At 36.0% G+C, this 60,948-nt stretch overlaps 7 protein-coding genes and 1 pseudogene across 21 annotated transcripts; 3 read left to right on the top strand and 5 right to left on the bottom strand.

The window, feature by feature from the left end:
• Positions 1–207: 207 nt before the first annotated feature.
• LOC137742369 (beta-glucosidase 12) lies at positions 208–18,237 on the bottom strand. 12 transcript variants are annotated; one of them, XM_088680213.1, is made up of 16 exons: positions 17,794–17,863; positions 17,568–17,637; positions 15,923–17,456; positions 4,129–4,183; positions 3,920–3,989; positions 3,725–3,783; positions 3,533–3,608; positions 3,144–3,221; positions 2,790–2,877; positions 2,398–2,653; positions 2,156–2,271; positions 1,511–1,731; positions 1,389–1,420; positions 1,190–1,292; positions 880–988; positions 208–607 (listed from the first exon to the last, which is right to left on the bottom strand). In XM_088680213.1, the coding sequence occupies exons 7-16, from the start codon at positions 3,591–3,593 to the stop codon at positions 421–423; spliced, it is 1,251 nt and encodes a 416-aa protein (XP_088536339.1). In that variant the 5' UTR covers positions 3,594–3,608; positions 3,725–3,783; positions 3,920–3,989; positions 4,129–4,183; positions 15,923–17,456; positions 17,568–17,637; positions 17,794–17,863; the 3' UTR covers positions 208–420. The 12 variants fall into 12 exon arrangements, with proteins under 12 accessions (XP_088536339.1, XP_088536341.1, XP_088536335.1 ...); XM_088680215.1 differs by having other exon boundaries at positions 17,777–17,845; XM_088680209.1 differs by lacking the exon at positions 15,923–17,456 and having other exon boundaries at positions 17,794–17,935.
• Positions 18,238–25,905: 7,668 nt separating this feature from the next.
• Positions 25,906–26,586, top strand: LOC137742367 (histone H3.2). The gene has a single exon (XM_068482222.2). It carries the CDS (start codon positions 26,036–26,038, stop codon positions 26,444–26,446), a length of 411 nt encoding a protein of 136 aa, XP_068338323.1. The 5' UTR covers positions 25,906–26,035; the 3' UTR covers positions 26,447–26,586.
• A 4,140-nt stretch (positions 26,587–30,726) lies between these two features.
• Positions 30,727–35,124, bottom strand: LOC137742365 (beta-glucosidase 12). Of its 4 annotated transcripts, XM_068482217.2 has the most exons (13): positions 34,627–35,124; positions 34,400–34,469; positions 34,230–34,288; positions 34,042–34,117; positions 33,663–33,740; positions 33,307–33,394; positions 32,913–33,168; positions 32,677–32,792; positions 32,034–32,254; positions 31,911–31,942; positions 31,711–31,813; positions 31,395–31,503; positions 30,727–31,130 (listed from the first exon to the last, which is right to left on the bottom strand). In XM_068482217.2, the coding sequence occupies exons 1-13, from the start codon at positions 34,801–34,803 to the stop codon at positions 30,905–30,907; spliced, it is 1,611 nt and encodes a 536-aa protein (XP_068338318.1). In that variant the 5' UTR covers positions 34,804–35,124; the 3' UTR covers positions 30,727–30,904. The 4 variants fall into 4 exon arrangements, with proteins under 4 accessions (XP_068338318.1, XP_088536332.1, XP_068338319.1 ...); XM_088680206.1 differs by lacking the exon at positions 31,711–31,813 and having other exon boundaries at positions 34,627–35,090; XM_068482218.2 differs by lacking the exon at positions 34,230–34,288 and having other exon boundaries at positions 34,627–35,090.
• A 2,989-nt stretch (positions 35,125–38,113) lies between these two features.
• Positions 38,114–38,789, top strand: LOC137743326 (histone H3.2). The gene has a single exon (XM_068483194.2). The coding sequence runs from the start codon at positions 38,237–38,239 to the stop codon at positions 38,645–38,647; it is 411 nt and encodes a 136-aa protein (XP_068339295.1). The 5' UTR covers positions 38,114–38,236; the 3' UTR covers positions 38,648–38,789.
• A 35-nt stretch (positions 38,790–38,824) lies between these two features.
• LOC137743229 (G-type lectin S-receptor-like serine/threonine-protein kinase LECRK3) lies at positions 38,825–46,500 on the bottom strand (annotated as a pseudogene).
• Positions 46,501–49,019: 2,519 nt separating this feature from the next.
• Positions 49,020–54,961, top strand: LOC137743230 (Transducin/WD40 repeat-like superfamily protein). Its single transcript, XM_088680021.1, has 18 exons — positions 49,020–49,201; positions 49,284–49,380; positions 49,482–49,535; positions 49,634–49,686; positions 49,759–49,792; positions 49,934–50,024; positions 50,432–50,523; positions 50,914–50,988; positions 51,257–51,348; positions 51,461–51,590; positions 52,274–52,363; positions 52,464–52,529; positions 52,785–52,876; positions 53,311–53,376; positions 53,481–53,547; positions 53,727–53,815; positions 54,156–54,282; positions 54,591–54,961. The coding sequence occupies exons 1-18, from the start codon at positions 49,140–49,142 to the stop codon at positions 54,633–54,635; spliced, it is 1,422 nt and encodes a 473-aa protein (XP_088536147.1). The 5' UTR covers positions 49,020–49,139; the 3' UTR covers positions 54,636–54,961.
• Positions 54,962–54,975: 14 nt separating this feature from the next.
• Positions 54,976–57,808, bottom strand: LOC137743540 (G2/mitotic-specific cyclin S13-7). Its single transcript, XM_068483454.2, has 9 exons — positions 57,550–57,808; positions 57,061–57,124; positions 56,911–56,965; positions 56,572–56,799; positions 56,357–56,485; positions 56,026–56,274; positions 55,784–55,945; positions 55,508–55,689; positions 54,976–55,413 (listed from the first exon to the last, which is right to left on the bottom strand). The coding sequence occupies exons 1-9, from the start codon at positions 57,590–57,592 to the stop codon at positions 55,272–55,274; spliced, it is 1,254 nt and encodes a 417-aa protein (XP_068339555.2). The 5' UTR covers positions 57,593–57,808; the 3' UTR covers positions 54,976–55,271.
• A 1,249-nt stretch (positions 57,809–59,057) lies between these two features.
• On the bottom strand, positions 59,058–59,776 carry LOC137742781 (histone H3.2). Its single transcript, XM_068482730.2, has one exon. The coding sequence runs from the start codon at positions 59,669–59,671 to the stop codon at positions 59,261–59,263; it is 411 nt and encodes a 136-aa protein (XP_068338831.1). The 5' UTR covers positions 59,672–59,776; the 3' UTR covers positions 59,058–59,260.
• Between the last annotated feature and the right edge of the window lie 1,172 nt (positions 59,777–60,948).

The raw sequence follows: 60,948 nt of genomic DNA, 5'->3' as shown, positions 1-60,948 counted from the left end.
AAAGGGAATTTTGTTTTTATGTTTTTTGTTTTTAATTCTTGCTTTCATTTTGGTCTAAACTTTAAAGGTTGAAGACACCCAAAGGTGTAGTTAAACATTGCATACATCTCAAGGTAGTTTAAAGGTTACATACAATAATGAAATAAAAAGAGTAACAAAAATTAATTTTTTAAATAGGTGCCAATTTGCCAAAAAATAATGTGGGAATTCGGAAAATTCTCTCCATCTATATTCAAATATGTAATATGAGTACTTTTACATCAAGTTTTGATTATAACTATCACAAATTAAAATGGTGGCTATAATTTTATATAGGGTCTAAAATTTGGTTATTTTTCCAAATTTCCCCTTAATAATGACATTTATTATCTATTTAATTCATCTTCAAATTTGATACACAAACTTGGTGTTTTTGACATTTCAGATTGCAACACTTCTTGAGTCCTTGAGGAAACTTTTGAACCAGTGTGCCGAGAGTTTTGGATATCTTTTCAACCCATTGTTGTAATCCACATAGTTGATACCAAATCGAACAGCGTATCCTATTTCCCATTCAAAGTTGTCCAGTAATGACCATGCAATGTATCCCTTCACTTTGGAGCCATTTCTACACCAAAGAAAAAGCACGAAAACTCAGAAAATTCAAGCCAATGTAATGATTAAATAAGGGTAGTGCTTTTCACACACCCCTTTTACCCTCACACAATCTTGTTAATTTTTGTTAATTAATATTTTTCAATTCATTCGATTTAACGGCAAAAAATTAAGAGGGTGTGTGAGAAGTAAAAATGGATGTGTAGAGAGCACCACCCTTAAATAACCAGAGTATGAGAAGGCTAACCGTATATATTCTTAATTAATTTGTTAATAAGCACTTACTTGATTGCAGCTTGAACGTAACATAAGTGGCGATAATAGAAGTCAACTCTATTAGTATCATTAAGGGCTTCCTCGAGTGATAATTTAGGATCATTGAACTCGGATACACCTACAATATAATGCATTATCACGCACACCATTAGCATCCCATACTCCGCATGTTCAAAATACAAAAATCAAGATAAAACGGTTAAATTATGGGATACTCCAGAGTATTCTAGAATATTTTTTTTTTCATATTGTATATCACACCATTAATGTGAAATCTTGATGATGCAATAACTAAGGCTTAAATGTATTGGTTACGTACCATTTTCAGTAATGTAAATGAGTGGATCATTATACTTTTCCTTTATGTAGAGTAAAAGATCGTGAACTCCTTTTGGGTAAACGTATAACCAATCTGAAGCAGTCTGCAACTCGTACAAAAATAGTTTAGTTCTTTAAGAGTTATGCTTGAATATGGAAAACAATTGAATATTAAAAAAAACTAGTATATTGATGTGTACCGGTGGACCAATTGGGACGCCATTGAGCTCAGCTGCCACAACATATACGAATATTAGAATCTAATTATATGGTAAGAACATATCTGTCAAAGTAAAAAAGCTAAATTTCAAGTTGTGCTCACTTGTAACTTTGACGTGAGAATCTGTTACGTAGCTTGCAGGTATGGAAGAATTATCAGGTACGTCATTGCTTGAGTATCTAGCAGTATAATAATTTAATCCAAGAAAATCAAATGACCCAATTAGCAACATGGATTCTTCGTTGGTGAATACTGGTAATCGTTTTCCAACAAGAGAACGCATGCTCTGTGGATAATCCCCACTTGTCAATGGCTCCATATACCTACCCAAAATCATGGAAATATCAAATTCTTAAACTTTAGGCATATTTGTCGATTTGTCCTTGAATCTTGTATAGAGATGCCAATTTTCCTTTGAACTTTAAATTTTAGCCGATTACTCTCAAAAATTTATAAAGAGCCAATTTCCTCTTTGGCTTTGGATTTTAAAAATTTTCATCCAATTTTTCATCCATCCATTTTACCTTCATATGGTTGTCATGTGTTTACCCGCATGATCAAGATGAATGGATAATTAGATGAAAATTTTCAAAAGTCAGGAGGGAAATTAGATAATTATAAAAGATTAGGGGTAATCAATTGAAATTCAAGTTAAAGTGGAAATTGGTACCTCTATACCAGTTCGGAAACCAAATCGACAAATGCTTCCAAATTTTATTGAGATATATAAACCAACAATATACTTACCATCCGAACATAAAATCCAATGATCGTAATGCAGCATGTTTATCTTCCTTTGTCTCCGAAGCAGGAACAAACCAATATGTATCCAATGTTATTCCGATCAGACCTTTTTGAAATGCCTACACAAGAACATGAATTCGATTATAGCCAGAAAAAGGTACAACCTACTACTATTAACTTGTGTAGAATTCTCAATTAGGACCTAATACATATTAAGAAAAACAAAAAGAAACAAATTAATACACCTGATATTTATCTTTGTACACTTTTACAGCAACTGCATGAGAAAGAAGGAGATGGTGCGTCACCAAGTATGGTTCGATTGCTGAATCTCCGCCGAGACAATTCCGCTTTTGCCAATAAGAGCAACGTCCCGGTGCATGAGACCCAACTGCAAAACCACTGTTTGACACACTATGTGGCTCATTCAACGTGGTCCATAGCTTTACTCGATCACCAAATTCCTTATAACAAAGCTCTGCATAGTCTCTAAAATGATTGCTGTATATACACGTTTAAAATGTATTATATATACCGTCACAAAAAAACTTTATTTCATTATATAGGTCGGTTGTATGAATCATAAAATGTTAATATTTATTGAAAATGGCCATTTAGTTATAAATTGTTCACTTACATAATATGAGGGCTTAAGAAACCACCATATTCGTGTTCCAAAGCTTCAGGAACATCCCAATGAAAGAGTGTCACAACTGGTTTTATACCTATATATAAAAAGTTCAATTAAATTAATATTTTACCAGTGCATGTAATTCTTAATTATATATCGATTATTGGATGATAAAAAATGTTACTCTTATCACATTTGTACAACCTTTTAAATAGAGATGAGACTCACATATGTGAGTAGGCTCTACCTCGAAAGGTAATAAAAATATAGTAAAAAAATGTGGTAAAAGTAACATTACTTGCATAAATTTTGTGTGTGACAGTATTTTTATTTGATATGTAAATAAAGTAGAGAAGTCACCATTGTGTAAGAGTTCATCGATGAGATTATTGTAATATGTGATTCCCCTCTGGTTCACGCCGCCACTTAACTTGCCACCTAATGTTTAGTCAAAACAAGCAACTAAGCAAATAACACAAACTTTCCCAAAAAGGAAAACAAAAAATCAATTGTTATGTACAATAATATTGATGATTGGTCTCAAGACTCCCAACCAAATACAATGATTCACGCTACTTACTATTACAGTTTAACGATATTCCTTTTTATTTGTAAGTGAGAATTTTTAAGTTTAAATCTCGAAAATGACAAATTTCACTACCAATTTATTTTCAAACTCCGTTGTATAAATGTATGTATTTGTATTAAAAAAAATTAAAAAAATACGATGAGTCGGTGAATCAACTTACTTGGTAGCAATCTGGACCACGAGATAGAGAACCTATAAGCATCCAACCCCATATCCTCCATAATCCTCACATCTTCCTATATAAAAAAAAAATTTAAAAAAAAAAATTTAAAAGAAAGAAGCTCAAAGTGAAGGTTCTTGTTTTTCAGTTTCATGTGTTTCCATAAGCTCCAAAATTCTGTGATTATTTAACCTTATAGCGGTGATATTGATCAACAGCAACATCTCCATTGCTGCCACCTACAATTCTTTCTGCATTTAACCAAAAAAATATATTATATGAGAACGTACAATTTTCTTTGGAATGAATGAATTCAATTTCACCAAATAATAGTAGCTCAATATATTCATAATTTTAAATAATTGGTAATTAATTGACGAGAGAGACCTGGATGGGTGTGCGTATAGGTATCCCATATGCTTGGTCCTCTACCATCTTCTTTTGCAGCACCTTCGAACTGAAGTCATTTCACACAGACATAGACACAACTTAGAGATCGATACCGAAATTCATGCATATGGATGCTAATTGAAACAAAAATAAAACCTAGTACTTATATAAAGCAGAAGACAGAGTAACCTCCGAAATGAATTGACCTGATAGGATGCCGAAGCTGTACCAAATATGAACCCTGGATCAAAACTACTTCTGCTGAGAGAGCCACAATGAATGGGCGGATCAGTACTAGCATCTGTGCCATTTGTCAAGGCAACGCTAACTAGTAACACTAAAAGTAACAAGCATACGATCCAACATCGCAACTGTATTGCCATGGTTTCCCGGTTCAAGTATCTTCGTGTGATAAGAATCAAACACTAGACTCTGAGTGTAAGAGTGAACACTCAAAACTAGTTCAGCTACGCACACTGCCCTTACAATTGCAGTAGAAAAGCCTAAGAAACAGTTTAACTGGTATGAAAGAAGGACCTGAAACCATGCCAAGAAAACAGAATGGGGTAGATCAGGAAACGTCGCATGGCTTCATATATAGGAATAAGGGGACGTATGGTGATCTAGATAATCAAACTTGGAAGACTCAATTAATGTACCTAAATGTTAGTACCGAAATGTGTGTGCCTAAATGTATTAATGTATTTAAATGTTAGTACCGAAATGTATGTACCGAAATATATATACCGAAATGTATTATATTAAATTAATGTACATAAATGTGTGTACCAAAATATATGCACCAAAATGTATTATATTGAGGTAATGTACTTAAATGTTTGTATCGAAATATATGTACCGAAATGTGTGTACCTAAATCTAAGCACCGAAATGTATTATAATGAATTTAATGTACCTAAATGAATAAGATAAAGTACATCGAAATATATTGTATAACAAAAATTAGTTTATCTAAATGTTTACAACAAAATATATTATGAAAATTATAATGAAATAAAATTAATACATTAAAAATTAGGAAGAAAAAGAGAAACAATTACAAAATCAAAATATAATTAATAAATGGGGTTATTAATGTATTAAGGGACTAAAATTAGATTTTGATCTTACTCATGGTTTTGATCTAAAAGTGATCTTTGCCAAGGATTAAATTGAAGTTTTCTATTATCTATATCCTAATTAAGATAAGTACGTAAGTAATCTTTTATCTTGTTTGTGAAATGAGAAATTTTATTTGAACACATGTAATATCTTTCTACACTCAACTTACTCTGTAAACAGTTATTATTTTTAATTAAAGAATTATTATCTCTTTAACCTAAAGTTATTACCCAAATTACCCTCCCAAACCCAATTAAAAATGTAAATTTATTTTTACACCCTTTTAAAAAATAAAATCCAAACTTAAATAATTTAGTGAAGTTTCTACTTGTTTATGATTCTTCCATCTTCCATATACCTAACACTTTTCAATTTCTTGTTTTCTTGATATACATGTACCCGTGATTTTATTTACATGTAGGAATAATAGATTTTCTTGGGCAAAAGAAGATGCTTCAAAGGTTGTGTGTTCAAGGGTTGTGATTTATATTTTCTCTTCGTATCTAATTTGGACTTTTAGTGCGTTTCGTGAATTGTATTTGTGTTGTTGTCATTGTCACATAGTTTATGCGCGAACATTTTGTCAATTCAACTTTCTTTTAAGTCTTAATAAAGTTCAAAGAAACATATATTATATTAGTTAAGGGAGGGCATGAAAATATGCTAAATAATTACGGGCATGTTTGGTACTCTATTTGAATCTAACTTTTTAAATTCAAAAACAATTTTCAAGTTTTAGGTCTTAAAAACTTGTTTGGTATGACTATTTTCAAAAACTAAACTCAAGACTAACTCAAAAATATAGTCTATTATCTAAAAACATAAAAAGTGTTGTAGGCCTATTTGATTGAATGATCTTAGGGTCTAGAGAGAGAGGAGCCGACAGTATTGAGGGAGAAGATAGAGTGATTTAATTGTGAGGTGTGTTTGATTCACCCTCATTGTGCCTTTATTTATAGTAGTATGATAGCTAAAAAACTTTCCCTTTAGGATTACAACATTTAATAGGTTATCAACTCCTAATAGGAATATAAGATACATTCTCATATCTACTAGGATTTACACAATCACATTCCTATTTTAAATATGACTGCAACATTCTCCTTGAGTGTGTAAATACTCAACCAACCATCGCATCAGATCTTCAGCAAATAATATAGAATAGTTGATTAAGTTATCGGCACAATGAATGATCGCGAGTCTCAAATTTTAAGTGAAGTATGCATTTGTAGTAAAACTCACAAAACCTCGCTAAGGTAACAACTACGACATGGGGAAAACTCATAGACTAAGGAGAAAAGTGAGAAGTATGAATAATGTCTAAAACAAACATCAACCAGGACGAAGGTAGTGAACTCAACGGAGTATAATCATCTTAGGATGGGTGCCTCATTAAAACCTCGTTAGGTAGCAAAAACCCAGTGGGAAAAATGCTCCTAATCGTAGGAAAAAGAGTACATAAGATCATGTGAGTATGCTTCTAGATACTCCACCTGAGTTAGACATAACTTCTAAATAAGAGAACTACAAGCAATTCAACTCAGATAATTTACGCATACCGATTCTTTGGACGAGCTTCTGAAAAGTAGACTTGGGCAATGACTTTGTGAAAAAATCAGCCAGGTTGTCTTGGGAATGGATTTGCTTGACTTTAATCTTCTGATTCTACTGCTGCTGGTGTGAGTAAAAGAATTTTGGCGCTATGTGCTTGGTGTTGTCTCCCTTGATATATCCCTTATTTAACTGTTCGATACATACTGCATTGTCTTCAAAGATCGTCGTAGGGAAGGTCAATGACTGATGTAAGACCACTAGTGCTTTGAATGTGTTCCATAACTTTTCTCAGCTAAAAGCACTCACGTGATGCTTCATGCAGGGCTAGAATCTCAGCATGGTTCGACGAAGTCGTAACTAGCGTTTGCTTGGTAGACTTCCAAGATATAGCGATGTCTCCAACAGTAAAGACATGACCCGTTTAAGAACGTGTCTTATGTGGGTTAGACAGATATCCAGCATCTGTGTAACTAACAAGGCGAGAATCAATCCGAGAACCATATGGGGCGACAACACTGAGAGATTTACGAGTATAGAACAAACCCAAATCCGTAGTACCTTTAAGGTAGCAGAAAATATCTTTAACACCATTCCAGTGCCTGCGTGCGGGCGCATTGCTATATCTAGCCAAATGATTAACAACGAAGGAGATGCCGGGTCTAGTGCATTGAGCCAAGTATAATAAAGCCCCAATTGCACTTAGGTAAGAAACTTTGGGTTCCAAAATCTCTTCCTCATCCTTCTTTGACGGAAGGGATCTCGTTTAGCATCTAGAGTCTGAACGACTATAGGTGTACTCGAAGGCTTCACTTTATCCTTTTTAAAACGTCACAACACCTTTTGGGTGTAGTTCGATTGATGTACTAGGATTCCATCCGAACAATGCTCAATCTCCAGGTCGAGACAATATAGAGTATTCCTAAGATCCTTCATCTCAAATTTCGATTTCAAGTGTGCAACAATTTCCTCAAGTTCTGCGGAAGTCTCGATAAAGTTCATGTCATCGACATAAACTGCAACGATTGCAAATCCAGAATGTGACTTTTGTATGAACACGCATGGACATAATTTATTGTTCACATAACCCTAACTTGTCAATATTCACTCAGACGGTTACCACATCCGTCCGGATTGTTTCAATCTGTAGAGTGACATCTTCAACCTAATTGAGAGAATGTTCCGTGGTTTAAAACTATTTGAACCAGTCAATGGAAATCCTTCTAGAACTTTCATGTATATTTCTATATCTAGATCCCCATAAAGATACGTCGTTACCACGTTCATAAGCTGCATATTTAGTTTTTCAGAAACTACCAAACTGATAAGGTAGCGGAGTGTTATAATGTCCATTACGGGAGAATACATCTCCTCATAATCAATCACAGGGCGCTGAGAAAAGCCTTGGGCTATAAGGCATGCTTTGTATCGCACTATTTCATTCTTCTCATTACGCTTCATCACAAAAACCTACTTGTAGCCAACGGGCTTCACACGTGGTGGTGTAAGAACGATAGGTCCAAACACTTTACGTTTTGCGAGCGAATCGAGTTTGACTTGGATTGCTTGTTTCCAGTTTGACCAATCGGTTCTACGTTGGCATGGTTCAATGTCATCGTTAAGTATGATGTCAGTAACTACTGAGTACGCAAATGCATCGTCGACGATCATTTTATTCATATTCCAAACCTCATCCAATACTACGTAGTGGACCGAAATCTCGCGATTCTCGGAAGGCCGACATGTTTTGTCTAAAGTATCATCGTAATCTAAAATAACCTCATGCGTTGGAACAGATGAGTGAGCGATGGTTGGATTCAAACTAGGGTCACTAGTTGGTGTCATTTTCCTCTTCCGGGGTTGTGAATCCTTTAAACTAAGGGGTTTGCCACACTTCAGGGTCGGAGCAGATGGTTGGCTAAACACCAATGTACCTTGCCACGTGGAAGGTGCAGCCTCCCTACCTTCAGGGACAATTCTACCTTCCTAGGCGTGTTGTTGACATACTTGGGGTACATATATTCTTGCAAGTGCGTTTACAGCGGGTATATGTGATCTTTTCACCTTTGCTAGATCATTAAAAGCATTTGGCATACTTTGAGCAATCCTCTGAAGATCTATAATTTGTCACACCTCAGTTTCAGACTGGGCAGTGCGGGGATCTAAATGAGACATAGTGGGAACATACCACTACAATTCTTTGCGTTCTACAGGAACGTTAACATGCTTATCTCCCTCTAACGATGAGAAAACTATCTCATCAAAGTGACAATCCGAAAAATGTGCAGTAAAGAGATCTCTTGTCAAGGTTTCTAAATAGCGAACAATTGATGGCGAATCATAACCGACATAGATTCCCATTTTTCTATGAGAACCCATTTTGGTACGTAGTGGCGGCACTATTGGCACATAAATGGTGCACCCAAACACCCGTAAATGCTAGACGTCAGGCTCGTATCCAATAACCAATTGTAACGGTGAATGTGGTTAAGTAACGGTGGGCCTCAGGCAGACCAACATAGCTTCGTGCAATATGACATAGTCCCAGGCAAATACCAGCAGTTTGGTTCTCATAACCAAAGTCCGAGCTATCAATTGAAGGCGATTTATGAAAGCCTTTGCCAGGTAGTTTTGGGTGTGAACATGGGGTACAGGATGTTCCACATTAATCCCTACTGACATGCAATAATCGTCAAAAGTCTGTGACGTAAACTCTCTAGCGTTATCCAATCAAATCAACTTAATTGGATAATCAGGGTGGTGAGCCCTTAGCTTAATGATTTGAGCTAGGAGTTTAGCAAACACGACGTTGCATGTAGATAACATGCAAACATGTGACCATCGTGTCGATGCATCAACCAACACCATGAAGTATCTAAATGGTCCGCAGGTTAGTTGGATAGGTCCACAAATGTCCCCTAGAATCCTTTGAAGAAATTTAGGGGGGTAGTGAATAATATTTGTATATGAGGGTTCAGTGTTCAACTTCCCTAAAGAACACGATTTGCATGGTGGGAGTCCAACATAAGGATGTAACTTATGCCCGTATGAAGGTTTGAGGATACGGCGCATCATGTCACGTCCAGGATGTCCCAAACGGTCATGCCAAAGCAACAAAGTTTCCTGGAACTCAAGCACAGGGTCGCCCACATTGTGGGCTTTTATGTTGCGAATGGTTGTGATGTACAACCCACTCGGTAGACATTCCAACTTCTCGTGCATATGCTTCTGGCCATATTCGTATGAAGTGATACAAAAAAATTCAGAACCATTATCTTCAGTGGTTTCAAGATGATATTGATTATCTCGAATATCTCTAAAACTCAACAACGTTCTACCGGAACGTGGAGAATATAGTGCGTCCTTAATAGCCAAGATAGTACCATTGGATAACATGATACAGGCCTTTCCGTATCCTTCAATCAGGTTGGATGGGCCTGAGAAAGTTGTCAAATGAGCTTTGTTGGGTATTAAGTTAGTAAAACAGTGTCATTCATGCAAAATGGTGTGTGTAGTTGCATTATCTGCCAAACAACTAACTTTCCCACTAGACACACCTAGAAATAAATTGATTGAATTGGTCACATGCATAAATATAATTCCATTCATTCAATTAAGCAATTCGAGAAAATAATATCCATTCAAATAACAATCCATAATTCAAAACAAACCAAAACCAAACAAATTATTCCAAGCACTTAGAAAAATTGTTCAAAATTAAACCATAAACCTAGAAAAATAGGGGGGGTAAGGGTTGGCCACTCCTAGTGGGTTCGGCCGCTAGGGGTAAACACCCTAAAAATATGTCATGAGAATATATGCACTTCATCAGTTCTGTTTGCAATACGAAATCCAACAACAACAATTCATGACTATGTCGACCAAACTAATCAAATTTGTAATTACAAACTTTGTCCATCAATTCTTTTCATCCAACGAAAAAAACCACAACTGGGAAATGGTTTATATTAAATGAACTCAAAATCTCATTCCATAATTTCATTCATATCCACCAATAATAAATGAAGAAATCTTCATGGTCTTTCCACCATTCCAATTATAATGGACAAATTATACCCTCAGTTTATGATTTCATTCCGGTTCGATAAATCATCATAACTTTAATAAATACTAAAATTTCCAATCATAATTATCATTGGTCAAAAGATTTTAACATTTCTAGCCATACTTATCATTGTCAAAACAATAATTTCACCACCATTTTCTTTTTATCTTAATCAGTGACTAGTAGGCTGTAAAATATTGTAATATACCTGGCCAATACACATCACGCATCTTTACCACTTCAATAATTCATTCTCATAGCCCACACATGGAGCTTTTCTCCAGCAAACATTGCGTCTTTGTGCCCATTAAACCATTCCTTCACATTTTTTGGGTCATTTTGCCCAATTCATAATTCACGGGACCACTTTGCCCAATCACACATCCTCAGGCCTCTTTTCCCAAATCACATATTCTCCCATTCCATAGGCTATCACGCCCAAATCAACATCCATGGGCCTTTTTCGCCTAATTCAACATCCACAGGCCTTTTTCTTCCCAACTAAACATTTTTCCCATTGCATGGGCTATCATGCCCAAATCGACATCCATAGGCCTTTTTGCCCAAATCAATACCCACGGGTTTTTTCCGTCCAATTCAACATTTCTCAATGACACGGGTATAATACGACTTTTCCATCTACTTGTCACATTTTCAAAATCACTTTAACGTTCAAATTCCATAGTGCATAACATATTATCAATCCAATTCACTTCCTTTCATGATGATTTACAATATATATATATATATATATATATTACACATAACTTCCTCATCATTCAAAGAACTTAGGGAATAATGCAATATCAATGCAAATCATAATTCCCACTAACTAAATTCCATAATCGCCATTGAAATTGCACCACAAACACAATACAAATCATATATGTATCACACACACACACACACACACACACACACACACACACATATATATATATATCACATGAATGCCACTTTATTCACAAAAATTATGAAATCATGCAACCACAATGCATATCATAATTCACACCAATAAGAACTCGAGAATATTGCATATTGTAGAGCAGGATCATTTGCTTTGATACCATTTGTAACACCCCGTCCCAAAATATTTATTTCGGACAAACATATCGGTGATAGGCTCAAACTAAACTCTTGTTTATTCAATTACCATGAAACACAATTCTTTATTTAAATTCCTTCATCCCTCACAAAATCTATAACCATAATTTACTTACCACATCAAACGATTATATTTCCAATTTATCACCATTTTTCTTCTCTTAGATCCAATTTTCCAACTAAAGATTAATTCTCTTTTAAATTAAGGCTGCATCTAACTCTATTAGACTGCCTATGTACCCTTGAGCGGGATCAAGCCTTTCGTAGTTCACAATTTATTCTTTTATCCATTTCCGAAAATATTCTAGTAACAGAAATATTCAACATTAGCTTTCACAATCGAATTACATCACTTGGGTACCAATTACAGATTTAAAATATCAGAATCTGCATAAAAAGACAGTGTCGGCTCACTGGCCACACACTGTCGCACGCTTCACCACGGGTGGCGTTCGGCCGCCCCGATTCGCCAGAAAATTTAACTATTTCAAAAAATTACCAAATTTCACAGAAATGAAGATCTCAATGAGTAGAGCAAGTTTTATACATGTGGCCAAGTCCAGTTTGGTCGGGAAAACCCCCAATTTGCCTCGAACCCCCTGAACTAGAAATGAGTGTTTTTCAATTCGTCCAATTTGCAACACCACCGCCCCTAAAACTGTTTGGGCTTTGTTCCTGGCCTCTAGAAGAGTGTTTTGGTGGTGGTAATTAAAAGAGATAGTTGCACAAATGGTTGATCTCGGGCAAGGTTCTCTCGCGGCACCCACAGTGGTTTTTGCACCACACTACAACCAAATTTCATCAAATTTTGGGTGGAAATAGAAGAGGGAGGGTTCTGAGATGTTTCCCAGGTGTTTTCTTAGCTTAGTTCACCAGTAATTGGCTAGGAAACCACCGGGTTTCATGGTTTCCGTCGGCCGATTCACACGGGTCAAGAAACCCAATTTTCCCCCACTTCTTCTTCTCTCTTTTCCCTCCTTCCTCCCCCATTTCTTTTCCGTCCATCTCTCTCCTTTCTTTCCTCCACTCCTAATCCCAGCCATCCACATGGCTCCATCATATTGCTCCAGAAAATCTGGAGCCTTCTAGAGTGAAGGTTAAATTTACTAAAATGCCACCGACTTTGAACGTTAATAACTTCTTCGTTATAATTCCGTTTCACAAACAGTTTACGCCTACGCGTTCGTGAGATTGATCTCTATTCAAATATGCCAAGAAATATGATAAAATGTATGACGATAAAAATACTTCGTCATATAATTACGGTAATCAACTAGGGGCATTTTCGTTATTTTTCACTTAACAAAAAATTATACGACATAAATAATAATAAAATCCGGAAGCGGGAATTCACATTTTCCCCGTTCGAAATTCATAACAATAAATTGATTTATTTTTTATTTTCTCCACATATTCATAAGGGTTATTATACAAAATGGTTCCTAAGATTTGCATGATCAATATAAATGGTCCCTGAGATTGTCCACTATCCATGATTTTGGTCCTTCCGTTAAAAATGATTTTGGGTAATTTTCAAAGCTTTGTAACTCAATCGTTTCTTAACCAAATTCGACCCATAATATATCAAAATGAAGATAGGAAAGTGTAGAATAAGATTATACCATTTGGAAGCCCAATGGTTGTTGGAGATGACCGAAAAATAACCTGAAAGGTGACTAGTCTGCGGGAAAACTGGAAAACTCACCAGAAACTAGGTAAATTTTAAACGTTCATAACTTCTTCAATACTTAACCAAATCGAATGATTCAAAAATGAAAATAATAGTTCTTAACGAGATGAAGAGAATGGTACCTTTTTCGAAGGCTAACTAGCCGTGGTTTGGTTGGACAACGGCTCGAAAGTGGCTAACCATTTTCGAGTTAGCCACTTTCGAGCAATTTTCTAACCAAACCATGGCGAGTTAGTAGTAAAGAAAGATACTATTCTCTTCGTCTCGTTGATAAGTATGATTTTTTGTTTTTGAATCACTCGATTTGGTTAAGTATTGAAGAAGTTATGAATATGTAAAGTTTACTAAGTTTCTTGCGTGTTTTCTAGTTTTCCTGTTGACCAGTCACCTTTCAGGCTATTTTCCAGCCATCTCCAGCAATCATTGGGCTTCCAAATAGGTATAATCTTGTTCTACACTTTCTTATCTTCATTTTGATATATTATGGGTCAAATTTGATTAAGAATCAATTGAGTTACGAAGTTTTGAAAATTGCCCAAAGAGTTTTTAACGAAAGGAACAAAATCATGGATGGTGGACAATCTCAGGGGCCATTTCTATTGATTTTGAATCTCAGAGACCATTTCTATTGATCATGCAAATCTCAGGGACCATTTGGTATAATAACCCTATTCATAATTATGAATATCAAATTCATATATTTAAATTTTCAGGGTATTACATACAATATATATATATATATATATATATATATATATATATATATATATCGTAAGAAAAATATAAATATAGAGGGGTTTATGCATCATAGGGAATGTTTTCATGCTTCGTGGACGTTTCAAATATCTTCTTTTTATTTTAAACGTACCTAATTAGCAGAAAATAAATATAAGCCTTTGAATTTTGTAGAAGATATCCTTCTCATACGATTCATTAATTCCTCAGCTTCTGGTAAGAGCGTGCTGATAACGTGTTGTAGGCTTATTTGATTGAACGATCTTAGGGTTTAGAGAGAGAAGGGCCAGCGGTATTAAGGGAGAAGGGAGTGATTTAATTGTGAGGTGTGTTTGATAGGTAAAAACCTTTCCCTTTAGGATTACAACATTTAATAGGTAATCAACTCCTAATAGGAATATAAGATATATTCTCATATCTACTAAGATTTACACAATTACATTCCTATTCTAAATATGACTGCAACAAAAAGTGAGTTTTTAAACTTAAACTCACTCCTTTCTTTTCTCTCTCTCATCCCCTCTCACTCCAAATCTATCATCTCTTTTCTTCTTTCTCTCCTCTTTTTTTTTTTTTTTTTTTTTACCTTTTTTGTTTTTCCTTTAATCCCTTCTCTTCATTCTCTCGGTTATTTCTGTCACTTCTCTTCCTTTCTATCTCATCTGATCCTCTCTTTTCTTTCTCTTTCCTTCAATTATCTCTTACTTTATTTCCTGCTCCTGCGACCCCCTCTTTTTAGGTTTCTTTGTCTAGTTTAAGTCGTAAGATTTAAAAAAAAATTAAATCACAAACCAATCAAGTTTTTGAATTTTAAATAAAATTGTTTTTAAGAAATTTGAAAAATGATAAAATTTTTCAAATAGGATACCAAATAGGCCCTACATTTTTCATGTTTAGTGTGTTTCATACTTGGAAAAGTTTCATTCCTCATGGAATACAAAGGGGAAAATAAAACCCTTAATTTACCTTGGAGCAAACCTGAAGTTGGTTTATACCAAAGAGATGAGAGATTTTTCAGTGTCCCTGAAAAACAGGGTGATACACCACATATTATTAACTTATTATACAATTTGAGGGACACTTGAAAAAAAAAATTCTTCCATTTGTATAATAACATGCGGCTTATCACCCCATATTTCAAACATTATGAGAATGAGGCAAAGTCTAATCACACAAGTAGCTCAACCACTCGTACAATGAGTAAATGGCTCTTAAGTTGGCTAATTGTTAGGTTTACATCACAATCGTTCTACTAACAAAACCCTAATTAAAATCCATTCCAAATTCTATTGGTTTTAAACTCAAGGACATATTTATTTAGGTATGAGAATACGAAGAAATGAGGATGTAAATGATTGGGTATAGGATAAACATGTTGGAATTTTGAGTAGAAATTTCAATGTCTCATATTGGTCACTACCAAAAGGTTTCCTCATTTTATAAGGTTTTGTCCCTTATAGATAGTGATTGAAGTGATGAACCATGGAGAATGAAATTGGGTTGACCCTTAGGGTTGGGCTTTGGGGTGTACTAATTACTTGATCATTAATATATAATTTATTATCAAAAGATGGGTCTTGAGCTTTGGGCTCTAATGATTAAATTCTTTAATTATTTATTTTTACTTAATTTTGAATTTAATTAAATTATTTTTTTATATGAACAAACTCATCTTTTCGGATGAAGTCTGAGAGCGTATGAAAATATCTAAGAAAAATATGGAGCAACTCACCCTTTGCGATGAACAGTCGCCTCCCAAAAACATGTATGTTGCGAACAGAGTACATATGCTCACTATCAATACATGTATCTGCATATCATTCAACTCACTGAAAAATCATCAATTCTTACATACCAAGCATACTAAGAGTACCACAAAGAAATTCGTTAGAAGTCTAGTTTTCCGGTGCTGGAATTCTAACTTAGATTGTTGAATCCTGGCAAAGCAGACGTCTGTAGAACTACAAGCATTGAGTAGGGACGAAATTTCAAGTACTGAGTAGGGACGAAATTTCTATTTCAAGGACATTGCGGCACACAAGCCTCGATCTTCTGTTCATTTGCTTAAATATTATTTTATTTTGATTATTCTCTATAATACATTTATTCGCATTTATTCTTAGCATATATAAGTTTATCATAAATTGTTGACATATATCCAACAAAACAATCCCTTTATGTTAATTGGATAACTTCATTTTCAGGTATATTAGAGCATCTCTAATTTTGGTTCCAAACGTCTCACGTTTCTTTAACCCCAATTCCTCACGAAACTCACGTCTCCACCAAACAGCCTCTTGTCCTCGTCTTCTCGTCCTCCCCTTTCAACCAAACTCAATTGGGGGTTTGAAAAACAAGTTGGGATTCAATGAATCAACTATCAAATTTTGATACGAAAACTTCACTCCACAAGCAATCTCTTGTCCTCTCGTCCTCATCATCTCCTCCTCCCCTTTCAATTATACTCAATTAAATTGGGGTTCAACGAATCATGTACCAAAATTTGATTAAAAAACTTCACTTCACAAGGTATTTTGTATGAATTTACTTCATTAGTTTGTTTTGGGCATTGCAATTTAGAATTTAGCTTCCAGATTTTGGAGATTTTTTATTCTATAATTTCTCCAAATTACATATGAATCCTATGTGTATAATATATAAGTATTTTGTTCAGTAAATGGCGGTGCCATCCACACACCCATTTTACCATTTCTATATTGTTTTCAATTTTCGGCTGTAAGTTTGAAAATGAATTAAAGAATATAGAAGGACAAAAACTAAAAGGAATGTGTGGATAGCACACCCTTAGTAAATTATTATGGCTTTTTAATTTATGATTTTCTTGTTTAATGATGCCCTCGTCCACTTCGTCCTTGTTTGTAAGGGCTGGTAAACGCAGTATTGTGAATCATACTTTTGCATTATCATTCGCATTCATGATAAGGAAGATGCCCTATATAAAATATTAACTTTTATCATCCAATCAGAGGGTTCTTCCTCTTCGGAACAAACTCCAGCCAACTCGAGTTTGATTTTTCTTTGCCAATCCGAAGTAGGAAATTCTTGCTGTGTAAGACACATCTAGAAGTATGTTCTGAGGCTTAATGTCGCAATGTATGATTTAGGTGCTGTACTTTCCCCTCATCAGACCCCAATACTCCTTAGAAGACGGTTGCAAAAGCACCACGGCCTCTGTGATTATTTAACCTTATAGCGGTGATATTGATCAACTGCAACATCTCTGTTGCTGCAATCTACAATTCTTTCTGCATTTACGTACATTTTTATTTGGAATGAATGAATTCAATTTCACCAAATAATAGTAGCTCAATATATTCATAATTTTAACTAATTGGTAATTAATTAACTAGAGAGACCTGGATGGGCGTGCGTGTAGGTATCCCATATGCTCGGTCTTCTACCATCTTCTTTTGCAGCACCTTCGAACTGAAATAATTTCACACACGGACAGAGACACAACTTAGAAATCGATACAACGAAGAGATCGATGCCGATATTCATGCATATGGATGCTAATTGAAACAAAAATAAAACCTAGTACTTGTATAAAGCAGAAGACAGTAACCTCCGACAGGAATTGACCTGATAGGATGCCGAAGCTGTGCCAAATATGAACCCTGGTTCAAAACTACGTCTGCTGAGAGAGCCACAATGAATGGGCGGATCCGTACTAGCATCTGTGCCATTTGTCAGTGCAACGCTAACTAGTAACACTAATTGTAACAAGCATACGATCCAACATCGCAACTGTATTGCCATAGTTTCCCGGTTCAAGTATCTTCGTGTGACAGAAATCAAACACAAGACTCTGGGTGTAAGAGTGAACGCTTAGAACTGGTTCAGCTACGTACACTGCCCTTACAATTGCAGTAGAAAAGCCTAAGAAATAGTTTTAACTGGTATAAAAGGAGGGCCTGAAACCATGCCATGAAAACAGAATAGGGTAGATCAGGAAACATCGTATCGCTTCATGTATAGGAACAAGGGAAAGTTGGTGATCTAGATAATGGTCGGCTTTTAATTCAAAAGATTTGGCTTTTATCCATGTCATCATATTTATCCATATCCTAATTTTGATAAGTACGTAAGTAATCTTTTATCTTGTTTATGAAATTTATATTATCTCTTCGTATCTAATTTGGACTTTTAGTGCGTTTGGGGAATTGTATTTGTCTTGTTGTCATTCTCACATAGTTTACGCCAACTTTCTATCAAGTCTTAAGAAATTTCTACGAAACATATATTATATTCGTTGAAAGAGGGCATGAGAATATGCTAAATAATAACATTTTTCATGTTTAGTGTGTTTCATACTTGGAAAAGTTTCATTCCTAATGGAATACAAAGGGGAAAATAAAACCCTTAATTCACCTTGGAGCAAACCTGAAGTTGGTTTACACCAAAGAGATAAAAGATTTTTCAGTGTGCCTGGAATATGGGGCGATACACCACATGTTATTAACTTATTATACAATTTGAAGGATAATTGAAAAAATAAAAAAAATAAAAAAAATTCTTCGACTTGTATAATAACATGTGACTTATCACCCTGTATTTCGGACATTATGAGAATGAGGCAAACTCCAATCACACAAAGTGGCTCAACAACTCGTACAACGAGTGAATGGCTCTTAAGTTCGCTAATTGTTATGTTTACATCATAATCGTTCTACTAACAAAACTCTAATTAAAATCCATTCCAAATTATATTGGTTTTAAACTCCTCAAGGACATATTTATTTACATGGTATGAGAATATGAAGAAATGAGGATGTAAATGATTGGGTATGGGATAAACAATCCTTTTATGTTAATTGGATAACTTCATTTTTAGGTATCTTAGAGCATCTCTAAACTTGCTCAAATCCTTAGGCCAAATATGAGTTAAAAACTCAAAACTCATTTTTTGGGGGCAAATGTAGCCCAAAATTCCCCATTGGGTTAGTGGGTGACCCAGAATATATGTATTTTTTTTTTAAAGTTTATATTTATAAATTAATTGAATCAAAAGGTGAAGATCTAAGTTGATCAAATCCAACGGTAAAAAAATATATCTAATAGTCCAAACTTAAGTCCAACGTCTAATGTAATTAAAAGTTTTATTTTATGTGTCATATTCTTTCGTAGTGTACCACAAGTTTCATTATGTCGGTTTAATGATTTTTCAATATTTTTTGCAACCTAAATATTTTTAGGTTAAAATATTCATAAAATTAAATTAGGATAGTCTACATAAATTTTTTTTTAGGGTACCTTAAGAAAGAAATTATCCTAAATTTATTATTTAATAATCTCGGGCTAAATATTTAACCCAGAAGAGTTGGAGGAGAAAAATTGTTTTTGGGTTAAAACCTAAAAATGGCCTATTTGGTATCCTATTTTAAATTTTTTATCATTTCTCAAAACATTTCTTAAGAACATTTATTGAAAACAATTTTCTTTAAGACTCAAAAACTTAATTGGTTTGCAATTTAAAATTTTTAAATTTTACGACTTAAACTAGACAAAGAGATCTATAAAGAGGGGGTCGTAGGAGAGGGAGAAAGAGGAGAGAGGATGAAAGAAAGTAAGAGATGGTTAAAAGAAAGAGAAAAAAGAGAGGATTAGACGAGGTAGAGAGAAAGATGAGTGAGAGAACAAATCAAAAGAATGAAGATGGTGGCTTGGAGGAGAGACAAAAATATTAAAAAAAAAAAAAGAGGAGAGAGAGAAGAAGAAGAAGAAGAAGAAGAAGAGAGAGAGAGAGAGAGAGAGAGAGAGAGAGAGAGAGAGAGAGAGAGAGAGAGAGAGAGAGAGAGAGAGAGAGAGAGAGAGAGAGAGAGAGAGAGATTTGGAGTGAAACGGAGGGGGGATGGGGGGATGGGAGAGGAAAATTGTGAGTTTAAATTTGAAAACTCACTTTTTATGTTTTTAGGGAATACATTATATTTTTGAGTTAATCTTAAATTCAATTTTTGAAAATAGTCCTACCAAACAAGTTTTTAAGGCCTAAAACTTGAAAATTGTTTTTGAGTTAAAAAAGTTGGATTCAAGTAGAGTACCAAACAGACCCTAAGAGCCTGTTTGATATTCAACTTGAGAACAAAACTCAAAATTTTAATTTTTTCTAAATACATATGTTTTGATTTAAAAATTTTAAATCCAAAACCTTGTTTGGTATGCAACTTCTCTAAACTAATCCAAAAAAAAAAAAAAAAAGTTAAGTTGAAGGGTTTGACGGGGCCTTTTTTCTCTCAGTAAATTCCGATCTTCTTGTTGGGGTTTTGAGTTCAAATAGTGACCTAGATCTCCGGCGAGATGACGGAGAAGGAGACAACGCCGTCAAGTTGAATCCTCTAAACACGATGCTATTGATTGAGTTGTTGGGGGATTCAGGGCAAACCACGAGGTAGAAGATGTCGGTGGGGAGGAGGATGAGGGTGGAATGAGGCCGAAGATCGTAGAAGAAGGGTTCTGGCGAGTGTAGTTATTGTAGCGGGTTGGCGGCAGGACACGGTAGACTTGGTCTTTGGAGATTTGCAACAATTGGAAATTTGAGGAATCGAGGGTGGAGCTTTGTTAAGAAATCAAGCATACTACAGTGCACACCGCTACAAGCCTCTGTGAGATGGTTAGAGAGAGACGGGAGTGGCTGAATCTCCAAAAAAACAAAAGTCTAAAAACACACATTTTGTGTTTTCAACAAATAGGCTTTGTTTTCAAATATTTTTGAGTTGGAATTTTGAGAATTGTTTTCAAATCAAATACCAAACAAAGATTTTAAATTGGGACTCAAAACTTGTTTTTGAGTTAAAAATATTGGATTCAAATCCAATACCACACAGGCCCAAAATTTTTTGGGCTAAAAATTTTAGAGCCTATTTGGTATCCTATTTGAAAATTTGTATTATTTCTCAAAATATTTCTTAAGAACATTTCTTGAAAACGTTTTTCTTTAAGACTCAAAAACTTGATTGATTTGCGATTTAAAAATTTTAAATCTTACAACTTAAACTAGACAAAGAGATCTAAAAAGAGGGGGTCGCGGAAGAGGAAGAAACATGTGAGAGGAGGAAAAAAAAGAAAAAAAAGATTGAAGGAAAGAGTGAGAGAAAGAACCGAGAAAATGAAAATAGCGAATTAGAGGAGAGATGAAAAAGATAAAAAAAAAAATAATAATAAATAAATAAATAAATAAAAAAGGAGATGGAAAGAAGAAAAGATTGAAAGATAGATTTGGAGTGAGAGGAGAGGAGAGAGAGAAAACAAAGGAATGAATTTAAGTTTAAAAACTTACTTTTTATGTTTTTAGATAATATATTATATTTTTTAGTTAGTCTTGAGTTTAATTTTTGAAAATAATCATACCAACAAGTTTTTAAGGCTTAAAACTTGAAAATTATTTTTAAATTACAAAAAATAATTCAAGTAGAATACCTAACTGACCCTTAAGTTTTAACCCAAAAATTAAAGATGATCTACTAAAAGTCTTTAAAGCCGCCCTTACCACCGTATTTCCCTATATAAAAGTACTATAGAACTTTCAATGGAATGGAGCAGCGGTCACTATGGTACACTGCACAACAACTTCTACCATTGAACAGACAAGGCCCACATCATCTTATTCTTTTGTTTTTTCAATTGATGGAAACCAACGGTTCAGATAATTTTTTTATTTTGATTTTTATTCTTATTGTTTAGATCAATGGCCACAATACTTTTAACTAAATTAATAATGATTTTTTTTATATCTTTTAGTCCTGACATTTGAGAATTATATCTTAAAGACTTTTATTGGAGATAATATTATTTTAAAAACTCAAATATTCTCTTAAAGTACTTAAATGAGTCGTCAAAGATAGTGGTGGAGTCCCAAAAATAGGGACTCCCGTTGAAGATTCTCTTTTACATCTTATAGTTAAGATATTTCTAAGAAACATATGTTATGTTTGCGGAAAGGGCATGGGATTGCTAAATAATTTCATTTCTCATGTTTAGTATGTTCATACTTGGGAAGGTTTCTTACGTAATGAATACAAAGGGGAAAATAAAACCTTTCATCCACCTTCGAGCAAACCTGAAGTTGGTGTACATCGAAGAGAAAATAAGGCAAACTCTTATCACACAAAATGGCCCCACAACTCTTATGATGAGTGAATGGCTCATAAGTAGGTGGGAGTAGACTAAGCTAATTTTTAGGTTTACAACTAATCTCACAATCGTTCCACTAACCAAACTCTAATTAAATTGCATTTCAAATTCTATTGGATTTAAACTCCCCAAGACATTTACTTATATGGTATTAGAATATGAAGGAACAATGGATTAGAAGGAAAGATGAAGTAAATGAATGGAAAAATAATATAATACCTTTGTTTTCGTGTATCTTATATCCAAAATTGATTGGACTCACATAATTAAAGTGTTCCTTAAGCAAGAAGGGAGCCACGTTTGGCACAAGGCGTGGATGGGAGAAAAAAAAGTGTACATATTGCATATTGCAATCCACATGATAAACATAAAAAATAAAATATAAAAAAACTTGAGTACTTCGATATTTTTACACTTGAAGAGGGAGATTTCGGCTAAGTCACACAATGAACAACCTAATTTGATATTGAATTCGCCATTCACAAGATTTAAACATAAAATCTCTCACTTCCAAGTGAAGAGACAACCTCTTGTCCTTGTCTTCTCCTCCTCCCCTTTCAACCAAACTCAATTGGGGGTTTCAAAAACAAGTTGGGATTCAATGAATCAAGTATCAAAATTTGACACGAAAACTTCACTCCACAAGCAATCTCTTGTCCTCGTGTCCTCATCTTCTCCTCCTCCCCTTTCAATCATACTCAATTAAATTGGGGTTTCAAAAATAATGTTGGGGCTAAACGAATCATGTGTCAAAATTTGACTCAAAAACTTCACTTCACAAGGTATTTTGTATGAATTTACTTCATTAATTCGTTTTGGGCATTACAATTTAGAATTTAGCTTTCAGATTTTGGAGATTTTTTATTCTATGATTTCTCCAAATTACATATGAACCCTATGTGTTATAATATATCAGATTTTGTTTAATAAATAATGTTGCTATCCACATACCCCATTTTATTATTTCTACACTGTTCTCAATTTTAGGCCGTAAGAGCGAAAATGAATTGAAGATGATCAAATGACAAAAATTAAAGGGGTGTGTGGATAGCACACACTTAGTAAATTATTATAGCTTTTTAATTTGTGATTTTCTTGTTTGAGGATGCCCTTGTCCATATAGATCGTTAGCTTCGTCCTTCTCTAGAAGGGTTGGTAAACACAATATTGTGAATCATACTATTTCATTATCATTTGCATTCATGATAAGTAAAGATGCCCTATATAAAATATTAACTTTTATCATCCAATAAGAGGGTTCTTCCTCTCCGGAACGAACTCCAGCCAACTCGAGCTTGAGTTTTCTTGAATAATAGAAATTAAGGCAAAAATTCGTTATTATTTTTTAAAACTGTTATTAGCACTTTAAAATTTTCATTATACGCCATTCACAAGTGTATTTTTCTTTCTAATTATAGAAACTTTGAAGTGTAAAATAAAAATTTTAAAATGCCAATAACAATTATCTTATTTTTATGACCAATATTTACCCCCTTAATATAAAGTTAAAGTTACTTCCACGGTTCCACCCACATAATCTCATTTTCCACAAATACAAGAAATTGATCTTAAAATTCATAATTATATCTATTCTAAAATTGAGGAAGGATTTGACCGTAGCTTAGGTACGGTCAAATTTTTGCCCTCGATTTCACACTATTTACAACAATGCCAGCCAAATGCTGGGTTGGGAGGGTAATTATTAAAAGTTAGGAGGGTAATTGTGTCTCTGAACATATTTCTATAAATTTACTGTTTTGCCAATCTAATTCTAAAATGGCCCCTCGATTTTACATTATTTACATTTCTACCATTGTGGGTGGCTGTGCTTCAGCCAAAACTCACGAATTTGTGGAGGGATTTCAGGGAGGTCGATCTTCCTAGCGCTGGCGGCGACGGCCGGAAACATCGACAAAATTCTGCAGAAGAAGGGCAACGTCATTCTTCCTCCTCTCTCTTTCAACCTCAAGGTAGGTACTTCCTCATTTTTTTTGTTTGCCCATTTTGTCCTTTGATTCTGCGATTGGGTTCGAATGGGGTTGATGGTCTCAAATGACTTCTTATCATCTCAGGCATCTTCTAGAACTATTCATGTGAAAATCTGCTTCAGATGGAGTTCTTCCTTTAATTGGGCTTTAACTTTTATTAAGTTTTTCATGTTTTTGTAATCATCATTTAATTTATGAGATTTTTTTAATGTAATTTATATAATTTTAGTAATTCTTATGAGTTTTGTATAAATCGTCGATTAATTTCTGGGCTGTTATTAATTTTTTTATTTTTATTGAATTTGTTTTCATAAAACTGCTAGTGAAATATCTTTAATATTTGTTAGTTTTCATGTTTTTGTTGCCTACCCTTTTCTTGGTATGTTTTGAGACCTTTCGCATCTGCTGATGAAATGGTCCATCTTTGATTATGCCTAATTTCGGTTTTAAACTTAATATGCATGTATAATGAAGTGGAATTTTTCATTGTATTATTAACATGCATGTTATAAATTCAGTTGTTGATTTTGGCTTGGCATTAAGAATGACGTGAAAAAAAACTGAAAAATCAGAGCTACTCTACTGTTTATGCATCGAGGGAAAGGAAGGGAAGGAAAGATAAAAAAACAGTTAATTTAGTGCTTCCCTTTCTCAATCACTCTCCACGTTTTCTGCAAGCTCAATCGTATGTTTCAAACTTAATAGTTTTTACTTTTCTGTGTATATATCTTGTCCTGCATTCTTTTATTGGTTTTGAAACTATAACTGAATATACTATAGCACTACAACTATAACTTTCCATTAAGTGGTTCCAATAATATAATTTCATATATAATACTCTTACACTCTTTCACTAATTTTTGTTACACTATCCATCACTCACAAGTCATGCTATTCGTAGAGTGGTTTAAAGAATTCCAAGAGCTGCAATCACCCAATTTCTGCTCTTCATGTAAAAATTCTTTAAAAAAAGCTCAAACATCTTTCAGTGTAAATAGCATTAACCTTCTTTAACAATCTCTTATAGTTTCGAAACATATTTTTTTCATACGGTTTCTAATCCCGCGCACGGGCAATATTTCTCGTAACTTCCTAAAATAATCATCACATGAAATTTGATTGGGCTATAAACCACTACGAGATGACTCGGTGGTTGAAAACGAATATCTAGCATGTATTCCACATGTTACGTGCTGAGTTCAATTTTCAATGCTGTTGTCTATATGAATCTTCCCAACCTCTAGAAAAATGGACTATTATAGTGAAACCTGGTCTCATTTTTTAAAAAGAAACTGTTTGACTGCGCCGTATAAGTGTAAAACGGCCTGTATTGATATTTCACATACTAAGCCCAAATGCCAACAGCCCATATTCCCAGGTTCTTCAACCAATAAATAATAATTAAATTAATAAAACGAAAACCACCCCTCCCATTGGTTGCCCGTATAGCCACGGATCGAGAACTCACAACCGTCGATTTGTATATTAATCAACGGCACATGCTCTCCCGCCGCGTCCTCTCCCCGAAACTGTCAAACGAAAACACAAAATTTCAAACTTCCCGCGATTCCTCTCCGCTCCAAATCGTAAATAAATACCTCCAAAGCTTCCGCCACTTTCCATCTAATCCAAATCGAAATCTCTCAAATTATCTCGAGAAACAAACACATCCTAAACCCTCCAAACTTCCACTTTCATTTTTCCAGATGGCTCGTACCAAGCAGACTGCTCGCAAGTCCACCGGAGGAAAGGCACCGAGGAAGCAGCTGGCAACTAAGGCTGCTAGGAAGTCTGCTCCGGCGACCGGTGGAGTGAAGAAGCCCCACCGCTTCAGGCCGGGAACTGTGGCGCTGAGGGAAATCAGGAAGTACCAGAAGAGCACTGAGCTCCTGATCCGCAAGCTTCCGTTCCAGAGGCTTGTGAGGGAGATCGCACAGGATTTCAAGACCGATCTGAGGTTCCAGAGCAGCGCGGTGTCGGCGCTCCAGGAGGCGGCGGAGGCGTACTTGGTGGGTCTGTTTGAGGACACCAACCTCTGCGCTATTCATGCCAAGAGGGTCACCATAATGCCCAAGGACATCCAGCTTGCTCGCAGGATTAGGGGCGAGAGGGCTTAAGAATCCCCAAATCTTAGGGTTTTGAATTTCTGCAGAATGTAGTGGACTTTTTATGATTGGTAATGGGTTTTGAAAATTGATATGTAAAGTTGAAACCTTGGAAGATTTATGGTTAATCGAAGTTTGGTTTGATTTATGCACTCCATGAGTTTGTTAAAGTTCTTGCTTAATTCAAGCTGAATTAATTTTCTACATTATTTCTACTTTCGTTGGTTTGAGCAGGATGTGATCTTTTGCTTGATTGACCTGCTTTGTGATTCTATCCAAGAAGGTGTAAAATGGTGTTTTGATTCGATTCAATTGAAAATACAAAATAAAATTGCCATGTCAATAAGTACTACTTGAGAGTATGGCCTGAACTTGTTATGGGGGATGGATCTGGTGGAACCGAGGCTTCCTCGGCTCCTTTGAGCATCATTGTTAGTTTTTTTGCTGTGGATCTCAGCAACGGATCCTCTTGAATGCACCACATTGTGATCATAACGTACTTCTCCATATTCTTGATGTCTTCCATTGCCTCATCGTCATTCTGGAATAGCTGGTGCAGTTTGTTTTGCTCGTAGCAATTGTATGCCCAATCTACTATAACCATTTGATCTTCATCCTTTGCCTCCTCGTCAAAGTTCCTCCTGCAGCATATAATCTCTAGCGGCATAATGCCATAGCTGTAAACATCGAACTTTGCTGTGATAGGCATGTTTTTTAACCATTCGAGGGAAACGAAGCCTCGAGTTCCCCTGAATCTGGTGATAGTCTGAGTCTGGTCCATTTTCAAAGGCTTGGCCAGAAAGACTTATTGTCCAGTGCAGTGAGGGTTGATCCTAATGAGATATTTTTGGCTTGATCGGTTTGAGCTGTGGTGAAAAATGGCAGCAGTAGAAGGAGAAGCAGAAAGCACAAAGGAGATGCTAGCTCAAAAGCCATGACTGGAAGAATGATATCCTCTAGGGACGGAGGAGTTGATGGTGTATTGACAATTTATTTGAAGTTTAATTGAGACTTGTTCTACTCACAACAGCAGCTTCTTTTTTTCTACTATTATTCAATTTCCGCGAAAATTGACCAACAATTTTCTATATCATTTTAAATACAAATGCAAAAGCAAGAATTTTGGATAGGCCTATTAATATATAAAATCATTCTCTAACTTGACTTATGGACAATATGTTAAGAGTAAATGGAATCAAGGAAGCGAATTTCACATGGCCTTTTTTCCTTCTTCTGCACACTCTGATGTACCATTCTTCGGATTGAAGAAATCAAAGGAGGTGAAGAAAAATAAATAAACACGAGTGTCCGAAAATCATTTTCCAGTAGACATTTAAAACATTAAGATATTTTTGTCGCGTTCAAGTCAATTCTCTCTCAACTTTCCCAAGAAACAAACACAATAGAAACCCTACAAACCTCCAAAACATATTGTATTTCTCAAAGACAGGAGCCCTCTTTGCAAATCCTAAGGCAATCGCGGGTGACCTTGCTTACATACCAAATACTAGCAAATTCGAATAATCTGCTAAGACTAGTATGCATTTATGTATTTGTAGTTTTATACGCATAATTTATCATACACGTATACCTATTTGAATGTACCTAGACACGGACGTTTTATCCAACACATTGACAATTTCGTTTATTAAAATAAGTTGTTGGTTTAATCATGGAGGATTGGCATTTTTGTTCGGTGTTTTCAAAAAGTGTTTGCCTGTAACTTGCCCGATTAGAATTCGACATATAAACAGTGAACTTTGCCAGTATTTTCTTGTCTGAGGTCTGTTAAAATGAGCCTGGTCCAATTAAGTTGCATTTTATAATACTAGTATTAGGTGGCCTAATGAAAAATCAAGACATAATGTTTTAGGGTTTACAGTGAAAATCATGACATATTGTTGGATTCAGTCTTTAGTTGAAGTATTTCAAATTTGGATTGTCTTCTGCAAAATTTGAAGTAGCATTTTTCCTTAGTGGGGTGTGTGTGTGTGTGTGCGCACACACACAATTGCAAATGCTCGAAAATGTGGTGTTATAGCAGATAAGAATTTTACAATTGAATGCAGAAATCAGACAATCAATTACATACCAAGAAATCATTCTTCCTTTTTCATTCGGATGTTTTAGAACTTTTGGTGCATAGGGATTGCGAAGGATGCGAATAGAGGAAGGTATTAACTTTACTCATCTTCTCAGGATCTTCATTTTGGTGTATTTTGAGACATTTTGGAGTTAAGTGAATTTTCATGTGAGTCGTGGCCAGCGGCTGCCACGTGTGGTGGCACATGGCCCGAGATACCACTTAGTCCTTTTAGGCTAAATTTAGTACTTTAATTCCATTTTTGAGATCTATTTGATGAAATACTATCGTTTGACCCTAGTTTCGTTAAGGCATGCCACTTGATTTGCAGTAAGCATAGATCCGAATGAAGGATCGACACCAATTTTTAGTATGTTATTGTACATATTATTTAAAGACCTTGGAAACTTATGGATCGGAAATCCGATGTGCGGATCTTCCGAATTAAATTTTTAGGATTCTAAATTATGTCGTTGACTGCATTGACCGATGGTTGACTTTTGGTCAAAATGTTCCGAATCGTTTCTAAATACTAAAATTAACATTATTAGTTATCTGATAAAGCTTGGGCGTAGTTTGGGCAGCGAGCCATTTTGGGGAATGTATGCTTTGATTTGCATAAGGGTGGCACCTTACCGAAATTCACATGATTATTGAACTACTAAAAGATGTAAATGATACGTGTGATTGCTAGTAAGAAAATAAGAGCTAGAACCATGTTAGAATTATTCCGTAGAATTTGTATGCATGTGTGATTAGATATTGGATGTTGTCTATGGTCTTGTCTGATTAATTTGCATTGAGGGACCATAAGCATTCTAGGGGTGACTCCGCATTGGGGGGATCACTGCCTACTTTGTCACATTGGATCCATAGGTGGTCCTGCCTGGTTAATTCGCATTGGGAATCATGTTATTGGATGGATGCCTATGGTTCTGCCTGGTAAAACTGCATTTGGAGACCATACATATTCTAGAGTTAGGTTCTGTTGAGTGGTTCAGAATTTATCTTTGTTGAACCCTATATCTTGTGGATAGAAGTTACTCAAGGTTACTGTTGTGGTTGTAACTTAAGGTTATGATAATGGATATATGGAATGCATGTAGGGAAATATGGCAAACCTTATGGAGGTTGGTTTTATTAAACTTAGTGATATATATTTGATCTTTGGTTAATTAACGTGGTTTCATGTTCATATTGTGCATCTTTGATTCATTCAATCTATTATTTGATGTAATTGAATAATTGTTGGTGGAAAGCAATGTGATATATGTGGAAGATGAATGACAATCTTGGCCGCTATATGGTTTCGTTAAACAGACTGGAACCTAGTGAATCATATCATCGAGTTCCAGATATTGAATGATTTTGAAACTCTATGTTTTTCCTGTTTGGAAGATGCAAGACAAACAAAATCTCATCTCAGGGGCAAGAAAAGATAGTGAAGAAGTGTAGTCAATGTGGTGGGACAATCCACAATAGCCAAACTTGCAAGAATCCAATTGTACTCTGTTCCAGCACATGATTGTGAATGTTTTGCTTCGAGATTTATTACTTTATTGGCTTTTATATTATTCGAGTTTAAGAACAAAAGATGCAAAGAGTTTATATGATATGTTTGCCAGTTTAACATATTGACTTTCAAAGCTTTGTGTTTTCAGATTATTCATGCATTAGTGTTCAAATATTTATTCCTTAAAAAGGGTTTTTGTTTTTAATTCCTGCTTTCATTTTGGTTTAAACTTTAAAGGTTGCAAACATCTAAAGGTGTAGTTAAACGTTGCAGACACATGAAGGTAGTTTAAAGGTTAATTTCTCAAATTGATGGAGATTAATTGCTCAAATTGGCGCCAATTTACCAAAAATAATGTGAGAATTCGGAAAACTCTCTCCTTCTATATTCAAATATGCAATATTATACCTGTGTTTTGGTAGTTGTGAGAAACCCTAATATTATGAATACTAGCATTTGCCTACACATTTTGTGTGTATGAACACATTTTTGTAGAAAATGAGAAGGAGAGAGAGAGAGAGAGAGAGAGAGAGAGAGAGAGAGAGAGAGAGAGAGAGAGAGAGAGAGAGAGAGAGAGAATGTGGGTGAGTGGGAGGTTTTTGTTTTTGGTTTTTGTAAAATTTGGACTTATGAAATTACATTATTGTCCATCATTTTTTTTTGTGTGATAGAAGACTAAGTTGTCTTTTCACCCTCTTTTGGTTGACAAAAAGGGTTTCATTAATTAGTAGAGATACGAGTGCTTTTACATTAAGTTTTGATTATAACGATCATAAATTAAAGTGGTGGCTATAACTTTATATGGGGTCTAAAATTTGGTTATCTGTCCAAATTTCCCCTCAATAATTACATTTATTATCTATTTAATTCATCTTCAAATTTGATACACAAACCTGGTGTTTCTAACATTTTGGATTGCGACACTTCTAGAGTCCTTCTTGAGGAAACTTTTGAACCAGTGCGCAGAGAGTTTCGGATATCTTTTCAACCCATTGTTGTAATCCACATAGTTGATACCAAATCGCACAGCGTATCCTATTTCCCATTCAAAGTTGTCCAGTAATGACCATGCAATGTATCCCTTCACTTTGGATCCATTTCTACACCAAACAAAAAGTAGGAAAACTCAGAAAATTCAAGCCAATGTAATGATTAAATAAGGGGTACAGCTTTTCATGCACCTCCTTTTACCCTTACACATCCTTGTTAATTTTTGTTCATTGATGTACTTCAATTCATTCGATTCGACGATCGAAAAATTAAAAGGAGTGTGTAAGAAGTAAAAATGAATGTGTAGATAGCATCACCTTTGAATAAGCAAAGTGTGAGAAGGCCAACCATATATAGTGTTAATAAACACTTACTTGATTGCAGCTCGAACGTAACATAAGTGGCGATAATAGTAGTCAACTCTATTAGTATCATTAAGGGCTTCCTCGAGTGATAATTTAGGATCATTGAACTCGGATACACCTACAATATAATGCATTATCACACACACATTTAGCATCCCATACTCCGCATGTTCAAAATACAAAAATCAAGATAAGACAGTTAAAATATGGGATACTCCAGAGTATTCTACAGTTTTTATTTTTATTTTTTCATATTGTATTTCACAGCATTAATGTGAAATCTTGATGATGCAATAATTAAGGCTTAAAAGTATTAGTTACGTACCACTTTCAGTAATGTAAATGAGTGGATCATTATACTTTTTCTTTATGTAGAGTAAAAGATCATAAACTCCTTTTGGATAAACGTATAACCAATCTGAAGCAGTCTGCAACTCGTACAAAAATAGTTTAGACCTTTAATAGTTATGTTTGAACATGAAAAACAATTGAATATTAAAAAAACACTAAAATATTGATGTGTACCGGTGGACCAATTGGGACGCCATTAAGCTCAACTGCCACAACATATATGAATATTAGAATCTAATTATATTGTAAGAACATATTTCTCAAAGTAAAAAAAGCTAAGTTTCAAGTTGTGCTCACTTGTAACTTTGACATGAGAATCTGTTACGTAGCTTGCAGGTATGGAAGAATTATCAGGTACGTCATTGCTTGAGTATCTAGCAGTATAATAATTTAATCCAAGAAAATCAAATGACCTAGTTAGCAACATGGATTCTTCGTTGGTGAATACTGGTAATCGATTTCCAACCAGAGATCGCATGCTCTGTGGATAATCCCCACTTGTCAATGGCTCCATAAACCTACCCAAAATCATGGAAATTTCAAATTCATAAGCCTAAATTATAGGTATATTTGTCGACTTGTCCTGAAAACTTGTATAAAGCTGTCAGTTTTCCTTTGAACTTTAATTTTAGTTGATTACTTTCAAAACTTTATAAACAGCCAATTTCCTCTTTGGCTTTGGATTTTAAATTTTTTTTATCCATCCATTTTGCCTTCATATAGTTGTCATGTGTTTGCCCGTGTGATCAAGATGGATGTATAATTAGATGAAAATTTTCAAAAGTCAGGAGGGAAATTGGATAATTATAAAAAAAAATTAAGGGGTAATCGACTAAAATTTAAGTTAATGGGAAAATTGGCAGCTCTTTACAAGTTCGGAGAGTAAATCGACAAATACATCCAAATTTTATTGAGGTGTATAAACTAACAATATACTTACCATCCAAACATAAAATCCAATGACCGTAATGCAGCATGTTTATCTTCCTTTGTCTCCGAAGCAGGAACAAACCAATATGTATTCAATGTTATTCCGATCAGACCCTTTTGAAATGCCTACACAAGAACATGATTTCGATTATAGCCAGAAGGAGATACAACCTACTACTATTAACTTGTGTAGAATTCTCAACTAGGACCTAATACATATTAAGAAAAACAAAAAGATTAATACACCTGATATTTATCTTTGTACACTTTTACAGCAGCTGCATGAGCAAGAAGGAGATGGTGCGTCGCCACGTATGGTTCGATTGCTGAATCTCCGCCGAGACAATTCCGATTTTGCCAATAAGAGCAACGCCCCGGTGCTTGAGACCCAACTGCAAATCCATTGTTTGAAACACTATGCGGCTCATTCAACGTGGTCCATTGCTTTACTCGATCACCAAATTCCTTATAACAAAGCTCTGCATACTCTCTAAAATGATTGCTGTATATACACATTTAAAACATATTATATATACCGCCACAAAAAAAACTGTATTCCATTATGTAGGTCAGCTGTATAAATCATAGAACGTCAATATTTATTTAAAATAGTCAATTAGCTATAAATTTGTTCACTTACATAATACGAGGGCTTAAGAAACCACCATATTCGTGTTCCAAAGCTTCAGGAACATCCCAATGAAAGAGTGTCACAACTGGTTTTATACCTACATATAAAAAGTTTGATTAAATCAACATTTTAATAGTGCATGTAATTCTTGTTATATATCATTATTGGATAATAAAAAAAATGTTATTCTTATCACATTTGTGTAACATTTTTATAGAAATGAGATTTAAATGTATGGGTGGACATTATCTCAAGAGGTGATAGAAATATAGTAAAAAAATATGATAAATGTAACATTACTCGCATAAATTTTGTGTGTCTAATATTAATTTTATTTGACATGTAAATAAAGTAGGAGAAGTCACCGTTGCTTAGGAGTTCATCGATAAGATTATTGTAATGTATGATTCCCCTCTGGTTCACGCCGCCACTTAACTTTCCACCTGATGTTTAGTCAAAACAAGCAATTAAGCAAATAACACAAATTTTCACACAAAAAAAAAAAAAAAATTCAGTTGTTATGTATAATGATATTGATGATTGATCTCAAGATTCCGAACCAAATACGATAATTCATGCTACTTACTAACGTTAATTATTTTCACTTATAAATGAGAAATTTTAAGTTTAAATTTAAAAAATGACAAATTTCACAACAAATTTATTTTGGGCCCCTTTGTGTAAATGTATCTATTTGTATAAAAAGGAACAAAAAAATACAATGAGTCGTTTGAATCAACTTACTTGGTAGCAATCTGGACCACGAGATAGAGAACCTATAAACATCCAGCCCCATATCCTTCATTATCCTCACATCTTCCTATATAAATAATAACACAAAAAAAAATTAAAAGAAAGAAGCTCAAAGTGAAGGTTCTTGTTTTTCAGTTTCAAATGTTTCCATAAGCTCCAAAATTCTGTGATTATTTAACCTTATAGCGGTGATATTGATCAACAGCAACATCTCCGTTGCTGCCATCTACAATTCTTTCTGCATTTAACCAAAATTTTATTTGGAATGAATGAATTCAATTTCACCAAATAATAGTAGCTCGATATATTCATAATTTTAACTAATTAGTAATTAATTGACTAGAGAGACCTGGATGGGCGTGCGTATAGGTATCCCATATGCTTGGCCCTCTACCATCTTCTTTTGCAGCACCTTCGAACTGAAATAATTTAACATAGAGCCAGAGACCAACTTAGAGATCGATACAATGAAGAGATCGATGCCGATATTCATGCATATGGATGCTAACTGAAACAAAAACAAAACCCAGTACTTATATAAAGCAAAAGACAGAGTAACCTCCGAAAGGAATTGACCTGATAAGATGCCGAAGCTGTGCCAAATATGAACCCTGGTTCAAAACTACTTCTGCTGAGAGAGCCACAATGAATGGGCGGATCAGTACTAGCATCTGTGTTATTTGTCAATGCAACGCTAACTAGTAACACCAATAGTAACAAGCATACGATCCAACATCGCAATTGTAATGCCATAGTTTTGTGGTACAAGTATCTTCACGGGATGACAGGAATCAAACACGAGACTTTCGAACACGAGATTATGAGTGCACGAGTGAATGCTCAAAAACTAGTTCAGCTACGTACACTGCCCTTACAATTGCAGTAGAAAAGCCTAAGAAACAGTTTAACTGGTACAAAAGAAGGGCCTGAAACCATGCCAAGAAAACAGAACGGGGAAGATAAGGAAACATCGCATCGCTTCATATATAGCAACAAGGGAAAGTGTGGTGATCTAGAAAATGGTCGGCTTTTAATTCAAAAGATTTGGCTTTTGACATTATATCCTAATTAAAATAAGTACGTGAGTAGATTTTTTATGAAATTTATGTGATCTCTTCGTATCTAATTTCGACTTTTAGTGCGTTTGGTGAATTGTATTTGTCTTGTTGTCATTGTCACGGAGTTTGCGTGCGAATATTTACTTTCATTTAAGTCTTAAGAAATTTCAAAGAAACATATATTATATTCGTTGAGAGAGGGCATGAGAATGCTAAATAATTATATTTTTAATGTTTGGTGTGTCCCTACTTAATTCACCTCGGAGCAAACCTGAAGTTGGTATACACCAAAGAGATAAGAAATTTTTCAGTGTGCCTAAGATTCTAAAAAATGCTAGATTCTTGTCAAGCGACAGATTTAGACCTAGCGCTTAGGCGGCTAGGAGGGATCTAGGCGGGCGCCTAGGTGGACTAGGCAGATTTAAGTAAATCCATTATATTTCGTTAAAAATAAGTGTCTGTTTATACTTCAAATATATATAATTTCATCATAAACTACAAAATAGAAAGACATATATACTATGAAGTATTGGAACATAATGATAACATGGAGAACAAGCATATAATGTGTGTTTATTTAAGTATTCAGCAAGTCTCTTATAATTTATTGAAAAAAAATAAAATGCAAAATAAAAGTTATCTATTTTCTGTTCAAGTGAGTTGCAACCTAGGCAGCTCTGGGTGGGTTAGGCGGGTGCCTAAGCGGTCTAGCCTGGTGCCTAAGCGGTCTAGGCAGCTCTAGGCGGGTATCTTAAAAATGAAAACTAATGAAAAGAGCTTGAAAACTTTGAGTTTTAACGAGAATGACAAAATAAAGGATAAAGTGAATAGTACCATGATTAACTTTTTAATGTAAAAATATGATTTTTCGTTAAAATGAATAGTACCGTAACATTTTCGTTAAAACTCATATCTTAAAAAGCATCTCCAATGAAAATATTCAAAGCCGTCCTTACCACCATATTTTCCTATATAAAAGAACTACAGAACTTCCAAGAGAGTGGAGCAGCTGTGCCTATAGTACAGGAACTCACCAGAGTATCCATAAAAATCCCTACGTATAAGGGTTGCACAAGGATTCCATAATTGGGGCCGAGATTGATTCTAAGTGAACAGAATTCCCACTGCTGTGGGCTGCGCAACAACTTCTATCATTGACAAGACAAGGCCCACATCATCTTGTTCTTTTGTTATTTTCAATTGATGGAAACCAACGGTTCAGATAAAATATTTATTTTGATTTTTATTCTTATTGTTTAGATCAATGGCCACAATACTTTTAACTAAATTAATAATAATTTTTTTAATCTTTTATTCCTTATATTTAGGGATTATATCTTAAGAACTTCTATTTGAGAAAATATTATTTTAATGACTCAAATATTCTCTTAAAGTATTTAAATGAGTCATCAATGACGTCCCCACACGATTTTTTATTTTTTGAAAAAGTGTGCATGTTGCATATTGCAATCCACCCGATAACCATAAAAAAAAAATAATAATAAAAAAAAAAATTACAAGTTTAATTTTGGTTCCAAACTTCTCACGTTTCTTAACCCCTTGTCCTTGTCTTCTCCTCCTCCCCTTTCAACCAAAATCAACTGGGGTTTCAAAAACAAGATGGGATTCAATGAATCAACTATCAAAATTTGACTCCAAAACTTCACTCCACAAGCAGTCTCTTGTCCTCTTGTCCTCATCTTATCCTCCTCTCCTTTCAAACATACTCAATTAAATTGGGGTTTCAAAAATAATGTTGGGGTTCAAACGAATCATGTATCAAAATTTGACTCAAAAACTTCACTTCACAAGGTATTTTGTATGAATTTACTTCATTAATTTGTTTTGGGCATTGTAATTTAGAATTTAGATTTCCAATTTTAGAGATTTTTTTATTCTATGATTTCTCCAAATTATATATCAACCCTATATGTATATATATAAGTGTTTTGTTTAGTAAACGGCGGTGTTATCCACATACCTCATTTTACCATTTCTACACTATTCTCAATTTTCGACCGTAAGCGAGCGAAAATGAATTGAAAATGATCAAATGACAAAAATTAAAAAGGGTGTGTGTGGATAGCATACCCTTAATAAATTATTATAGCTTTTTAATTTGTGATTTTATTGTTTGTTGATGCCACAGTCCATACAAATCTCCATCTTCGTCCTTGTCTGTAAGGGCTTGTAAATACAGTATTGTGAATCATACCCTTTCATTATCATTCACATTCATGATAAGTAAAGATGCCCTGTATAAAATATCAACTTTTGTCATCCAATCAGAGGGTTCTTCCTATTCGGAACAAACTCCAGCCGACTTGAGTTTGATTTTTATTGAATAATAGAAATCAAGGCAAACACTTTAGTTATTATTTTTGGAACTGGTATTAGCATTTCAAAAATTTCATTCTACACCCCCTATAAGTGTATTTTTCTTTCTAATTATATAAAATTTAAAGTACAAATGAGATTTTTGAAGCATCAATACTAGCTCTCTTATTTTTATGACTAATATTTACCTCCTTAATATAAAGTTAAAGTTACTTCCACCCACATAATCCCATTTTCCACAAATAGAAGAATTTGATCTTAAAATTCATAATAACTTCCTAAAATAATCTTCACATGAAATTTGATTGGGTTGTAAACCATTACAGTATAACTCAGTGGTTGAAAACGAATTTCAGACCTATATTCCACATATTATGTATTGAGTTCAATTCCCGACGCTGATGAATTACGAGATGATGGCGAAAGGAATCAAAAATATATTTGTGAGTCTTTCCAACTCTTCAAAATGTCTCTGGGAGCCCATCTTCCCAGGTTCTTCATCTAACAAATAATAATTAAATTTAAAAAACCAAAACCACCCCTCCCATTGGTCGAATCCAAGAGCCACGGATCGAGAACTCACAACCGTCGATTCGTTTCGCTGCGTCCTCTCCCCGAAACTTTCACACGAAAACACAAAATTTCAAACTTCCCGCGATTCCTCTCCTCTCCAAATCGTAAATAAATACCCCCAAATCTTCCGCCACTTTCCATCCAATCGAAATCGATCAAATTTTCTCGAGAAACAAACACATCCTAAACCGTTCAACCTTCCACTTTCATTTTTCCAGATGGCTCGTACCAAGCAGACTGCTCGCAAGTCCACCGGAGGAAAGGCTCCAAGGAAGCAGCTGGCAACTAAGGCGGCTAGGAAGTCTGCTCCGGCGACCGGTGGAGTGAAGAAGCCCCACCGCTTCAGGCCGGGAACTGTGGCGCTGAGGGAAATCAGGAAGTACCAGAAGAGCACTGAGCTCCTGATCCGCAAGCTTCCGTTCCAGAGGCTTGTGAGGGAGATCGCACAGGACTTCAAGACCGATCTGAGGTTCCAGAGTAGCGCGGTGTCGGCGCTCCAGGAGGCGGCGGAGGCTTACTTGGTGGGTCTGTTTGAGGACACCAACCTCTGCGCTATTCATGCCAAGAGGGTCACCATAATGCCCAAGGACATCCAGCTTGCTCGCAGGATTAGGGGCGAGAGGGCTTAAGAATCCCCAAATCTTAGGGGTTTTGAATTTTCAGCAGAATGTAGTGGGAATTTTATGATTTGTAATGGGTTTTGAAAATTGATATGTAAAGTTGAAATCTTGGAAGATTTATGGTTAATCGAAGTTTGGTTTGACTTATGCACTCCATGTGTTTGTTAAAGTTCTTGCTTAATGCAAGCTGAATTAATTTTCTACATTATTTCTACTTTCATTGGTTTGAGCAGGATGTGATCTTTTGCTTAATTGATATGCTTTTTTATTCTATCCATGAAAGTGTTCAATGGTGTTTAGATTTGATTCAATTGAAAATACAGAATAAAATTGCTATGTCAACAAGTACTACTTCAGAGTATTGAATGGTTTGGACTTGTAATGGGGGATGGATCTGGTGGAACTGAGACTTGCTTGGCTCCTTTGAGCATCATTGTTAGTTTCTTTGTTGTGGGTCTCAGTGACGGATCCTCTTGAATGCACCACATTGCGATCATAATGTACTTCTCAATATTCTTGATGTCTTCCATTGCCTCATCATCATTCTCGAATAGCAGATGCAGTTTGCTTTGCTCATAGCAATCGTAAGCCCAATCTGCTAGAACCATTTGATCTTCATCCTTTGCCTCCTTGTCGAAGTTCCTCCAGCAGCATATAATCTCTAGCAACATAATGCCATAGCTGTGAACATCGACTTTTGCTGTGATAGGCCTGCTTTTGAACCATGCGGGGGAAACATAGCTTCGAGTTCCCCTGATTCTGGTGGTAGTCTTACTCTGGTCCATTTTCAAAAGCTTGGCCAATCTGAAGTCGGAAATTCTTGCTGTGTAAGAGTCATCTAGAAGTATGTTCTAAGGCTTAATGTCGCAATGTATGATTTGGCTGCTGCACTCCTTGTGTAAATACAAGAGCCCTCTCGCGATTCCCAAGACAATTTCCTTCCCTTGATTCCAGTTTGGCCTCGAGCTTTCTAGTGAGCCATTGCTCATAAACTCATACACAAGAATTCGGTGTTCTCTCTCGTTGCAGAATCCCAGTAGCTCGACTAAATTCCTGTGATTTGTTCTACTGATTGTGCTCAACTCAGCCTTGAATTCCAAATCAATTTCTTCAATCATAACGTTTAATCTTTTGACAGCAACACATTTCCCCTCATCATACCCCAATACTCCTTTGAAGAGGGTTGCAAAAGCACCACGGCCTAGTTCTTTGAATCCATTCGTAGCCTCTTCTAGCTCTTTGTGAGTAAAATTTTTCAGATTTGTGATTTGATGAGTCTGACTCACCTTTGCTTTTCCGTAGTAGAAGCAAGAAACAAGAAAATAGGTTGTTAGCAATGACAAGAGGTTTAGAAACCCTGAGCTACTCAGCAGCACAGTTCCAACCATGATCAGAGTTGAATTATCTTTCTTTTTCGTGTATCTGTCACCTGACCTCAAGGTTGAATTGTCTTTCCTTATTTTGACTAGACCTTTTACGCCATTGATGGGGTCGGCTGTCCCTTCAAAAGAGGGCTTCCCTTAAGCCAACACTGTCCATTTCTGAAATTGGCAACAGCACAGAAACAATCAGCTAGGCAAGCACTTTTCGGATAGACAACCTAGTCCAAGCCATGATCCCCCCTGCAACACTTGTGCCAGCACTTTTCGGATAGACATTATTAAGCAATTAAAATGCATGAAATAAACATGTTGGAATAATGGTAGGCTAGTCAATTTTCTTGTTCAAAGTTAGGCAAGTTAGGTTAGTCAAGCAAGATAGGTAAGTTAGGCAAAATTAGGCTTATGTTCCTTTTCTTCCCTATATATATGTTTCATCTTGTAATTGTTTCATTAAGCAAATATACAAAACCATCTTCAACACTTCTCTCTCATGGCTTAAACCCTAGAACCCACGAAACCCTAGCAGGTTCATATTTTATCATGGTATCAGAGCATCGTTTCTGGTGACTCTGAATACCCCACCTATCTTCAACGCTTCCGCACCACAACCAACAACATCGTCATCATGAGTGATTCAGGAACCAACACAAAACCATTAGAGATGGCTACTGATCTCTCGAACCCGTTTTTATTACACCCCTCTGATCAACCTGGGAACATCTTGGTCTCCAAAACCCTTCAAGGAGACAACTACAACACATGGAGCCGTGCTATGCGCATCAGTCTAAGTGCTAAGAACAAGCTAGGTTTGGTCGATGGAACCATTGACCCACCTGCTGAAACAGATAAACAATTTGCATTGTGGCAACGATGCAATGACATGGTTCTCGCATGGATCCTGAATTCTGTACATGAAGACATTGCAAGCAACGTTTCCTACTACACTTCAGCAGCAGATGTGTGGGCTGACTTGCGTGATCGTTTCTCTCAAGGGAACGATTCACGTGTTTACCAAATTAAGAGAGAAATTGTTGAGCACAGACAGGAGCAACAATCGATCTCAGTCTACTACACCAAACTAAAGGCATTGTGGGATGAATTGACGTCCTATCATGAGCCCTCAACATGCACTTGTGGGGGTTTGAAGAAGATCAATGAACGTGATGAAAAGGAAAGAGTGATGCAGTTTCTCATGGGATTAAACGAGTCCTATGCCGCAGTACGTGGGCAAATCTTGTTGATACAGCCACTTCCCGACACTCGGAAGGCATACTCTCTTGTTTTACAACAAGAGAAACAAGTGGAGGTATCTCTCACTCGTCATAACAACAGTTTGCATGCGATGCATTTGACAAGCCATAGGGAATCTGCTGCACAACGAGGTAACTCCTCTATTAAATGCTCATATTGTGATAAAAAATATCATACCGTAGATCGGTGTTTCTATCTCAATGGCTTTCCACCGGGGCACAAATACCATGGCAAAAAGATGATTCCTCCTAACAAGAAGAAACCTGCGGCTAATCAAACAAAGACTGGCAGTGAAGTCGCCACAGTCACGGATCAGCACCATCATGAAACCAACGGTGACAGCCCCAAGTTCACTCTTGAAGAGTACAACCAAATCATGGCCATGCTCAAGAAAAAACAACTTGGATGGTAATCCTCACCATTTTGCAAACGCCACAGGTACTCTTACACCTTTGTCTAAAATGTCAGGTGCCTTACCACAGAAAAACCTATATTGGATCATTGATAGTGGGGCAACGGATCATATATCTCCTTCACCTCACTTGCTTCACAAGAAATCTATGTGTGATTATGTCCAAATGCCGAATGGGGGAAAAGCCATTATAGAATCTGTTGGTTCCGTCCAAGCAACTCCTCTTCTTAAACTTGATGATGTGTTACATGTTCCAAATTTTCAAGTTTATTTGTTATCCGTTAGCAAACTCACTGAGTCTCTACAATGCATAGTGATTTTCTTTCCTACCTTTTGTGTGATACAGGACATGGCTACGAGGAGGATGATTGGCCTGGGCAAGCGATATAATGGGCTCTATTACTTGTCGTCAACACAAAATCCTCATTTAGCTCACAATTTCAACCGTCATTCAAACCTTTGGCACCGAAGGTTAGGACATCCCTCCACCGGTCCCTTACAACTTTTGACCAAGCAAGTTCCAACTATTATGTTTGATTCTAGCCATTTGTGTGACATTTGTCCCCTTGCTAAACAAACTCGTTTGTCTTTTCCGTCAAGCTTTATTTCATCTCAAGCACCTTTTGATTTAATACATTGTGATATTTAGGGACCCCATCGAGTCAATTCTCATTCGGGGGCTAGATATTTTTTGACTATTGTTGATGATTATTCACGATTTACTTGGATCCATCTTATGCGTTTAAAATCTGAAACACAAGGGTTGTTACGTTCTTTTATTGCTTGGGTTCAAACACAATTCAATCGCATGATCAAGACAATTAGGGCAGATAATGGGGCTGAATTCATTTCTTTACGTTCTTTTTTTGATAGCAAGGGTATTGTGTTTCACACTTCTTGTCCTTCTACTCCCCAACAAAATGGGGTCGTTGAAAGAAAACATCGCCATCTTTTAAATGTTGGGCGAGCACTTCGTTTTCAAGCCAATTTACCTTTAATTTTTTGGGGGGAAAGTGTTCAAACGGCATGTTATTTAATCAATCGCTTACCAACACCACTCCTCCATCACAAAACCCCATTTGAGCTTTTACATTGTACACCTCCAGATTTTCATCACTTGCGTGTGTTTGGTTGCTTATGCTATGCCACAAATCTCACTCCCACACACAAGTTTGATCAACGTGCTAGGAAATGCATATTTGTTGGATATCCTCTTGGTCAAAAGGGGTACCGTGTTTATGATTTCACTACCCACAAATTCTCCACCTCCCGTGATGTGATCTTTCATGAGGACACCTTTCCCTTTGCTTCCCAACCCCCAGATCACCAACCTGACAATGTTGTTCTCCCCCTTCCCCTTGATACTACCATCGACTCACCTGCCCCTACCAACACTACCATCCCCCTTCCATCCCACGACACACCACACGACCCACCGCACGACCTACCACAAGTCACACCCCCTATCCATGCCACCAACCCTTCCTCGGACCCTCTCATCACCGAGCCTGCTCCCTCCCCTCTTCCCCTTGCCATCCGCCACTCCAACCGTCCTCCAAAACCCTCCGTACGACTTCAGGGCTATCATTTATATCATGTACACTCTCTTGCTCCCAGTGCCACCTCCTCTTCCATGTCAGGTACACATTACCCTTTATCTCACTATGTTTCTTATGCTCATCTTTCTTCTTCACACCGTTCTTTTGCTTGTGCTATTTCCAACATTGTTGAACCCACTACCTTTGAGCAAGCTAATAGTGATCCTGCATGGCAAGCCGCCATGCAAGCTGAACTCCTAGCCTTGGAACAAAATCAGACTTGGACTCTCACTCGTCTCCCTCCCGGGCATCGAGCTATTGGTTGCAAATGGGTTTACAAGGTCAAGTATCATTCAGATGGGTCTGTCGAGCGTTATAAAGCTCGCCTTGTTGCCAAGGGTTTTACACAACGTGAAGGTATCGATTACAAAGAGACTTTCGCCCCAGTTGCCAAACTTATTACCGTCCGATGTCTTTTGGCCGTAGCTTCTGTTCGTCATTGGTCTCTCCACCAAATGGATGTTCAAAATGCCTTCCTCCATGGAGATCTTGGGGAAGAAGTCTATATGCAATTGCCTCCTGGTCTTCGTCGTCAGGGGGAGCACAATGTATGCCGACTCAACAAGTCACTTTACGGGCTTAAACAAGCCTCTCGAAGCTGGTTTCACAAATATTCCACTGCTATACACCAAGCTGGGTATCAACAATCCAAGGCCGATTATTCCTTGTTCACCAAGGTACGTGATCACTCATTCACAGCTATACTAATCTACGTCGATGACATGATCATCACAGGCAATGATGAAGAGGCCATTCGTGATCTCAAACAGTTTCTTCACACTCAGTTTCGAATCAAGGATCTGGGACCATTAAAATACTTTCTCGGCGTAGAGGTGGCTAGGTCTTCTCAAGGTATTTCTATCTCACAACGGAAATACACACTTGACATTCTTGATGAAGCCGGCTTACTAGGTGCCAAACCTACAAAATTTCCCATGGAAGAAAATTTGAAGTTATCTCCAATGGAAGGGCAAGTTCTTCATGATGCCTCGAAGTATAGGAGACTTGTTGGTAAACTTATTTACCTTACTATCACTAGACCGGAAATTTCATATGCAGTTCATGTACTCAGCCAATACATGCAACAACCAAGAAAACCACATTTAGATGCAGTCCATCGTCTCTTGCGATACTTGAAAGGGGCACCTGGATAAGGACTTCTATTTCCTTCAAAGGGGGACCTAATCTTGGCTGGATATTGTGATGCCGATTGGGCTCGATGTTCAATTACAAGGAGATATGTCACGGGTTATTGCATATTCCTTGGAGGAGCATTGGTATCTTGGAAGACTAAGAAACAAACCACCGTTTCTCGATCTTCAGCAGAAGCAGAGTATCGTGTCATGGCCTCTGCGACGTGTGAGCTTACATGGATGAAATACTTGTTGGCTGACTTACGAGTTGATCATCATGTGCCAGCAAAACTGCATTGTGACAATCAAGCGACTCTTCATATAGCAGCCAATCTCGTGTTCCACGAGCGTACCAAACACATAGAAATCGATTGCCATGTTGTTCGTGAACGTATTCAATCAGGGGTTATCACGACAGCCTACGTTCGTACTGCAGCACAGTTGGCTGATATATTTACCAAGCCGCTTGGACAAGGGATGTTTCACTCATTACTTGGCAATATGGGTGTGATTGACATTCACATTCCACCTTGAGGGGGAGTATTAAGCAATTAAAATGCATGAAATAAACATGTTGGAATAATGGTAGGCTAGTCAATTTTCTTGTTCAAAGTTAGGCAAGTTAGGTTAGTCAAGCAAGATAGGTAAGTTAGGCAAAATTAGGCTTATGTTCCTTTTCTTCCCTATATATATGTTTCATCTTGTAATTGTTTCATTAAGCAAATATACAAAACCATCTTCAACACTTCTCTCTTATGGCTTAAACCCTAGAACCCACGAAACCCTAGCAGGTTCATATTTTATCAGACATAGTACCTCAAAACTCCATCATAGTTAAGAGTTGCTCTCTGGTAAAAATCTTGGATTGAAACGGTGTTGTTTGATATCATATGAAGTATGCTTCTGTTCCTTGCAGTAAGGTAAATAGAGCCAGACATGTTGTAGATTACCTGAAAACCGCTATGTTAAAGAAATCAACCCCATCTCATTAAAGGACCTACACAAATCTAGAATAAAGAATTCTAGAACATTCACTAAGGTTGGTTAGCTAGATTATCCAAGTTAAAGTAGTACTTTGTAGAAATGACTAGAATGTTGTTTCTTAAGTTGGTGGAAGAGTCTAGAAGAATGGTGAGGTTTCCACCAACATGCAAAATTAGTGTAGATAATTCTAGCTTAGGAAGTTAGTGGAATTATCTAGATATCTCTAACATGGTGTGTCCATACTTCTCTAAGGTTGCATCCATGCCTATAAAAGGAGAAGGCATCCACACCATTTGTATCAACAAATCAACAAATCAACCAAGCAAGCTTGTAAGCAAGCAAGCAAGTGAGAGTGAGAAGAAAGAATAGTCTTGTAAGAGTGTGAGTGCTCTAGAGTTTGTCTCTAGAAAGTGAGTGAGTGTCATAGCTTCTCAAGAGTGTCTTTGATAGTTTGTGTTGTAATATTTTGTTTGTGTAATACAAGTAATTTGTTTACTTGTATTGTCTCTCCAACACTTGTGTTAGAGTTGTGTACTCTAAGTTTTTCCCCCAACACGCTATCCTTAGTGTCAGTTGACCAATAGATAGTATTAGCCGAATCGAATGGGAAATGTGTTGTGTAAAGCAAGAGTTGTCCACTGGATTGTAGCGCATAGCGGAATCTTCCCTTCGAGTAATTTGTTGGCGTGTAGCGCGCAAGAGTATGCTCTTTTGATTTAGAATCTGCAAAGGTAGGATTGTATCGGTTGGCTGATCAAAACTCTGCCACAAAATGGTTGAATTTCGTTTAGCCAAAATGAAATTTCCAGTGTCAAGCATGGCTGCGTAGGAAACTCCGGTACCAACAAAATCAGCAACCGAAATTTGTTTGTCTGTTGCAACGTCATTGAGCATAAACCGGCCATCTGCAGTGAGTTCAACTGCGGATCCTTTTGAGACTAGATTATCACCGTTGTGGCTGACCAGACAATAGTTCTTTCGGGTATTTTGTTAAACCATATGGCCAGTAAGAAGCCATGTTTACCAATTTCTTGGAAACCGAAAGATGGTGAGGCCCAGAAAGACCTATTGTGCAGTACGTTGAGGGTTGATCCCATTGAGATATTTTTGGTTTCATCAGTTTGAGCTGTGGTGAAAAATGGCAGCAGTAGAAGGAGATGCTAGTTCAAAAGCCATGATTGGAAGAATGATATCCTCTAGGGACGGAGGAGTTGATGGTGTATTGACAATTTATTTGAAGTTTAATTGAGACTTGTTCTATGCACAACAGCAGCTTCTTTCTTCTACTATTATTCAATCTTCCACGGAAATTGACCAAGAATTTTCTATATTATTTTAAGTACAAAATCCAAAAGCAATAATTTTGGATAGGCCTAACTCTACCGAAAAGTTTCTGATACTGTTCACTTTAACGAAAAATACTTTAACGAAAAACCACATTTTTACACTAAAAAGTCAATCTTGGTACTATTCACTTTACCCTTTATTTTGTCTTTATTGTTAAAACTCAAAGTTTTCAAGCCATTTTCATTAGTTTTCCTTCTATAAAATTGTTCTCGACTTATGGAGAATGTGTTAAGAGTATATGGAATCAAGGAGGCGAATTTCACAGGGCCTTTTTCCTTCTGCACACTCTGATGTACCATTCTTAGGATTGAAGAAATCAAAGGAGGTGAAGAAAAATAAATAACCACGAGTGTCCGGAAATCATTTCTCAATAGTCACCCAAAACCTTCAGATATTTCTGTTGTGTTCAAATCAATTTTCTCTCTCAACTTTCCCAAGAAACAAACACAATAGAAACCCTACAAACCTCCAAAACATATTGTATTTCTCAGAGACAAGAGCCCTCTTTGCTAATCCTAAGGCAATCGCCGTTGACCTTGGTTATACCAAATACTAGCAAATTCGAATAATCTACTAAGACTAGTATGTATTTCTGTATTTATAGTTTTATATGCATAATTTATCATACACGTATACCTGTTTGAATGTACCTAGACACTGACAACTACGTTTTATCCAACACATTGACAATCTCGTTTATTAAATAAGCAGTCAGTTTAATCATGGAGGATTGGCATTTTTGTATCATTTTGTTCAGTGTTTTAAAAAAGCGTTAACCTGTAACTTGCCCGATTAGAATCGACATATAAACAATGAACTTTGCCAGTATCTTATTGTCTGGAGTCTGTTAAAATAAGCCTGGTCCAATCAAGTTGCATTTCATGATACTAGTATTAGGTAGCCTAATGAAAAACCAAGACATAATGTCTTAGGGTTTACAGTGAAAAATCAGGACATTGTTGGATTCAGTCTTTAAGTTGAAGTATTTCTACTTGGATTGTTTTATGCAAAATTTGAAGTAGCATTTTTTCTCTGTGGTACATATATATGTGTGTGTATGTGTCTATATATATATATATATATATATATATATATATATATATTGCTGAAATTGCAAATGCTAGAAAATGTGGTGTTATAGCGGATCAGAATTTTACAATTGAATGCAGAAATCAGACAATCAATTACATAGCAAGAAATCATTCTTCCTTTTTCATTCGGATGTTTTAGAACTTTTGGTGGATATGGATTGCGAAGGATGTGAATAGAGGGCAAGATCTCTTTTCTAATTCATCATTTTTGTCTCACCAATCTCGTTAATTTGACGTGCAGGTTGTACTGCATTGTCGCTAAATTAATTACAATATTGGATTATGCATATGGGAATATGCATGCAGGTGTGGATAACTTGGAAACGGACATGGATAAACAAAAGGCGACGGTGACGGGGTATGTAGATCAAAGGAAGGTGTTAAAGGTTGTGGGAGAAGAACAGGGAGGAGGGCCGGATTTTGGCTGTTCCCATACGACGGCGAATACTATCCGTATGCATTTCAATATTTAGACGAGTCTACGTATTCGTCTTCCTACAACTACTACATGCATGGCTAGAACGAAAGAGTGCACGGATGCTTCCCTGACCCGGCTGATAATACTGTACATCTCTTTAATTAGTGATGACAACAAGCCTACTGCACCCTATGTGATCAAACAATAATAGTTCTTTCTGGTATTTTTGTAAACCAGATGGCTAGAAGTCGTATTTTGAAAATCTATACCTTTACAATCTGTGTAGAATTAATCAATAGGGGTGTTGGAGGCATCTGAAAAATGTAAAATATGTAAAGCAACGCATTATTAATGAATTTGATTATGTGAATCTTAGTCACCGAGTTTTCTTCGAGTAGACAAAATTATGTCGAATTTTATGTGAAGAAAAATGATTTTATGGGGCTAAAGTTTAACAAAAGACACAAATAGTTTATACGAAGTTGTCTCAAACGAGATCAAATCTTTTGCACCCAAAACAGGTGTGACCTTTTTGTGATTCCAATTATTGTTTGACACATATTACATTTACAACAACAGGGTTAAAGAAAAATTAAGTTTATAAACACGTGTTAGTCAATGATTGAGGTTACAGAGAGGCCACACCTATTTTTGATACAGAAGATTTGACAGACCAGAATATAAATGAAGGAATAAGCCGTTGGTACAAATTCAAAAGATTATCCACCCGATTAAATAGTCGGGTATGAATGTGGATGATCCGACTGAACCCAAGCCAACCAGAAAGCGCGCGTATATAGCACCAAAACAACATAACATGGCGGGAAAATTAACCCTAAAGAAAACCCCAAATTCAAACCTCTCAATTCGCACACTGACACTTTCATGGAAAAATACTTGGTCAGTCTCAAGCCCTCGTCTCAAAATCCCAGCAAACCTATCTCACGGTATTCACGAATTGACAACCATTTTCAATTTCCCTGCTTTAATTCTGTATTCATTTTCAATTGAGGGTTTTCGTTTGTTTAGGTGCAGATGGAGTCGGAGCATGATCGAACTGAACGGAAGATTCGAGCCCAATTATCGCCATTCTGTCTCCGGTTTACTCATGGAATCATATTCGGAGGTGCCCAGTTAGTTAATTTTGATATTCCTGAGTTTATCAGTTAGATTAGTTAGCTGCATTCTGCAAGTACATTGATTTGTTTACTTTGATGTTTGATGTAGCTTAAGAAATTTCCGCATTTGTACCACTTCAATGGCGGACCGTGTCAAACCCATGTATGTAATGTTACAAACCCGGAAAGCAGAAACCCAATTTGTTATGATTATTAAGATTTAAAATTTTTATTATGTTTGTGATGTTTTCAATTTTGTAGTTGAATTGGATCGACAATGGAGCGTTTCTTTATCACCAAGCGCCAATCACAAAGTCGGTAATGTCTATTTGCTTATGTAATTCATCTGTTGTGAAAAAAGATTACTCATTTTGACATCTTTTCAGGCAAGGAATCTCTGCACTGGATTTTGACCAAAAGGTAAATACATTTTGAGTTGGTTTTTGATTTATTTCATTTTGTGTTTCTGTGTTCGTGTATGTGTGCGCATGTTGGTTCTACTTTTCACTTCATTTCTTGTATTTACATTTCGTTTTTTCTCCTTGATAACTTTATATTTAGGGAATATACCTGGCATCTGTGACAAAATCAGGGTGCTTAACAGTGCATGATTTCGAAACTCTTTATTGCCAGAGTAATGAACCTTTGCACCGTAAGTTCTTTCACTACAAATTTTCTCTTCTTTTGGCATATATTTGTTTTGGCAGAGTCAAACCTATCCTTATCTAGGCGCTGCACATAATTTCTGAGCATATTACATTGGTGATGCAAATTATATAGTCTGCTGAGCTTGTACAATATTGCACAAAACTAATGGATACGGTTTAAATGCACAAACCTTTTTATACATGCATTTTTTAGGTTTAACAAATCTCATAGCTTTGTCCTTTTTCCCTTGAGCTTATAGTTGATGTTCAATGAAGGATGGAAAATAGTGCTTAATTTGAAAAGTTGTGGCGCTTATTATGATTTATTAAGTGTGCTTTCAAATTACTGGTTGACACTTTTGCTTTAGAAACCCTCTTTTAATTAGCTCTTTTCCTCCTCCTTTCCTGCTAGGCTTGAAGGAAGATGAATCAAAACATGTGGTGCACCTTTCTTTCGATCAACAACTAGACTTTGTTCGGTGGAATCTTGCTAATCAAGATGAGGTTTGAGTTCAATACAAGTTTTACGATAGATACTGTTAATGTAATAAGGCTGCTTCATTGTGCTTTATAATTTGTATTCGTGACTCCACAGAACTATATACATAATGGCTATTCTTTTTCCAACTGACAATTTCTCATGCTTATTTTATGTATGCATAATTTTCAGCCTATTACTTTTATTTTACACTAATGATCCATGGGGTTATTTTTACTGTGTATATGCTTATATTCTTCTTAATTGAAAACAAATGGATTTGTAGTATATTGTACTGTTAGTTTAGAAGCCTTCGTTAAGTCGTTGAGTACAGCACATTTAAGGTTGATTTGTTTTAATTGGTTTATCTCTCGTCGGTTTCTAACATCAAGATTTTCCTACTTTGTTTATGTTAGGTTGTTTGCACATCTACAAAAAGGAATGAAGTACTTATATTTGATATTAGTTATATCTCATCTAAACCATCCCAGGTAAGTTTCTCTCCCTCTCTTTTCTTGGTTAAGAGAAAGTTTAGAGGAATAAAAGCGCTCAATTGTACTCACAGACATAGTCACAGGCACACAGATACATACGTACCACATGCATGATTTAAATGAGGATGATGTGAATTTTTAGATTTGCAGTTCCGGTCAGGCTATATAAACTTTGATATCTGATAAGCTTCTCTATACGATAGGTTTGTGGACATCTATGCGATAAATACTTATATTTGATATTTGTCCTTACTTTTTGATCCAGGTGTTAAGGACAAGACATAGTGTTTCTGTCTTTGGGTCTAATATTCATAAAGGCCTTACTGATATTGCTTCTACTTCACTTGACGATTCCAGGTTGGTGAAATAAAGAGACAACGTTTTTCATTTTCTGACTTTTGTACTTATTTTTTACTTCTATCAGTTATATTGTCTTTCTAAGACGGCGTTCCTTTTTTGGTGATTTTAGAATACTGGCTTCTGATACACATGGTGCAATCAACGTATGGGACAGAAGAAAGAGCACATTTCCATGTCTTGAACTCACTACAGATTCCCGTGGAACCCTTAATAGTATACAATTGAATGTGGAAAATCAGGTCTGTAACAATTCACAACTTTTTCTTCAATCTTTTACTTTTACATATATATGGGAACTTGAGATAGGCACATCTTTTAGGAAAGCATGTAACCATGCTTTTGTTTCTTTGTGTTATAAACCTAGTACATAATAAAAAATTATGTTTAATAAGTAGCAACCATTGTGATTATGATTCATGAATGAGGATTACTTGTTCAAACTTATATATGTATATACTCTAGATTTCTAGTTATATCAATTATCTTAAGGTGAAAGATCATTTAGGAAGAAATATTGCAGGCAAGGCATTTTCTTAAAACCAGGAACTCAGTCATCATAGTCAGAGGGTATGGTACTAATTCCTTTCCAAGTTAATTGTGATGATCCAAAATTGATTTTAATTATTTTTTGGAGTTGCATGAAAAAGAAAACTGGAAGGGTCTAAATGATTAGACGTAGTGTGGTGCACTCTTTAGTCCTATATGAGTGAATTTTCTCATAGTTTTCGTGTGAATATAACATGAAAGAGATTCATAGAAAGACCCAAACTAACTAGTATTACAATAAGAGAATAATGCTTGGAAGTCTCAATTAAAGATCTTGAATTTGGAAGCATGTTCTCAGTCGATATCCTACGATTTCTCCTTTCCATGAGTAAATTTTTCCTCTAAACAATTTTACACTTTTTTTTTTTTTTTTCAGATCGTTTTTGGAGCTGGAAAGAATGGATTTATTTATATATGGGATCTTCGTGGTGGAAGAACATCTTCTACTCTTCAGAGTAATAAAGAAGTAAAACAACAAGAACTGAAAATCAGCACCCTGACACAATTCTAGCAGTTCTGCAAAATGATAGTACTAATTTTCTGTTTCATTTTTTTGGTTTCTATAGATACGTCATCCACCTCTAACATCATTGAAGTTATCATCAATGTTAGAGAAAATTGGGCCTCTGAAGGTATCAAATATGTTATTTACAAATACTGTTTTAGGAAAAAGAATTAGTATTGTTCATCCAAATTTTTTATGCATGTTACCTTGTAAGTTTTGAGTATTATATATTGCTTCATTGAAGCCAAAAACTATTTGACACATTAACATCAGGAATGTGAACTGTAAGGTCAATCATAGATTCATAGCAGACCTAAGTTATGTAAATGTCATGTTTTGCGTATTTTAATTTAGACAACTAAATTTTCTCATTATTTTTCAGGCACAATCAGACATTATTTCTAAGGAGATACAATCCATAAATCTCGATCCATCTTGCCCGCATCAGTTGGCATTCCACCTTGATGATGGTTGGTAGGTCTGGGGAGGAGTTTTCTTTCCTGTTATTATTGGTGTTGATTAATTTTGTATGCTAATTTTTGAATTAAAAACTTGCCTCTGGCTGCAAGTACCTAACAATATGAACCTAGCTGGAATACTGTTCTGAACACGTCGGACGCATGATAATTTCTCTTTCAAGAAAATATTATTTACAAGAGATTTGGTTTACAGTAAAAGGGAAATGTACCTTAGAAAACAATAGGAATGTGTGCTTGACATGTGACAATTCTTTTGGGTGTAAAGCAACTTTCAACATATTCAGGACTTGCAGGGCTTGCTGGACTTTCTGTACTTGACAATAGAGCCTTTAATAAATTCCCGTTTAGATTATGATATAATTTTTTTTACCAAAAGCATCATTCTAACGCACTCTCCATTGCTTCTTGCTTGTGCCTCGTTTAATGCAGGTCAGGTGTTTTGGATGTTTATAATTTTCAAGTTACACATATTCATTGTCCTCCGCCTGCTTGGTTGTAAGTGTTACTCATTTAATATCATGTGTTAACTTTAAAAACACTATAAATTTGTTTTTAAGAGCTCTATTTGTTTAATGTTTCCTTTCATTCTGATGGCGTAGAAATGATTCTGGTGTATCAGCTGATCTGTTATATTTGAGAAAACCTTCATGGCTGCCAATAAATTCGGTAAGGACTTACCGCTACTTGCATACTCCAAGTCATTTCTAAAGTGGTTGATTACAATCGGTGGTAGGCTGTAGCAATCCTACAAGATTTTCATTTTCTTGGCCTTAAAATTTAATTTTGTTGTGTCGACCACTTGTATTGTACAGTAAAGTCTTAAATCTGTCACTTTTATAATGCAGATCTATGTGGTTGGATCATCAACTGACAGTGGGATTTATATTTTGGATTTCTATCCCGATTCAAGCTCTCCTAGCCATGTGGACTACATGTAAGAAACTCTACAACTTACTAGTATGTCAATTAGCCATCAGGTCTACCTAGGCGTAAGACCTAAATTATAAGGTTGGTTAGATAAGAACAGTAATGTGACCATCAGTCTCTGCGGCTGAGGGTTTCTTATCGAATACATAATCTGAAATGATATGAACATTCAGCAGAACTAATAGCACTTTTTACTTTAGAAGGATGGTTAGATAAGAGTAGAAATGTGACATTTACTTCACTTGCCTTTTCCCCTTCTCCTATAATTATCTCATTTTCGGTTTGGCCCTTGTGGGAACGTTGTTTATTTTGCATTTTGGTTAACCATATGTTTCTTTATCTTGTAGAGACGATGCACAAAATCTTTCTGGGGTAAAGAATCAAGAGAAGAAAAACAGGTTTCTTCCATTGTCAGAAAGGGTTACAGCATGTGCAGCTCATCCTCTCAACAGTACCATCATTGCTGGAACAAGGGTATGTATTCTCGAAAGCCTACTTTGTGATTCAGTTTTTCAAATCCTATGGATTCTTTAAAATCCTATGACATGGTTACTACTTTCTACTCCAATTATACACACGTACGTGAAGGAAAATGGTTCGCGATATTGAAACGTGTCTAAACATTTGACCGAACCTGTGCTTGCAATCTATTAATTTGCAGTGTTTCCCTTATGAATTAATTTTACCATGAATCTCATATTCGTACACCTTTATACAGTATCACTGATGAGTTTTCGTTGTTAATACATGAGGCCTGATACTTTATGGATGATTGGTTTCAGAATTCATCTTTGCTCGTGATTTCGCAAAGTCACAAGTCATGTTAAAGTGACCAACCGATGCTGTGGTGACTTGTATATCTCCACCAGTGTAAGCAGAAATGTCCAGTGGTCAAGAAACTACTGCAAAACGCTTAACCCCAAGGCTTTTATGATTTGTGCTGTTCATAATTTGTCAGCTCATCTGCTCATGTGTTATACATAGCCAGGGGACCAGAGGAAGAGTAGAAGTATTTTCTTTTGTAGATTTTATAGATTGGAGGATTGTTGTAGATCGTAGTGAATAGTTTGTTTTGAGAAGATTTCAGAGATCGTGAAATTGTACGTTATGACCCAAAATAACATATACATTATTATGGATGAATAATTTTGTCTATGGAGATCAACGTTGGTACTCGAATCAATACGACAATTCTCATTAATAATGCAATTTTGCACTGCAAGATCAAAACTGAAATTGCAGCTTGAATTGCAAGAAAAGATTGCACCAAATCTGGTGTTTACAGACTAAATTTCAACAGACATGAAAATGGCTATATTGTTGTAGCAACAACAATGACAAATCGGAAAACTGATGATATACAGGACTAAAGATAAATGCCGAGAGACACTTGGTATTGTAGAACAATACACGGTTTTGAAAATCTTCGTCTACAAAAAGTAAACAGACTCAGAAGCAACACTTCATGAAGATGGCTGAAAACTTTTGGCTGGAACGGAAAGAGCAACAGCACCATAATCCGCCCTTGAGAATTTCCTGTAAACTGCTTGAAGTTTACTTTCCGCTGCATTCAAGTGAAGGCCGACCAAGAGCTTGGCACAGTCCCTGTTGCATTACAAAGAACACACCCAAATTAGTAAATATACACAACAGTTTCACAAATCACAGCTACACCGCACAGATTCCAAATGAAGTTTACCTCAATTGGTCTTCAGAATAGCCAGTGTGGTGCTTCAAAGTTTCAGTCCAGAAAGGATTCTTATTGAGAGTATAACGCGCAGCATAGACGGCGGCAGCAGATATCATGGATGGGGAGTACAGAATGATAGTCGGATAATGCAGGATTCCGAGCTCAGCTAGAAAGAAAACCATGTTCTTCGTCTGCATTAGATCAGTAAGTAAATTAGTATTTGTCGGTTCAACAAACAGAATTTCAATGTTTCTGTTTTACTTAAAACCACGGAAAATTAACTACCTCCTCATCAGGCGAAACAGAAGCTTTGATGTATCGAGACAGGAAGACATAAGGGGTGGGAACTGTCAAATACCACTCCAGCTTCCCCAGGATTGCTTTCTCCATGCGTAGTATCTGATCGCTGGTGTATGCGTAGTCTGACAAGCAAACAAAGTCATTGACCTGCATATCGAAAACCCCATTTCAGATCAAATTACAACTCTCAAAATATGATGTCACTAAAACAACTCAAGGAACACTACCTGTGGAGCCCATATTTCCTCATATTTGGATGCTATGACCATAGAACTAATACCAATTAGCTGAAGTTCCCTCCTTGAAATAATCTTCTTCGAAAGGTAGCGATCAATTATGTTCACAGTCAGGTAGAAGGTTTCAGGCATCAGTTCAAATTTCCTGTGAACATCTATCAACCAGTCTATGAGGATTGATCTCATCTTTGTATTTATGTCTGGTTGAGAATCCATGTAGTCATGAACACGGCTATCATCCTGCATTCCAAAATTTCATTTGGTAAGATACGAGATAAGGAGAAGGGGAAATTGAAGACTAGAGGAAAAGAATACAACATACTTCAGTGAGCTTGTAGAACTTGTATAAATCATCAATGTATTCCACCACTGCTAATTCATCATTGACATCAGCTGAATCGATTTCAACAATCTTTGCTTTTGGCTTGATGTTCACTCCAAGAGCCATAGCCTGCAGCAAACAAAAATTTCAAATACTCCAACAAAGAATAGTTAAAAACTCAACACCTGTTATGCCAAAAGAAAACCAAAACTCACCTTGCTTCGAGCTGTGAGGATCGAAGTCAGTGTCTTGACTTCCTTCCGCCCTTCTTCTGGCTTGCATTGATTCACAGGCTTCTTTTCTTCTCCTTCATCAGTACTAATAACAACCACAACATCAGATTTTGGCTTGTCAATTTCCTTCCTGGGAACTACCTTCTTGGCAGGAACACGCTTTCGATTGAGAGCTAGCTTATCATCAAGTACTGGCAGCACCACAGGGTTCTATAATTTAAAGAATCCAGTTCCATGAGCACAATTAACTCCTAGTTTCAAAAACCAAAATCCATAAGAACAAAAATAATGAGGTAAAAAGCTGTGGTAAATTATTATTACCACATCGTTAACTCCTTTTTCTTGTCCCTTTGCTATCAGTTGTGCATGAAAACTCCTGCAAGTCAAGAATTTGTTAGTTAATTGCTTGTGTGTTTGCGGGGGAGAGAGAGAGAGAGAGACAGAGAGAGAGAGGAGAAAGAGAGTAGAGACCTAGTAATGGGGCGATTGCCAATGTCCTGAAGAACTCGCCTGTCCCTTCTGAGTGCATCACCACCTTGAGGAAAAACAAACACGAAATACATCAATATCGAAGAAACCAGCCATTAAAATATGAAGATTTCCCAGAAAAAAAAAAAAAAGAAAAAAAAATCTGAATCGCTACAATATAACAACAAGAAAGAACACGAAATACTTCCAGAATGAAAAGCCCCAATTAATTAAGCAACAATAAACCAAATACCCAGAAGGAACCCATCAAATCCACCACTACGAATTAAAAAAATATGAACAAGAAAAGAAACGGGCAGATCAAAATAAACAAGAAAATTGATAAACCCAGATAAAATCGCCTCAACAAAACCCAGAAATTTAAATGGAGAATTCTACAAAACCCAGATAGAATCACATCAAAAGAACCCAGATTTTTAAATTTAAATTCAAATTTTCAATTCAGAAATCAGAAATGGGATCGGCGAATACCTTTGGGTTGCTGTGGAACAATCGCTGGTTTGGCTTCCTCCATTGATGGCTGAGATCTCCTTATCGCCCTCTAGAGTTTCCGGATTCAGTGAATTTTCAAACGAAAATCGCCTTCTTTCTCTCTCTTTCTTTGTTTCGCTCTGCGCTTTGCGTTTCTTGTCTCAGGAGCCTAAAAGCAAAGCAAACGGTACTATTTGAAGCTTACGAACCGACATTAGGCCACAACGGTCAAAATTTTTTTATTTGAATCTCATTCGTTGGATTTTGGTGCACGGCTGCGATTCATTTTTTATATTGGTTTAAAATCGTGGCTTAATTGGTAATTCAGTCATGTTTGGCATTTGTCAATGCACACATACGAACCTTTGGCTGTTTTTACCATATAAGCTAAAATATGGAATTTTTATTTTATTGGTTTTTAATGAATTAAATGAATTTTATCTTATGACATGGACAAGTAATTAGGGGGATGTTAAAGAGATTCCCTACTTAAATCATATTCCGTGACCACAGAATACAGAAGTTGAGAACGCGCCTTAGAGCAACGAAAATGTTGCTTCTTTGTGATCGGATTCGAGTCGTGGGAATAGCCTCTTTGTAAAACAATGGTAAGACTGTGTACGATAAATATTCCCTGAACTCTTGCTAAGCTGATAATCTTATTAACTTGAGATCACTTTTTTTAAAATGTGAATATTGATTGTTGAATTTATCTTAAATAATTTAAAAATAAAATCCAACAATCAATCGTCCCATTGTATAGCCTATAAAATATGATCTAAAAATTTTCTCCGGAGCATACAATATATGTTCATAAGGGAAAACCATCTAATTGTTTAGGTAGTAACATCGAATATTGAAAGTGCCAATTATGGGCAAACCAACCTCCCCATATTGGTAAAGATATGGGCCTTGAGTTTCGTTGTTTTGGACCTCTCCGCAATGCACCTCTTCCAACCAACTCCAACCTGGCTTAAGCCCAATAATTTTGGGCCTTTACATTTTGACCTTGGGCTTCCAATGGTGACCGAAAGATTGGCCCAGCAAAAGAAAAAAAAATTGAAAAAGATTTAGGCCCGGCCGAAAGGTGGAGGTCATGTATGCAAATAGGATAACAATATTTTTGTTCATTACCGTTAAATAATAATGATGTTCATCATCATATTTATCACTATTAAATAAATTTAAATTACAAAATCTACATAGTTTATAGGTATAAATTTTTAAATTCATCAAATGATGATAAATAAATTAATAAGCATAACCACCGCATAAAAACGATGAGCAAAAAACTAGAGTGAGATGCACACAAAAGAACAAATGCACAAGCATTTTATATTTTAGACTAAGTCAACTTTAGGGGTGAAAAAAATACCCAAAATTCCAATTCAAACCAAAAAAATCTCCATCCCAAACCAAAAATGTATCTTGAAAGCACTTACACCGCAAGAATGATTACTTTCATGATTAAACCACATTTTAAGACTAAATGGGAGGAAGAAATCATATAATTAAAACAACAAATCCAATTAGCCATTAGATTTCAAACATATTATACCACAAAAGTTATCGAAGCAAACGACTTGTTGTCTAAACACGAACCAAACCTCTAAGGTCTGGAAATTCCAAAACGAAAGATCCATCTACAACTAACTACACGTCGTTTAAAAGCCAAAGGCTATGAAACCCCGAAATTGCTCTCCAAATATCATCAAGCCCTCTCGCCCCTAATCCTCCGAGCGAGCTGGATATCCTTGGGCATAATGGTAACTCTCTTGGCATGTATCGCGCAGAGGTTGGTGTCCTCGAACAGTCCCACCAAGTACGCCTCCGCCGCCTCCTGGAGCGCCGCCACGGCGCTGCTCTGGAACCTCAGATCGGTCTTGAAATCCTGGGCGATCTCCCTCACCAGCCTTTGGAATGGCAGCTTGCGGATCAGGAGCTCTGTGCTCTTCTGGTACTTCCTGATCTCTCTCAGCGCCACAGTTCCCGGCCTGAAGCGGTGAGGCTTCTTCACTCCTCCGGTCGCCGGAGCAGACTTCCGGGCAGCCTTGGTGGCCAGCTGCTTCCTTGGGGCCTTGCCTCCGGTCGATTTCCGGGCGGTTTGCTTGGTGCGTGCCATCGATAAAATTGAGAGGGATGGCTCTAAGTGTTCTGGGATCTGTTTGTTTCTCGGGAAAATTGGGGAATTGGAAATAGGAAAGTGGTTGGAATTTGGGCTTGGATTTTGGTGGGTATATATAGTAGGTGTGTGGGTGGAGGGAAATGTAGATTTTGTGTGTGTTTTGAAATGGTTTGGAGGGAGATTTTGGAGCGTTGATAAGGTTTTAGTGGACGACTAGGATTGGTTAAGTGGAGTTGCCAAGATTGCGATCCGTGGTCTCTTGGACTGACCAATAGGATGAATTTCTCTTTGGCGCATATTTATTTATAATTTTGTTTATTTATTTACGATATCAACAAAAGGAAACTTGGCACAATGATATTGGGCGCAGGGCCCATTCCAACTTGGGCTGTCAAATTTCATACAAACAGATAAATTGTGGTTTTATAGGTTAAATTGTTGTCCGCACGGTAAATCGTGTGTTTAATTTTTGACAGGAGTGAATCATACGAAGGTGATCAATGAGAGTTTGAAATGATTTTACGAGTCTTTTTGGCTGCCGTAATGGTGAAATGCTATGTCGAAGCCACCAACTAGTCTTTTTTTTTTTTTTTTTAATAATAATAAAAAAATACTAAACAGGTGCAGTTACGTGTATATTTGACAACTTTGTTCAAAATTATATTGAAGAATATATGTGTATTATTTAAAATTTTAATATTCTTCTATTTTAAATTTTCACTAATATGTCGGAAATATGTGTGGAACACGTGAATTATATATGCACGACTCAAAAACATGTTAAAAGTACGTGTATTAGGTGTATATATACACAAGTATAGTACTTTGGAGTTAAAACAATATATAGTTCAATGAATCATTGACATGTGTACAGCAAATCAAAGTATTTTTAATACACATGGTAATATACAAACAATTGTGACCTCAAAAAAATTACAAAAATTGGCTGAAATGATGAAAATATAAATTTCATTTTCTAAAATAATTGTTTTTCGGAATTTGGTCAATATGCCATCTATATTAAATCAATAATGTCGTCACTTCGTGACTTGGTTTTGTCATTACAATCGAGATGTTCGATTTTGTCACAAATTTTTTGTTCCGAATCTGAATATTTCCTAAATGAGTTGATAGAAGCTGGCATGCATATAAAGATTCCAAAAATGCAGATTCGAAATAAAAATAAAAATAAAAATCTTGTGTTTTATCCGATTGGTCTGAAAATCATCCTTAAAAAAACATAGAGCGTACCTCAATACGGAGACAACATGACC

This window comes from Pyrus communis, chromosome 11 (genome assembly GCF_041283825.1).
Source record: "Pyrus communis isolate YQ-2024b chromosome 11, ASM4128382v1, whole genome shotgun sequence".
Taxonomy (NCBI): domain Eukaryota; kingdom Viridiplantae; phylum Streptophyta; class Magnoliopsida; order Rosales; family Rosaceae; genus Pyrus; species Pyrus communis.
The sequence above is the reverse complement of the archived record's forward strand: the minus strand, read 5'-3'. Positions and strand labels throughout refer to the sequence as shown.

Bases quoted from the DNA above. Each gene is read 5' to 3' on its own strand.
- LOC137742369 (XM_088680208.1), bottom strand. From the start codon at position 17,970: ATGGCAATACAGTTGCGATGTTGGATCGTATGCTTGTTACAATTAGTG. The intron at 2,272-2,397 runs GTGTATTAATTT...GTTCTTGTGTAG, and splicing joins TGTACAAAGATAAATATCAG to GCATTTCAAAAAGGTCTGAT. The intron at 989-1,189 runs GTACGTAACCAA...ATTATATTGTAG, and splicing joins CATTTACATTACTGAAAATG to GTGTATCCGAGTTCAATGAT.
- LOC137742367 (XM_068482222.2), top strand. From the start codon at position 26,036: ATGGCTCGTACCAAGCAGACTGCTCGCAAGTCCACCGGAGGAAAGGCA.
- LOC137742365 (XM_068482217.2), bottom strand. From the start codon at position 34,803: ATGGCATTACAATTGCGATGTTGGATCGTATGCTTGTTACTATTGGTG. The intron at 34,470-34,626 runs GTCAATTCCTTT...AAATTATTTCAG, and splicing joins CAGCTTCGGCATCTTATCAG to TTCGAAGGTGCTGCAAAAGA. The intron at 31,814-31,910 runs GTACACATCAAT...TACGAGTTGCAG, and splicing joins GCGTCCCAATTGGTCCACCG to ACTGCTTCAGATTGGTTATA.
- LOC137743326 (XM_068483194.2), top strand. From the start codon at position 38,237: ATGGCTCGTACCAAGCAGACTGCTCGCAAGTCCACCGGAGGAAAGGCT.
- LOC137743230 (XM_088680021.1), top strand. From the start codon at position 49,140: ATGGAAAAATACTTGGTCAGTCTCAAGCCCTCGTCTCAAAATCCCAGC. The intron at 50,025-50,431 runs GTAAGTTCTTTC...CTTTCCTGCTAG, and splicing joins GAGTAATGAACCTTTGCACC to GCTTGAAGGAAGATGAATCA. The intron at 52,530-52,784 runs GTATCAAATATG...ATTATTTTTCAG, and splicing joins AGAAAATTGGGCCTCTGAAG to GCACAATCAGACATTATTTC.
- LOC137743540 (XM_068483454.2), bottom strand. From the start codon at position 57,592: ATGGAGGAAGCCAAACCAGCGATTGTTCCACAGCAACCCAAAG. The intron at 57,125-57,549 runs GTATTCGCCGAT...TTTTTCCTCAAG, and splicing joins TGTTCCACAGCAACCCAAAG to GTGGTGATGCACTCAGAAGG. The intron at 56,486-56,571 runs GTGAGTTTTGGT...TGTTTGCTGCAG, and splicing joins TCCTCACAGCTCGAAGCAAG to GCTATGGCTCTTGGAGTGAA.
- LOC137742781 (XM_068482730.2), bottom strand. From the start codon at position 59,671: ATGGCACGCACCAAGCAAACCGCCCGGAAATCGACCGGAGGCAAGGCC.